The following is a 72,089-nucleotide window of genomic DNA, read 5'->3' on the forward strand; positions in this document are numbered from 1 at the left end:
ATGTTCCAGTCTCTCTTGTTGGTCGGAGGTGATATTGTGATTGGGGGGGATTTTAATATACTTATGGACCTCAAACTAGATTCCAGCACGGGTGGTAAAAAACAACCGAAACCTAAAACATTTAAGACATTTTCGAACAATGTCAGGACTTTAGATCTTGTTGATCCGTGGCGATTTATTAATCCCCATAAATGAGAATATACTTGCTGGTCGGGAAGACATAGGTCATATTCTCGTATTGATTTTTTTCTGATCTCCTCAAATCTTGAAAATAGTCATCAAAGATTTCTACACAATGGCTTCTCCGATCATGCTCTGTTAACATTAGATCTGACGTTTGAGGAAAGTATTAGTGTTGTAAATGCTGGGTGTTTAATAAATCATACCTGGCTGATGTGACCTGGGTGACCCTATTGAAAAATGAAATAAAGGATTTTATTGATCGGAATATGGGAACTGCTCCTATTCATGTGGTTTGGGACTCACTTAAGGCATTTATTCGGGGGATTGCTATTGGAAGGGATGGGAATCTGCTGCGTTTAGGGATACAAAGAATCTATTACAGAAAAATATCCAGGATTAGGTAGAACAAATATATCAGAATCCATCTGCTCGGCTGAATACCCAATCAAACGCTGCAAAACGTGAACTGAGCTTACATTATTTAGAGAGAAGTGAGGAAAGTTTCTGTAAGCAAGCCCAGAAATCATACAAACATAGTAATTTTACGGGCACATTTTTGGCATGGCAGGTCAAAGAACAAGCGACTGCTAATCTAATTCATTCTCTTAAATTTCCAATCAATAATTCTGATACCTCAGACGCAGCAGAGATAGGACAGATTATGTTGTCTCATTACGAGAAAATCTATACTTCGCACCATATTACAGATCAAAACAGATCAAATAATTTTCTAAACAAGTATAATCTTCCTACTCTATCTCAGACGGAGCAAGAAGCTATGGCAACTTAGTTCTCAGAAGATGAACAAGTAGCTGTAGTTAAATCTCTGCCACATGGTAAGGCGTGTGGACCAGACGGTTTCCCTGGAGAATTTTTTGTAATATTTTTCACCTCCCTATCTAAACTTTTACTTTCATTATCCAACTCCATGCTGGAAGGTGGCTTAATCCCATCATCATTTTATGATGGGACTGTGGTTAATTTTTTGAAAAAAGGAAAGGAAGCAAATGATCCTAATTCATACAGACCCATAACTTTGCTAAATTCGGACTGTAAAATCATTACTAAATTACTTTCACTACGTTTCAATAATACTTCTCCGCATCTGATTCACTCAGATCAAAATGGTTTTATTGCAGGTCGACAACTCATCACTAACACTCACTATTTGGTCGAGGCCTTAGATTATTTTGAAACACGTAAGGTGTCGGCTTTAGTTTTTCTTTTAGATGCAGAAAAGGCTTTTGATTTGGTGGTCTGGGATACACTTTTTTCTATTTTACAATTTTTTGGAATCCCCACACAAATTATAACCTTAGTTAAAAATTTGTATCAAGGTGCAAAAGCCTATGTGCTTCCTAACAAATCCCTGGTGGGTTCAATTTCAGTACAAAGAGGGACAAGGCAGGGATGTCCACTGTCCCCTGTTCTCTTTGCCTTCTTCATAGAACCACTGGCACTGGCAATTCGGAATTCTGTAGATATTCTACCACCTATAACATCTATGGATAAAATCAAATTATATGCAGATGACATAATGTTTCTTCTTAAACCGGAGATCCATTCGCAAACACAGGCTCTTGCTGTTTTTGCAGAATTTGAAGCATTAGGAGGGTATCGCATCAATAGGAGGAAAACCGAGATCTTGATTTGCAGTGGTATTATTCCAGAATTACACCCGGATTTTCAAAACTGCATTAAGGATAGACCTAAAAGATATTTGGGGGTATATTTTACGTCATCTGTGAGTGATTTGTATTTTTTGAATTTTGAACCCTTAATAAAAAAAGTCGGGGATCTGTTCTCACGCTGGAATACCTTACCCTTGTCTATTTTAGGCCAGGTGGCTTTAATCAAGATGTCTGTCCTCGCCCTATTCAACTTTTTGTTTTCCACTATCCCATGTACATTACCGGGATCCTTCTTTTCAAAAATTGAATCCATGTTTTCAGCTTTTGTCTGGGCTAAAAAGACACCTCGATTTGCCATTAATACTTTATATGCAGAAAAAGATCAAGGGGGTCTCGGTCTCCCAAACCTTAAAGATTATTACTTTGCGTATTTTGCGCAGTATGTCTCAAGATTCAAACATTCAATGTTAAGTCAAGGACTGTTTATAAATTTCTTTTTTGAAAGAAATTGGTAAAGAAGTCAAAATCTCTGCTCCATTATCCATACCCAAATCCCCCAAACTAGTCAGATACAAGGTATTAAATTGTTTTTTCAAAAAACGAGACGTCATGTTGAAGAGATACTCTCTTTATCTCTTTAGCTTTAAAACTCCATTCAGTGATGCTATTACTGGTTTTGGTATAAAAATGGGGACAGAAATTATACAAAATTGGGTCAGACTGGGGTTCACTTCACTATTGAATTTTGTGGAAAATGATGCTTGGTTAACTCCTAACGAGATGTTCTCTCTATTAGGGGGAAATTTTCTTCTTAGGGGTTCATATAATCTTCCATATAAAGCTTTTGTTCAAAATGATCTAGTTCAGATTAGTCGAGCCTCAGATTTATCTAATGATATCTTTTGGTCTTCATTATTTATAAAACCAGGAAAATGGAGAAGAAAACTAGCACAGAGTAGAGAGGAGGATTTGAGTACTGAAGCAACTAAAAAATGGCAGAAACATGAAAATCTCAACTTAACAGTGAATATGTGGAAAACTTTAAATAAGTTTAATTTCTCTGTATTGAGAGGCGCCAACTGGAGGCGAATGTTGTTTTTTAGTAAATGGCTGTTATATTACACTCCTGCATCTCTTGCTAAAATGTTTTGTAATACATCTTCTATTTGTTTTAGGTGTTCTCTACCAGATTTGGCTAATTGGTCTCACATAGTAGCTTTATGCCCCAGAATAGAGGCCTTCTGGGAGGGCATCTTTTCTTTGCTTTCACTTCATATGCACTGTACGATAATTAATTATGAAAGACTGATCATATTTGGTATTGATCCAGAGCTTAATCTGGTCGAGTCACAGGCAAAACTGATAAATATTATAATAGCGGTTGGCAGATCACTGATTCTCAAGTATTGGAAAACAGATGTTGTACCATCTTTGGATGAATGGTATGGGAAAATGAAGAGAGTAAGGAAAAGCGAATTTATTTATGCACAAATGATTGGGGGACTGTGTAAATTTGAAAAAATATGGGGGACATTTTTTGATTAAATTTCTATGTATGTTTCTGGGTATGAAATTTCTTTTCTTAGGTCTTATCCCTTTTTTCTAAGAGGATGTAATATTTTATTATTTGTTCTTCAGCAGATCATTGTGTTTTTTCTTCGATTTGTTTTTACATTAATGTGATGAATGAATTGTCAAGTCCTGAATAAAAACATTAAAAAAAAAAATTGGAGTCCTCGAAGCGCCTGAGTTGTAAATTCTCCTTAACACAGAAATATATATTAATCAGGGCGCCTGAAATCAAACACAAAATACAAATATATGGGGACTCCTTATCACAAGGGTGTCGACGCAGTCGCGGTCGCGTTTCCGCCAGTTGTCTCTTATGGCTTCTTCAGGACAAGGGTATTTGCAAAAATGATATAATCCACACAGGATAACTACTCCTGGGGACAGGGAAAACTTCCTCGTCTAGTGCACACACAGCGGGTTCTCCGCTAAATGAGGGCATCCGCTGTAAATTCCAAATGTCCACACACTCGTCCTGCTAATGGAGACGAAGATGTCAATATAAATGAATTCCTGGCCACTCCTAGTTTGTGAATCAGGGTCGTGGAGCAGGATAATCCGTACTCAAGGCTGCAATCATCCGCATCCGTTGCATTAAATTGTGGCAGGGAGGTGTTCAACTAGTTGAATATGGGTGTTACCATTCATCCACCCATGGAATTTGGTGCATTCTTAAATTTATAAACAGTTGTAAACCTTGCAATGTGTCTAAATGGTACACCTCTCAGACTCAAGCGTAACAAGGAGAAATATCTTTATTCTCATTTTTACTTCCTTTATCTTTGTGTCATGCCCTCACATAGAAAAAGGAAACTGTCTCTAAGGATTCTAGAAAAACAGGAAGACAGTGGAACCTTCTTAGTATCAGCACCTAACCTATAATTATTCCAATAGTAAAGTTTCCTTCTTATCAACATAGGGAAATGTGTGCACACTGGTTGACACCCACCGTCACAGTGCTAGTTCCAACAGGAACTCAACAATATAAACAAAAGCACAGGTGCACCACAGAATACCAACAGTAAAACTAATTCAAATCCAAATGATAACATGAGAAAAGACTCCTCAGTTTTGATTTCTTTATTCTGTTGTAAGTAGAAAAAACAGTACAGCCGACGCATTTCGTCCCAACTTGGGACTTCTTCAGGGCAATTTAGGAGTAGTACATCATGGCTCTAGAGAGACTGCAGTAAGAACGCGCTATTCATTGATTTGGAGTGCTCCATGTGAATATTTGAAGGGAAAGTCCAGTGTTCTCAAAAGGAGGATATGTAATGAATGTAAAAAATGATCACGGCCAAGAACGCGGTCACCACGGATGCCAAAGGTACTGGGGTCCGTCCAGCAGCTGGCCATGATCATTTCTTACGAGCCCGTGGTGATGCCTGATGGGGCATTTACTTTCTACAGATAATGTGACTCAAGGATAACACTTTTAGAATGATTATACGCGGTCCCAACCTCCCCAAGCACTTGGGTTTTGGTGACAGCATCACTGGATCAACCGACTACATCATTGTGCATCTGCACTTTAATCTTCGCTTTGTAATATTGGGACCTATTTTTACCACAGATCCCACGTGAATCAACACTGATATATTCCTCTTCAAAGAGCTCATTTACCTACGAGTTCCATTCATTACATATCCTCCTTTTGAGAACACTGTACTTTTGTTTATATTGTCTCTAAGGATTGTTGATTTGTAGGAAGATACCCCTTCCTACACAAAAAGAATCCTGCCTGTAATGAAGGCATCCATGCACCATGGCACAACAGTGTCCGTGCTAGCTCTGCGCTGCATACTATGTGCCGTTGCAACAAGGCAACAGAAACAAGCCATGTTTTTGATGATATGGAGACTTTCCAATGTCTCCCTTTCACACAACTCAACACAGTCAGTTGCCTTGCTCTATGTGTTGTGTGAAATGTTAGTAAATCTGCCCCCTTGTATCTGAAGTATCAATGCTATGAAAATCCTTGATGTCATATTTCAGCCTGGAAAGTTGGTAGTGGCGCCTTTGTTTTTTACTCTGAATCAATATTTAAAATATTCCTTTTATTTAACAGATATTGAGAGTTGTATTCTTTTCTTGACATATGGTGGTTCTACTACTCAAGGAAATAATAGAGGAATAATAATTTGCACCAAGCATGCCACCTACTTAGGGATTCAATTACTCACCTTCAGGACTTCAGTTACCAGCATCTCTGGTGACTTGTCTTTGTAAGCCACACCCACTTAGGGCAGTTCAATTAAAAATAAAAAGCATTTGAATTTGGAAGGTGAGTCCGTGCATGCTTCAAGTGCTTGTGTCCATGAGGAAGGGGCGCTCTGGCCCCGAAACGCGTCGGACTTTGTCAAATAATTGGGAGCAACTTTGTGAAGTTGTTTGGGAGCAGCATACAGCCTGAGGGCAAGGAGTGCCGTGGTGAGACTTTCCAAAAGAGCAGGGGCGCATTGCTTATTCATATATATATATATATATACATATATATATACATATAAATATATATATATATATATATATATATATATATATATATATATATATATATGTATATATATATATATATATATATATATATGTATATATATATATATATATAACGCTCCAAATCCCTCCAGCTCCCGGAAAGAATAAGACAGCACTCGAGGATGAAGGTTTCAACGCGCTAGATTTTATTTAGCGGAGGGGTGCACACAGACGCGTTTCAGCGGTCTGCCTTCGTCAGTGTGTGATGCACTGTGTTTACTTCCGACATTGTTTTAAACATATGATGTTCACTCCCACATTCAATAAAGCATGGACATAAACAAGGGGACTTACACCTTGCATGGAATAGGTGCGGCCATCTTGTAATGTGTGTTATATATATAACACTGAATGACATTATACAAAAGATAGACTAAAGTAGTTAAGCCCACGGATGGGCAGGCGCATTATTCCATGCATGGCGTATCAATATTAAACGTCATAAATTAGACAAAAACATACAGCCGTGGATCGGCTAATGTCCCCATATGAAATACATAGTCCAAACCGCCTATAACCAAAAGGGAATAAGTGACTTCCAAATCAACAACCATGTGATAGGGGTAACTTATAAAAGGAGTGTGGGATATATATAGAGTGAGATGCGTCGCATACAGCAGCAGAAAATCATGTGTAGTTATTCACAACCTACAATTCACGTTACGTGTAGAAATTATAAAGTAAGTCCATAGTGAAACCAGTGTAGTGAAAATCAATATTATGTACAGTGGAAAATAGATGTACAGGAGGCTCTTATAATATGCCCATGTGTTGCTCCAAATCAAATTAAGCATTCATTCGATCTAGAGCATTTACAATATCTCTTGAATTCATAGTAAAGAATTATAAAACGAGTCAAATGCTGTGGGTCATATAACGTTACAAAGAGTCTCTCACACAATTAATATATACATGACATAAATCAGGCAGAAGTTCTAGAGCTGTTATATACATTGGTATACGATTATTCCATACACGATGATATTCAAAAAGTTCTAATTACAGTTCATTGGAATGGACTACCATCATGGAATAATGTCTACCTGGTGTTATTCTCTGCTCTAATGAGTTTATTTCCCCAAATGGAAAGCCATCTCCTCCCCACTGTTAAGACCTTTAGGATGTTTCGTGCAGAGATCAATAATATATCGGGACTCAAGTCTCCTTAATCTGCGTAGGCGGTCACCACCACGTATGTTAGGGGGTACAATGTCGAGGCCGAAATACTGGAGCTTGTTCCGGTCTCGATTGTGGGCCTCCGCAAAGTGACGAGCCACCGGATAGGCCTGATCTACTTTGTCGATGGCTCGCATGTGCTCAAGTATTCTGAGCTTGATCTCCTTAATCGTGCTCCCAATATAGCGTAAGCCACAGGGGCACTGTAAGCAGTAGACGGCATACTGTGTGCTGCAGGTAATGAATTTATTTATGTACATTTTCCTGCCAGTTTCTGTTATAACATAGGAAAGGACACGTTTACTACCTGCCCACGCTTTGCAGCGGCCGCAGGGGTAAAAGCCTCTTTGCTCCCTTAAGGTATTGCTTCTCTGGGGCACTTTCTCTAGATGACTGGTCACTAGTATGTCGCCTAATGATCTTGCTTTGCTGAAGGTTAACAGTGGCTGGGTTGGAAGATCTTCTTTGAGCACACTGTCAGTTAAGAGAATATGCCAGTTCTTCCTTAGCATTGCTCTAAAACTTTCCGCTCCTGATGAATAGGGGGTTATGACTCTGAACTTACCCTTATTGTCACCTGGCATGTCTCTACGATTGACCTGTTCAGAGTTATTGTTCAAAAGGGACTGTCTCTCTATTTTTCTGACTCTATTGAGGGTGTTGTTTAGTATTTTCTCACCATACCCCCTAGCCCTAAATCGGGATATGCATTCCGAAGCAGCCGCTTCGAAATCAGATGGTTTGGAACAATTTCTGCGAAGTCTCAACAGTTCTCCGTAGGGGATACTGTTGATTAGTTGTGGAGGATGGCTACTACTGGCATGCAGTGTAGAGTTGCCAGCAGTTTGTTTTCTGAAGAGGTTATATATATTACCTACTGCCAGTCACCAGTAGGTAGTTATAGTTAGGATTTTTTTCAATGCAAATACTCAAAATTCTATTGTGAATAACTTTGGCCCCGGTTGACGAATCTGACTGAAAACTTTCTCAAATTTGCCTCGCGGAGCTCCGGTCCTTCCCTGAAAGTTTCGGGGGGATTCATCAAGTGGGGGCCGAGATAAAAGGGGGGTCCCAAAACGTGTTTTCCCCATGTTAATTTCCATAGGGCGGTCGAACTCACTTTTAGACGAACGGCTGAATGGATTTCCACCAAACTTGGCAAAATTGTAGGGACTGGTAGCCGGATGTGCCTTTGCTATGTCTCAAGATATGTGCTCCAGTGGTTTTTGAGTAATTTAGGTTAAAAAAAATATATATATCTATCGCAGCGCCCCGGTACGCGCACGGGGGAGCGCTCCGGGCGCGCTACGCGACTTGCGCGCGGAAAGCTGATTGGCTCTCAGGTGTCTGTAAACATTCGAAACAGTCCGGAGCGGCCGCCATCTTGTATCTCGGTAGAATCGAGACACAAGAGGTGGAAAAAACAAAGGGGGAAATGACCATAAGGGGGCAGAGTAGATCCCCCCTGACCCGCTAGGTTTGATGTGGGGGTCATAAAAGGGCCCGCGGGGCAAAGAAATATTTTTTTTTTTTGGATTTGCGCGGGGGGAGCGCCCGGTACGCGCACCGGGGAACAGACCGGGGAGCGTACCATGGGAAAAAAGAATGATAGAGTTTTCAAAAAATGTAGCATTTTTTTATAAATTGGAGGTAGTTCTAAAAAGAACAGTTTTTTTTTCTTTTTGTTGTTTTATATATATTTTTTTGAATATTTTTTACTTTTTTTGACTTTTCTGAACATTTTTTATTTTTTTTGTATTTTTTAAGGGGAGAAACAAAAAACAGGGAATTCTAAAGGGCTCAACAGGAGCAAAAAAAAAGTGGAAAATTTAATGTTTCCTTGGGCACTTGTGGTTATCCCAAGCACGGTTAATAAGTGTGATGCATTGATCTCCATAGCATATTGTTTGTCCACAAAAAATACAAACCATTTTAAAATTGGAAAAGTTTGTTTGTATAGTGAAGCACATCTCCCTAACTTTTGGTCCCGATGGAGTGGAAACATTAGTTTAGGAGGTGCTGGCAGAAGATTTGACAGGGTTTCTGGCCAGTTCCCTGACCTCTGCCCTAGCATAGTTATTTGGATGCTTTCGTAGCATATGTCTGATCATCGTGTGGTTGCCGAAGGAGTATTTTTTGTTGGGATTCCCCCTTGAGAGCTCCTGATGACATATTAAGCAGGTTGCCTTAGGCGCATTTACTTTTTTTTAGTCGTTGGGGATTGAAAAAAATTGCCAGATGATGTGCTCTTTAGGTTTGTAGGTAATATTGTCCTCTCGGACTAATCTCCTCTCCTCCTCCTCTTCATCCTCCTCCTCTTCTTGATCTCCACCACTGTGAAGTTGTGGTGGTCCTTGTGGTGGTGGTGGTGGTGGAGGTGGTGGTCCAGAAGATCCAGCAGCTGCAGCTAATGTAGCCATTTTCAACTGAAATAACTGCAGGTCTACCTCTCTCAAAGCAGAAAGTTAGAATGAGGAAAAAAGGTGGAGTCTTTCATCATTTGGTAAAGAAAACTGTTCTGAACCAATGAAAAGTGTTATTTTCAGGTCACAAGATCAGGGGTTTCATCATTATGAAACCAAAACTGTTATGAACCAATAAAAAGTGTTATTTTCAGGTCACATGACCCGACGCGCTTACGCTATGCACCCCGGGGCGCGTTGCGTAAGCGCGTCAGATGCTTACGTTGCGCGATAGTATTCGCTTGAGTGCTTCCGGGTGAGCTTACGTCGTGCGTATCACACGGACGCGGCTACGCGATACGTCACGATCATGTTTTCGTTCGCGACATTGGCGCTAACGGGACGCTTCCCGGTTCGTGCACCGGGGCGCTTCAAAACACTGTGCTTTCCGGGGCGCTCACCGGGGCGCGCACCGGTAGCGCTCCAGGGCAAAAAAAAAAAACAATATACATTTAAAAAATTGTTTTAAATAGAAATATAATATAGGATTCATTTTCTGAAATATTACATTTCATAGCTTTAGACATTTGCTATTAACAAAATTTTGAAATTCAAAGAAAAAAATATAGGTTTGGGGCCTTATTTATAGTTAGGAATTAGCATTTTAAAAACCTTTGAAATTCACTGAAAAAACCATAGGTTTCACACCAGTTATAGTTAGGAATTAGCATTTAAAAAACCTATTAAATTCACTGAAAAAACCATAGGTTTCACACCAGTTATAGTTAGCTGGAAATTTTACTGACATAAAACCATTGAAATTCCACGTTATAGTTAGTTGGACTCACTATAACTAGCGCGTGTAATGCACTGCTGATGACGTCACATATTACATCACTCATGACATCACTCATGACATCACTGATGACACCATCTTTGTGACAGAGTGACAGACCTCCTTTCACTGTAACCCTTGAAACAAATATTAAAAAATAGAAACTAAAATTTTCATAAAAAAGGAGATACCCATACCAGTTACAACAACCAATTCAGTAATTCCACCATTTATATACACATCCACTAATTCACCAACAGTTCTATATAGTCACTCATACGTATACTCACTCATCATATGTAGTGATACACCTATACATCCTGTAACACATTGACAGTCTTCCAAAAGTTGCTCACACACATACTCACACATGCAAAATAAACTATTGAACATCCATTTATTTGCATATACAGCTATAGACACACTACCACCTTACTTCTAAGGAAACTTACACATACTTACTCACTTAAACAATCACTTATAGAAACACATACTTATTTAAGCAGGAACTCTTACAATCTCTCACTCTCACATATACTCACTTATATACATCAATACTCACATATACTAGATTAAAACATATGTAGTTACTGATAAAGACACTAGTGAGACAGTCATTCACTCACTAACACACACATATACACACTCATTCATCCATACAGTCCTGCACATATGCCGTCTTCCAAACACATACTAACAGTGAGTCAGTCATTGATGGATCTATGTGCTAAGTAATACCCCCACCAAACCATACAGACACTCATACTGATACTAAAAAAACATATAATAACCCATATACACACACAAGTAGCTACTCACCAACCCATGCAGCCACTTATACACAAAGTGAAACAATGATACAAACATTTAAATATTTAACCACATGGCTGCTAGGCGTTTTCCCATCCTGCGCTGAAAAACTAAATCACCATAATTCATGACGAGCTGGCCTTGTCATCCGCGCACGGCAGGTAAGCGCCATGACGAGCCCAGCTCGTCATTAGCTTCGAAGGGGTTAAACAATATTCGGTAATATATGTATTCAGTAAAATACACTTAATACGCCAGTTAACCAATCAAATAAAAAAACATCCATTAAGACACTTATTTAAACATTTATTCTTCCATCGACCTTTACATATACATATATAAAACATATTTATTTTTCAGAAAGACACACATTCACTGGATGGTGTCATCAGTGATGTCATGAGTGATGTCACTGACCATGTCATGAGTGATGTAATATGTGACGTCATCAGCAGTGCATTACACGCGCAAGTTATAGTGGGTCCAACTAACTATAACGTGTAATTTCAATGGTTTTATGTCAGTAAAATTTCCAGCTAACTATAACTGGTGTGAAACCTATGATTTTTTCAGTGAATTTAATAGGTTTTTTAAATGCTAATTCCTAACTATAACTGGTGTGAAACCTATGGTTTTTTCAGTGAATATATATATATATATATATATATACATTTAGGTAAAGAAAGTCTAGACTTACCTGTTGCAATTTTATTTTTTATATTTTGTCCTTGATATTTTGTCCCATCAATATTCTGGTGTTGACATTCAGTGTGCAAAGTGGAATGGCAGCGACTGCACACTGAGTATGTTGCATATTTTACTATAAAAGCTAAAGAAATGAGAATATTTGCAAATGCAACATTTGCTGTGCGACTGGTTTTGGGGTTAAAAGATAGCCCCAAGTTGATGATATTATACTGTTTGTCAGGTTGTAGCCAAGTTTCTAGCCCACACTATCACCTACATACCAGACTTTGGAGTTTCTCCCAATATTCAGTATTTTCATTAGGTCCCACCCTCATAAAGACATTGTGTTAGTTAGAGCTACCAGCACTTGACATCCACAACATTTTAACATCCTTTTAACATTAGCGCTACTGTTTATTTTCACCCCATTACAAGGTGAAGAATCCCCCTTACCTGTACATCAGTTAGGGACTACATTACCTTTCATTTTTAGCGGCCCGAGATGAGCGTGGTGCACTAACTGGCTCACCTCACACTTAAACTATGGGAGTACATTCCTCTTCATCATTAGTAGCGCACAATGAGCGCACAATGAGCATGTTGCACTAACTGCCTAAGACTCAACTGAGGGACCACATCCCCCATCATCATTAGCAGTGCACGATGAGCACATTTCACTAACTACCTCACCCCGCCCTTAAAGTTAGAGGCTCTGGTATCGCCAGTGACCTCCATCCTGTGGTCTTCATACTCTAAAGGGGCTCTTTAGAGGTAAGCATCAAGTTGGAGATCCGCTCCACAGGATTTTCTGTGTTAAGTTTGCCTATTGCCCATACTAATATAATTACTCACAGGTAACACATTGCAATGCAGTTTTATTTGCCTAAGCTGTCTCTGTACATAGATTTTAACCCAGATATAACACTACCCATACAGCTAGTTTGAGGTAGCAAAACAGTGGGTTGATTTCCCTCTGTGATCTTCCCTTTTTCCTCTTATACTTGTGGAATAGTAGTACTTCTTTGTAATTAATGGGCTTGCACCATGGTTACACTCCCACTTCTTGATGAAACTCCCGGCATGCAGTGACCGAGGTGAGCATGCCAGCCGTCACATGCTTTAACTGAGAGCTGCTGCTCCCTCTAGTCTGAAAGCTACAGACTACCCTGTACTGCATTACTTGAGCAGCTTGAGGCAGTGACATGGCTGTGCACTTCCCCCTCTGTGTCCTTTGAATAATATTTTCTTTGGCTAAGAGGTTTTTGTTTTTACAGCTACTGTTTATTTATACTAAAAGGGCCAGTGCCAAAGTTATGCCCAAGATCATTTGGTTGTTCGTGGTATGATTTTGCTTTGAATTCTTGGCTATTAGGCATCATTAAGTATACATAATCATACAGATGAAAAGTTGAGCTAATGGTTGTTCGTATACACATATGAGTTTCTCCTATAATGCCATGTTATACACACCTCATGCTTTTACCTGTATGATAGTGTGCAACCTGAGCCCTGTTGCGTTGCTAAGGATGATGAAACACTCTGATAAATTTGCCCCAACTGCATTGCAGCCTCACCTTAATTTTGCACTTCAACAGATATACAAAATGATAGCAGTGCGAAATGGCCATTCAAAGAATTCTGGAAGACTAATGAGGCAGGACCTAATTTTGTGAATTCCGCTGAACACCTGTAAATGCAGGGAGGGATGATTGTGAGGAACAGCAGACCTCCATCCATGCATTCTCAACTGTAGGATGACATTTGTTTCTGATTATCTCCAATGTTCCATTCATGCACAGGGACTTCAATCAGAAAAAATAAATAACATGCTCGGAGAGAAACTGTGGGGGTTTAGTAGACATTGGTCCAGGGGACCAATAGCTTGCCTTCCCTGATCCCATGGTGATTGTTCTTAACGTTAAAGTTGTCATCATTGACAACTTTCATGTTATGAATCCATAACACCACCAGACCAGTCTGTTTACAAACTATTAACATGCGCCATTGTTAATTGAATGCAGGCGAGGGTTTCCTTCTTTACTTCTACTCCACCATCTGAATGGCAATACATCACAGAGATGTTTCCAACTTGCCGTGTACATTTTGGAAATTGGTACTTTGGATTGAGTTGCAGGCTTTGCAACCACAAACATCTTTGTGTACATTTGGTTGTTATTTTTGAGTAGGAAATGCCCTTCCAGTAAGGTCAAAGTGAGTGTACTAAGACATGTTTTTCACCAGGGCTTGAGAACCTTCCAGAAGGCCATGTGTCCATGTGTCCTGCCTACGATACATGATCTAGCTACTTCCTTTCAGCCTTTGAGAGGGTACATAAACCTCCACTTAACCTAAAGTCTTTGATTGGCCTCACTCCCTTTGGAACAATCTTTACCCTTCCCCCACTCACCTGAAGAATTCTACCAGAATCAAGAAACGCTCCAGGCTCCTTTAAGTCCATAGTGAACCAGTGGTTCCCGTGGCTGTAGCTCCCTCAACGTCTTCATCCTTTTTCCTTTCGGCATAACTACTTCAGACTCCCATCTGCCTCCATGGGTCAAAGCTTCGAGATCTTCTTATAACTTCAGTCAAGTGGAAGAACTACGCTAAGTACTTCATATCTGGTTAGTATGCACTAATCCTCTCATAGTAGTCAGCAGTACCAAGCACCAGATTTTTCAAAGACTATAGACTTTTTGTCCATGCCTTTTCTGAGATGAACCTTGTAAATACATCTGTGCACTAAGTGTACCTTTGAGAGTGCTAATAACTCCAACCTGTGTCCCGAGTTTACTTTTGGGAGCGCCAATAATTCCAACCTGTGTTCTGAGTTTACCTGTGGTTGTGCCGGTAACTCCAACCTGTATTCCAAGGTTTGTTCTTCTTGTCACACTCCAATATGGGATTTTGGTTATTCTGCTCTCATGCTGTACTGCAGTCGAAATCTGTAAGTGTATGTAACTGAAATCAATGCATGGCCCTTGGATGTAGAGGCCTGTTAGTGTGTTGATGGTAATTGCCTCCTCTTTTTATTTCCAGTGTATTGCATCATCACAAACCCAGAGACCCAGGTCGAGTGCGTATTTACCTCGCAAACAAAGAAGATCTCTGGAGCGACAAAACCCTGTTATACAGTATCACCCAGCTGCTGAGCAGATCCAGTATTGCAAGTCTCTTTTTCTTATTATATCCGAACCTGCTTCCCCCAGGGGAAAGTTGAACTATAAAGTTTTTGTTCCTTTGGAATGTACTGTTCTCAGGAGGGATAGGAGGTCCAGCATTAGTTCCAGTGTCGTCTGGGGAGTTGGGAACAGGTTAGAGCATGAGAGGTTTTGTGCAGGATAATAAATAATAATCCACATTTGAAAAGCACAAACAATCACTTGTAAGGGTCTCCAGGCGCTGGGGGCTGTTGGGAAGATTAAGCAAGCTAGTGCCCAGAGTCACATGATGCTGAGCTAATCTGCCGCCAGCACCAGGTATCAAACCATGATCCCCAGATTCCAGTGTCAGGCGCCCTGGCATTGGCACCACACCACTGGGTCATCTTCCAGCACAATAACAATCCGTAGAGGCAATTTCCACATTCCATCTATGCTTCAGAATGCAGCAAATGTGAAAATAGAAAATAACGAGAAGAAATAAAGATATGCCTCCTTGTTAAGTCAAGGTAAAGGTGTACCATGTTGACACATACTCATTAACCAGCTTCATAAAATTGGGAATTTTCCAAAGTGCATAGGTGGATGCATGGCAATGCCTATGCTCCACTCATGGAACGCTTTCCAAATTTAAATGTAACATAATGCAGTGCAAGCAGCTGCGTTGCATTTCATTTTATTTTCGAAACCATGCAAGGCTGTACAAATCGCCTCTTGTGTAGCTTTGTATATATTACTGAAGCCCTTGCCTTGTCCCTGCATCGCCTTGCGTGACACAAGGACAATGCAAAGTCTTTATAAATCTGGACCTACATTTTTTCATAAGCAAAATTTGGAAAACTAGTGTTCAGAATTCTCTTAAACAGTGCTCAAACATGACTTATTAATCTACTCTCATTAGGACATTAGCATGTTCTGAGTTTGTTAATTCATTGAGCATGAGTATTTTTATTCTACATCCTTTCTTAACCTGCCTTTTCGACAAAGTAATGAGTTATGAATTATAACCTCCCGATTTGGATGTATTTTTAGTCTCCATGATATGGTACAGTGACTTCCACTTAATCGTTCACCAATGATCCTTCAGCTGTCTCCAAACTCGGTTTTCGAATACATTCATTTAATTCTTCATGCCTGCACAGCCCAATCCTCCCACAGGAATAATTATATCTGCCCCTAACTAGCCTTGTGTGGTTAATTCCAAGTGTCATCTATATGTTACGCATGATTTATTGTCTTTCCATGGCAGTAATATTCAATCAGTGTACAAATGACTGTAGGAGAACACATAGAATAGCCAGTTGGATGCCTCCTGTCCCTCTGCTTTGTGTCAAAACAAGCTCAGTGAGAAGGAACACCAATGGAGGCTTATTTACAAGCCCCTTGCGCCACCGGCGCATCAGAATTTAAATGGGGAAAAGTGACGCACCGCCAGGCAAGTGGTTTGTATATATGCCCCCTGGACTCGTATTCAGCAGCCTAGGGCAAAATAGAGGATTCCAAAAAGAGGCATTTCTCTAAAAGTTTTTCTTCTCCATATTATGCAGTTACCTTAATTATATCATCGTAGCAATATGAAAAATCGAATCTATTAATGCATCAGTAAGGCAACCTCAAATAGCAGCCCCCTCGTGTTCTAGAACTGCAAATATGAATTTCTTTCTCAGTCATACACAGAGACTATCTGCATAAAATTCGAGGAAGTCAGAATGCCAAACAGAATGCTAACAATAGTTTCAGGAAGGTCAGAGCAAGCCTCTTCCTGAACAGCAAATCATGCTAGAATCAGACACAGTTCTATCTCCATGCAATAAGACATCCCATTAATCCCACCGTAGACTAGGTATGACCATATATAAAACAAAAACTCTCCTGAAACTCAGGGGCGTATTTTGAAGCCCTTGCAGCACTTTTGCACCACCGGTGCATCACTTTTTGTGTCACCGCGGCGGCGTACAGAATGTGCAATATTGCGCCCTATTTACGAAGTGATGCATCTAAGCAGATGCGTCACGTTGTAAAGCTCTGCAAAACATTATACCTGCATCAGGTAATGTATGCAGGGTGGGCGTTCCCATGTAAAAAGCCTCATAGAAGTAGCGCAGTAAAATATATCAGATCAATATCTTACGCCTGCCTCACAGCAGGCGTAAGACTGTTGCAGGCCCGTTCACATGGAGCTTGCCCCATGTGAAAGAACACGTTGCTGGAGTTGCGTCTGTTTTCAGACACAGCCCAGCAAAGCGTCCTTTTTGCGCTGGCAGATACGTCAGTGATACAGATGTATCTGTCAATCCTTGTGACATGATGCGTCATACGGTAAATATGACACATCCATCATGTAGCAAGGAGGGCGCAATGAAAACTTGCATTGCTGTTTTCACAAAGCGATGAAACAATTTTCATAAATGAGGCACTCAGTTTGTTATTTAGAGGATGCATTAGGAATATCAACTCCACATTATTCAATGCAATGAATAGCAGAATGGCAATCAATAAAGTATACAAACCACAATAATTTTTACAGCAGGAGTGCTACTAACTATAACAACAAACACTGCAATTTACTTGATACACATACAAAAAATCATGTAGTTAAATTCAAAAGAAATGCCACTATCTGTCTGTCAAAATATTTTTGTAGTCCAAATAGTGATCCAAGACAGACGGGGGCCACTCTAGCATTTTGTCCTCCTTTGTCTTTCAGAGCATTTTCTTGAGAAGAGGCTTGTAAGTTCTTTAAGTTACCAATAGTGGTGGACAATCTGTAGACATTTCCGTCTCCAATCATGTAACAAGTGCTTGAGACCATCTTCTGGACAAAATGTCAAGCTTTGCATATGTGTATAAGACCCTTTGAATACAAATGATGCTTAAAAATGCAAAGAATAATAAAATACATCAATATATACCAATAAAATTAAGCAATATAGGCAGATAAGAAGTACGCCAGTAGTGAATCCAAGATGTGACTCAAGCACCATGCAAGTCAGCCAAACCACAAATTGTGAGAAAAAAATGGAAGATAACATAACCGGTGAAATGAAAACACGCATCAGAAATGAAAACCTCATGATCTTCTTGGCAAACACGATGCTGTTATTGCCACCACTCATAGTGAGTAAATCCGAAAAAGCATGCCAAGACTATGAACCTTACTGTTTATATGACCACAGTCCATACAAAATATTGGACCGTATAGGAATGATTTAATCCTGTGAAAGACAATAATGAATAACCACAATCAATTAAAATTGAGGACCCTGTGGGAGATTTTCTAAAAAATGTGTGATAATTACCGCAACATTAGCTTAATGCTACTCTTCACATCGCAGTCTATCTCGGGAAAATATCGCTGTGTTAATGTTGTATTCACAACACGAAGGTACCATGGGATAGGCTCACGATAACGTGTCAAATGTCCATGATAAAGTCAAAGCGCCGCCGCAAAAATGGGAATCACAAATGCAAAAAAAGTTGTTATGAGGCCAATCGCGATACAATAATCAGCGAAAACCAGCGACAGGCCTGTAATTCCCCCGCGTCATGCGGGAACTTGCACTATAAAAGCAACAAAAAAAAGGGAGGAAAAAAAGAAACTACATAGTACCATGGATCTACACGGACCTAGTGCGAGGCCAACACAAACCCCACAACTGTGTATGACGGCCCAGTCCACTCCTCTTATGTATTGAGTGGATGATGACTAGTCCTGGGCGGTAAATTCCTTTCCGCTCACGGAATTTGCAGAATTTGGGTAATTTCGTGTCCTGCCGAGAACGCGAAATTGGCCAAAATTCTGCGTTCCGTGACTTCGCTAAATTTTTCGCTTGTTTGCATTCTCAAAATGCGTGTTCGCGAGATATTTCCCCCCGAGCATGCAGACAGCAATTGTGAACAGGAAAAAAGCATTGCAAACAAGCAATTCCGTGTGTTCGCGGAATTTCTGCGTGTTCGCGGAGATTTTTTACTGTTTCGCAGAGATTTGCGTAACGCGATTACACACATTCCGCCCACCCCTAGTGACGACAAAGCTACATGTCCAAGGTCTTACCCGCTGCCCGAGGTGACATGTTTGTGTCCACTGTACACAGCACAATGTAATATTGTAGGGCCGGGGGACCTCATGCATACATTATGACCACACGGACAAAAGCAGATCATTGGTTCAACTGACTATGGGCACATGCACCCGGCACCTTTATTGACAGGGTCACATGTACAGTGACGCCTGTGCTGGATGTGTGTGAGGTAAGTGTAAGCCAGCCTTCACAGAGTGGTTGGTGCTGGCAACAACTCGAACAGTGAACACTATTAAAACGGAAACAGAAAACACAAGCATCACAGAGATAACTGCGGAGCATCATGGTGGGAGCCAGAGCAAGTACAGAGGTCACCCAATATGCAAACAGAAGTGTCAGTGAATTACAGTGCACAGAGGTTGGGGCACTAGAGCTGAGTGTGCTCATGTGAACATATTGTCTAGGATTGTGTCCCTTTGGGATATTCCTGATGCAGCTCCAGTGGGGGGTGTTACACCTGCATCATCTTCCTCATCATCGTCCCAGTTCTCTCACACTGCCTGAGGTGACATTTCTGCGTGAGCTCTCCACAGCACAAAACTCAGTCAGAAATGGTCCATGAGTTGTGGTGCACTGAGTTAGTGGCACCTGGAGTGCTGAGCAGGAGATCAGGCAGATAACGGCATCTACAACAGGTGTGAGCAACTCTGTTAGTCTGCCAGTACGACTGTTCTGACTCTGTCAGTTGGCGTTTTGAGGTGGTCCTGGTGGTGGTGCTGTGTGCCTCCTGTGGTGATGCGATGTCTGGGCCTGTCAGGACTCGATTTGATGTGTAAGCCCTGGTGGACAGAGGTTGAGGCCAGTGGCAGCGGACAGCGCAAGGCCACAGACACATGGCATTGATGGCCCTAAGGCCCCCTACTCATAGGCCATCCAATATCTCATCAGACAGGGTCCCTGACTTGAGCTGCACAGAGTTAGTGGTCCAGGATGCACAGCAGCAGGCACAGGGCCACGGGACGGTGACATGCGGTAAGATAGGGCACGCATACTGAGCAGGTCCTTGTCGAAGGTGAATGTGCAGAGGGTTGTGGGGGGACAGTGGAAGGTGTCATCCAGGGCATGGAGCAGAGGGCAGAAGACGTCCGGAAGCAGCAAATGAAGGAGTGGAATGCTACAGCCTCATTTTCACCACCAGTTCGGTATCAGCTACATTAGGAGGAAGACAACCCCGAGTCCATAGATTCAGACGCCACCAAAGTTCAACCAGAGGGTGTCCATGAATTTCGGGGAACAGACTTAGTGGCACCAGGCTGATAGGGTATGCAGTCTGCAATGAGGCCAGTATAATGATATGAACTCATTGCTAAATCAAGACTCAGTTCCAAATGTGTGACCTACTCGACTGCAGTGTAGGCCGGAGGTAGCGGTCAGCAGGGGCCTACAGCCACCTGTCGTTGGCTCACGAAGCACAGAGTTAGTGACACTAGGGCAGTTGTTGGTTGTGTTCGATCACCTCCGTAACGATGACCCTTTTTTCCTCCTGACTGAAACTCATCTTCCTCTCACACCTCTCCTTGCATGCAATGATATGAACTCTGCCATGAAGAAATCAAGACTCAGCTCCAAATGTGTAACCTACTCGAGCGTAGTGTGGCCCAAGGGTATTAGTCTGCAAGGGCCCACACTCAGCTGTGGTTGGAATTAACCCTGGGCATAGTTTGCGAAGTAGCGCTAGACGAGTAGCTATGCGAAGTGTACTTTGCTCTATGCGAGCTACGCGTAGCTATGTGAATTGGGTAGTGCACTGTGCAAAATGCTGTTCGCACTGATTCCCCAGTGCTGGTTGCTTGCCAACACTGTGCAATCAGTGCAAACTGCATCTTGCACAGTGCAAGCGGTCGTTTTCTGACGCTCTAGTAGATTTCTACTCGAGCTTCAGCTTTCTCAACGCGGACTGGTAGTTTCTCATTGTGAGCGGTCTTGAGCATACACGACCACTCGCAATGAGAAACCTGACCTCCCCGCGTTGAGAAGCTCACCGGGAGGTTTATTTTCTACTCTTGTGATCAGCAACGTCGAGGAAAAAGACTCGTCGGATGTCATTTTGCTTGCTCGCGGTCGCCAACCTGACCTTGAAGACTGCGAGCAAGCAAAAAATCACGTTGCACTACGCTACGATACGCTCCATGTGTTTGCACTGTGCTACGTGCAATTCGCGTGGTGCAAAGTAGTGCAAATTTTGCAAACTACGCGAGCGTAGCGTAGTGCTTTGCCCAGGCTTAGTTGGAATGCTATACACAGACTTGGTGGCACCACATCCAAGGGAGTATATTGATATAAACTCTGCCATAAAAATTGGCCTCTGCCATAGTGTAATCAAGACTCAGTTACAAATGTGTGACCTACTTGTCTGCAGTGTCTGCCGGTGGAGTATGTCAACAAGAACAGAGAACTGCGGGTCTAGCTTGCGGAGGCCGTGATGGTCTGAGGAGGCTGCCAAGGTTGCAGGCCTCGGGCTTGGAGCTTGCACCAGCATGTGGCGGGGCCTCTTTGACACACACCTGAGCAGTGAGGCCTGGGTGCACAGGGCAGCCAAGAAGGGTTTGGGGACCATCGGCCCAGGGAGCAGCAGGCGCACAGGACCACAGGCAACACCGCTCACGGCCACGGCATTTGTCCTTGTGACAGGATGAGAGGCACCACCCGGGCAGAGACATTGGGCATTCCTGAAAAGAACCACACCCAGAGCTACATGTTTTTTATTCACACCCCTAGGCTGGCCTGCCGTATGCCTGGCCAGCTCACTCCGCTCAGGCTTACAGGGGGGAAGGTAACAAGCTACATTTCCGCGAACTCCCCACTGACTGGGGTGGCATGGTTGCGTCCACTGTCCACTACATTCCATACACCAGCGATGTATGTCAACATTGATATGTGTGTGGTCTGCATACTGCAGTCTGGCCATCACATTCACGCCACCTGTGACATTGTGTACATTCTCATTCATGGGTCACTTGCCTCTTTTGCACATGCCCACCTTTCCCCACAATCTGCTATTGTGTGGCTGAGGTGCCATGCCGTTGATGGCATATGTACATGGCTGGCTCTGGTTCCCACAGTAAGTTGTGCTGTTGTGTCTGGTGAGTGGGACTGTTGTTTGGCATGTTGTATGTGAGTTTGTAACATGTGCATTCCCAGTGTTGTGAGTTGCATGATTGTGGAGTTGCGGTGTGTGGTTTATTCTTTTGGTACTTGCCAACGAGCAGTGCATTTCCATGGGTGCCATCCTGGTAGTGCTGGTTGATGATGGAGTGTCAGTAGATATAAGAACCATGCAAACTGCCCGGGTACTTGGTGATGATGTTGGTGCAGATTCCCCGGTGGTCCACTGTTGCCTGCACATTGCTGAAATGCTAGTGGTTTCTGTTGCGGTAATTGCCAGGGGGCACAAGTAGGACATGTGTGCAGTCAATTGCCCCTTAACACGTGCTGGAAGCCAGCTATCGTGTTGACACCTTGCTTGGTCTCCAGCTCTTCCTGCACAGTGTGGGTGAAGTATAGGAAGTGTGATACCAAGTTGATGATGGCATCCAATGCAGTTGTGGAGAACTTGGATTGGGCTGGCTGTGAGACTCCTCCGACTCTGGCAGTTCATGGTTGGAAGGTACCAGAGGCCAACAAGTGCAGCACAGCCAGCAACTTTGTCTGAGGGTGGGATGTTGGTTGCCCACTGTGTTGGTCCTGTCAGCCTTTGGGCATGGTGTTCAGGATGCGCAGGATGGTTGTCCTTTTGAACCCGTAGTGGGCAATGACAATCTCTGGTGTTGGGTCTGTGAGGTTGGTGTGTTTTCTGATGGTCCGCTGTCTTTGTCTGTGCTGCCTCATTGGTGGTCCTGGGGGAGGGATCCGTGGGGGTGCTGGGGGTAATGGTGGTGGGTGTTGTGACCCTGTTGGGGCCCCAAGGTGCATGGTCAGTGGCTCCATGGCATCTGTTGCCCTTCAGGTGTGGCTCAGGCTTGGGCTCCCTTTTCTGATGCAGGCTATCGTCCGACTTTACACAGGTGTTAATTTCCTGCTGCTAACATGCCTTTATGCCTGTTTTGGGTTCTTCTCACTGATCTGGCTGGTCGTGGAGAATGTTGAGGAGTGGTGTGGTTGCTGCTTTTTGCACGGGAATGCCTACTCTGCATCTCATCAGCGATAGTTGCTGGGCTCATCAGTGGCAATGGTTTTTAAGGCTGCTATCACAGGTAAACTGGTGATATGGGCTGTTAGCACCAGCTTGTGAATATGGCGATAAATGTATTGCAACTTTGGCTGTGATAAAGTGTTGATAACCTGGCGTTACAACCTTGAGAATATACCCCTAAATGTTCAAATTCAACTGATGTGATAAATGTAATACTCACAAGATCCTCAAATTTAGGTCAACCTGTGAAGAAACACCATGGAATCAATATAACCTTTAAGCACAAACAACAAAATATATGCTGTGTATAGTGGCAAAAACTAACTAGCACCACTTACTAATCAATCCAAGTATAGCATTTCACATGTTCCCTAATGTAGCCATTAGACATTGGAATCTGAACAGTATTTGCCCAGAGAATCTAGTGCACTGCGTGTTTGCATAGTACACTAAATAGCCTGCATGCATAAAGGCCACCATGACAACCAAAGGTCATGGAGTTCCATCCAAAAGCAGAACTGCCATATTGAAATGGTCAAATTATCACAAGATAGGCACAGCATAACATATCCAACGTGATATACAAGTATTTCTACAAAAAGCTCTTATGAAAACCTGGGGCAGAAGATCAATCAGATAGATACAGAATATATATAAAAATATACTTCAGGCTGCCTCAAATAAAAAAACAGGTCACAAAGGCTGATAAACACTGCTGAACCAATTAAGGGAGGATTTGAACAGCATGAATCTGTTTATGAAGAATTGATACTTAAAGGGAGATTGTGAAGTACCATAAAAATATACCATAGAGCTATACTTACTAATAGCCTATATAACTTATTTACCAAGAATAAGTCAGCCGGCAATGGAGAAGGTTCAAAAGTTTATTTTGCAAAAGCGCCCTATATAGGGGAGCCTACCTCTAGTCACAACTACCAAGAGTGTGCAAAGGAGACTGCCTGATCACATTCAAAACAGTGCATATATACTTTTGGCATACCATTGAAACCCCGTACATGGAAAAGTACCAGTAATTGAGAAACCGACAGGAAGACCCATATAAGGCACAATAGATTGGTTTGAAACTCAGTTCAAGCTAATCTGGGGGTAGGTCAGTAAAGGTGCCTCCCTTTCATTCTGGTGCACGGGAGTACAGGCATGGCGCGTGCAAGAATGTGCTCATCCTAGAAGAAAGACAGATGTGACCTTGAGTTTCCTAAGTTTGAATCAATGCTCTGTTCATAGCCCGGGCCGACCCTGCAGACTCTCCTCTCACCAGTATGTCACGTGTTTTCCTTGCTAACGAGAGAGGCCCTGAGAAATGAAACTAAGATGGCGTTTCGTCAGTTGAGGCCCAAGTTTTTAGATATACATGGGTCAACTGTATTTACAAGGGGTTTCTATCAGAATAGCATTCATATATTGGATACATCAAGACAACATTATATAGTACCGATTTTATATTTCTTCAACTGGCCAGGACATTGGGCTCTCAAATTAGAGCAGTAGCAAATCCCTGATCCTCGATCCAATAGCTGTGTCTAATACACAAACAGAGATGTCATATTCAGTTAGTAAAGGGCATGGAAAAATAAATTGAGTATTTCCACCTTTACTGAGAATGGGAGTAGTATTTGGCCATCGAAAAGACTGGATTAAAAAAATCTACTGAAAGAAGGAGTCAATCAACAAATGTAAAAGACAATCAAAAGAAGAAACAGTTCCTCAATTTTTCTCAAGAGTAAAACTAAAAGGGAAGTCTGTGTCAACCATTGTGTAAAGAGTGTGTGTAACAATCAAATAAAACGTATCTTCATTGTAAAACTAAACAGGTATCATGGACCACAAACTGGTATGATCAACTACTTTCACTATTAGTGCCAATCAATCAGAGAGGGGAGAGGATGTGGCTAATGGCTATGGCGGTTGACCTCAAATCTGGGGAACTGGGTTTGAGTCACAGCAAGGACACGCAGCATCCTGTGATCCTGGGCAAATCACTTAATCTCCCTGAGCCTAACATAAATGAATGTTTCCTCCTGTAACGCAACTGGTGTTTGTGTAAAGCGCTCTGATAACTGATACCTTTGGGTCAAGTTTGCACTATATAAATCTCAGTCAAACACAAACACCCAAAAATAATCAATCAGGGATTTATAGAGCTTACTTCTCACCCGTGATGGTCTCAAGGCACTGGGAGTGTTCGGACAGCTCCAAGGTCAACCGAAGAGCCAGGTCTTGAGGTCTTTTCTTAATATTTGCAGAGTAGGTCTTCATCTGGTGCTGAGGGGGAGTGTGTTCTAGGTCTTGGTTGCGATGTAGGAGAAATATCTGCCATCTGTTCTGTCTCTGTGGATGCAGGGGACCTTGGCCAGGGCTAGGTCGGCCGAGAAGAGGTTTCTCTTGGGGGTGTGGAAGGAGATTCTGTGATCTGTGGGGGTTAGTGGATTTCAGAGGGTGGGGTGCCGCCAGGTTTTGATCCATGCAGAAGGGGTGGGTCTGAGGATGAGGACTTCCGTTTTCTACGAGCCGAGTTTCAGGCAGCTGCTGCTGATCCAGGATGAAACGTTCCTCAGTCCTTCCTGAAAACTGTGCCTGATGATGTCTGGTTCCTAGTGAGGGAGAGCATGAGTTGGGTGTTGTCGGCATGAGCTACAATGTTAGGTCCGTTCTTTCTGATGATGGTTGCGAGATGGGCCATGTAGATTTTGAATAGCTTGGGGCTGAGTGAGGATCCTTGGTGTACTCCGCATCTGATCTCAGTGCGTTCAGAGAGGAAGAGCTGGAGTCAAATTCTTTGTGTTCTGCCAGAGCAGAAAGAACAAATCCATGTTAATGGCCGATCCCTGGATACCAGTGTCAAGGACTCTGGTGGCTAGTGTGTGATGGGAAATGGTGTTGAAAGCTGCTGAGATGTCTAGTAGTATGAGGGCTGTTGTATGGCTTTGATTGAGAAGGGTACAATGTCGTCAGTGGTGGCTTTGAGGGCAGTCTCAGTGCTGTGGTTGTTGCGAAATTCTGATTGAGATGAGTTTCTATGAAGTCTGTTAGTTGGGTGTTGACGACTTTGTCATTGACTTTGGTGGAGAAGGGGAAAAGAGAGATGGGCTTGTTATTCTTGAGGTCATTCGGGTCAGCGGAGGGCTTCGTGAGGAGGGGTTTGCCTTCGGCACATTTGCCGTTGTCATGGAATGTGGCAGTTTTGAGGGTGTAGTTGAATGTCTGTTGTAGCTCTGATGTGATGGCGGAGACGGCCCGGTGGAAGATGAGCGGTGGGCATGGGTCCACCGTGCTCCGGAGTGGAGGCTGTGGCCAGGGCGACTGACACTGGTCTGATCGCTGGCACCGGCAGCAGGTCAGCCCAGCACCATGTGACTATGGGCAAAAACTTGCTTAATCTTCCCAATTGCCCCCGGCGCCGGGATGCCTCCGGGTAGCTGTGTGCTTTATAAATACTGGATTTACATTTTTACATTTTACATTTACATTGTGTTTGCAGTGTCTTCTGTGGTGACAGGGGCCCAGGTTCAGAGGTTCAGCTGGGTGTTGTTGCTGGTGGAGGGTATAAGGTCCATGCCATGGTCCTGGTCATCGAAGTTGTTGTAGAGCATCCTGTTCTTGTGGTGGAAGAAAGAGCTGAGTTTGTTGCAGAGGTCTTGGGAGGGAGGGACGTTGGTAATTTTGCTGAGGGGTCTAGTGATTTCTTGTATGAAAGTAAAAAGATCCTTGGAGTTGTGAGAGTTGGAGAGGATTCTGTCCTGCATTAAGTTTTTTTTATTGATCTGATGAGTTGGTGGTGTGCCAGGGTGGCGGCCCTGAAGTAGGTGCATGCTTCCGGGGTTTTGATGTTTCTCCATGCTTTCTCTAGTTGTTCAAAAGGGGGTGGTAATGGACGGAGCATGTTGGCATGAGTGCTTGGATTCTCAGAGGTCCATGGTGAACCAAATGGCTTACATGTTGTGTCACCTGTCAGAGTTCTGGAGGGGGGCGCGTGTGTATATGCAGTTGGTGATCCATTGGTGAAGGTCATTGGCAGCAGTTTTGGCAGCTGCCGTGGAAGAGGGAAGAATGTGGCTGAGGGTGGAGGTGAGGTGTTCCTCTGTGATCTTGCTCCGGTTTCTGCATGGGAGGCATGGCGTGGGCTTGTGTACAATGGGTTTTGAGAACGAGAAATGGATGCCTTGCCGGTCTGTCCAGAGCAGTTCCATGGTGTGACTGAAGCGAATGTTGTTTTCTCTGGTGAAGATGAGGTTAAGGGTATGTATAGGTGGAAGTTCAGGTCTGCAGACAGTACATAGTCCATGGATTTGAGGGGGTGGGGAGCAATGTAGTCTGCTATAGTGTTGGTGAATGGGGAGCGGGGTCTGGGTGTCTGTTGGTGAGCGTTCTGCAGAGTGTCATTTTGAGGTTAGGCTGGATCTGGAAGTGAGTGTGTTCCATGGTGGGGCGAGGTGTCGTGGGAGTTGGTGGTTGTCATTTGATGGAGCTTTTGTGAACAATGGCTAGACCTACTTCGGGGCGGTCTTTCCTCAGGATCTTGTATCGTCTGTGAAGAGAAACATCCTAAAACACAAAATATTAATAACAACTCACCTTTACAACGAAGTCCGAACAATGATAAAACCTGAGCAACGAAGTCCTGAACCACGACTTTTCACGGACTGCAATGAAAAACGGTGCGTGGCATCTCTCCATCCCCGTTCTCTGCGTTGCACATCACTATCCCCCACAAATGCTGTTAAGGCCTGACATGAGGCTCAGCCCCCGGGACTGCTCATGTCACTCTTCTCCTCCCTACCCCTTTAATACGCTTGGAAGCGAAGTGGGGCAAACTGGCTGGTGGAGAACGAGATCTGAAAACGGATGAGATTTTGAACTCTCTGCCCCCTGGCACATTGTGTGGCATATTTCTTCTCTCCGCCTCACTGAAATTGGACTTGCTGCTCCTGTCTCATGGAGTACAAGCAGCGAAGGGATGCTGCCAGCCCACATCCTGTTTTGTAGCATCCCCCCACTCCCAACTTGACACTTTAGTAGAGATATCTGGATGATGGGGTGTGAGGAACGTTGGGAAGAAGCCAGACGTCATTCTGCAAGCATTTTAACCTTTGGGGGCTCAAAACAGTAGTCTCTCCTCCTCCCCATCCATGTTGTAAGGCAGGTGAATTATATTTAACATTGAATGGATTTAATTTTTATTTAAATAATACTTTTGTAAAAAAACACATTTTTTTTAGTAATAATATGAATTATTAACAAAAAAATGAAAAAATATTTTAAATCGATATTGATGAAGTTTTGTTTTTCAATTAATTTTTATATTTTAGCATAATATCATTTTCAAAAAATTAGGATAGTTTGTAGTTCGTCAGGTTTAAAAAAAAATATGACTATATATTAAAATAAACGTAGAATAAATTATAAACAAATGGATAATGAGCAATTTAAAAATATTTCAAGGAAGTATTGTTATTACAATTCTGCATCTACTGGCCCGTCACAAGGTAAATCTTTTCATGGTTTAGTAAGTCGTTGAAAAAAAGTAGTGGTTTAGCAAAGCTCGTTGTAAAGCTTTCGTAGTTGAGAAGTCGTGGTTTAGGCAGTAGTTGTTTAGACATACAACCGTCTGGGATGGCAGTTGCGATTTTGGGAGCGGAGCTGGCATTGATCCAGGCTTTGTGAGGAAGGCGATGTCAGGCGAGTGGGTGTTGATGAGGTCTCAAACTTCTACTGAGTGTCTGTTCAGGGAGCGCATATTGAGGAGGATGCAGCTCAGGCGTCTGATGGGTTTGCGGTAGCTGTCTGGAGCTGGAGCTGGGTGAAGATGTGGCGGATAGGTCAGCAGAAGAACGGGCCTTGGAAGTTGCATGGCTTTGAGACCTGGCTGTTGTTGTTGCATTCAGGGTTGAGTGCATGGAGAGTGCTAGGGTCGTAGCGGTGGGTGGTCAGGGGACCAGAATTCCTGGCGCTGGTTGTAGCCGGGTTAGGGACAGACATTGACAGGCACAGACAGGCTTGCCTTTGGGGAGCCTGTGGCGCGGCCGCTGTGCGGCTGCCATTAAGTAGGGGTCAGGCGGAGGGAGAGCACCTGGGAGGCAGGAGGCGGGAGTGAGGACAAGCTGGGGGTAGGGGCCAACGGAGCAGCAGTGGCGGGAAGGAGGGAAAAAGAAAGATAGAGGAAAACAGAGAAAATAGCCAAAAAGGCAAAGATAGATAAATGAAGCAGAAAAAACACAGGAAACAGCAACAGAAAAAAGACAGAAAAAAGCTGACAGCGCAGACCAGCAGAAAAGCAGGCTCTTCCACTGGACCACCAGGGATGAGGTACAGGCAAGAGCCTGTGGGTGGAGGTGGGCCTTGAACACATACCTGGGAGACCAAAAGGTGCTGGGGGCAGTGCCTTAAGGATGGAGCTGTGCGAGGGGAGAGCAGTTACCCTGACCAGGAGCTCAGAGGTCTTGCTTGCCTTGTCGCGCACCAGCCGCAGATAAGTACGGGTTGGGAGGGAGAGCAGCTGGGAGGCAGAAGTGTGAACACACTGGGGGAGAGGGGCCATGGGGGCAGATGAAATGGGAAGGACACAAAAGGAAAGACAAAGGAAAACAGAGAAAATAGGCAGAAAGGCGAAGACAGAAAAAAGAAGCAGAAAAAAGACAGGAAATAGTAGCAGAAAAAGGATGATAGAGTGGACCAGCTGAAGAGCAGGCTCTTCCACTGGACCACCAGGAATGAGGTGCAGGCAGGAGATGTGTGAGGGGAGAGCAGTTACCACTGCAGAGTAAGGTACAGGTCATGACCTCCGGCGGGGATAGCTTCCACTTCTTCCAGCACCTACTGGTGGTTGGTGAACTTTGAAAGTGGTGGGGTGTAGGAAAGTGCCATTTTGTGCATGGTTAGCCCCACTTTGTGCCTGCTGTCTGATGTGATTTTGAACTGTAAATACACTGGGTCACTGCTAACTCTGGTCCCTAGTGCTCTTTCCCAAAGCACTGTACCACAATTGGCACAATTTCAGCTACCCTGTACGTCACTAATAAATGGTAAGCCTGGTACCCAGGGCATAGATACTAAAGAGGGTCTTCTGGGGCTGCAGCACTGGTTGTGTCACCTCACGGCCCCATCACCAAGGCCATGCACTCTTCCATTGCAAGCTGTGTGTCTTGTTGCAGGAAAATCTGCAATCGACATGGGACATAGCCCTGTGTGTAGTGCCACCCATACACTGCTTAAGAAATAGGTAAGTAACCCCTACTGCAGGCCTTTAGCCCTAGGGCAGGGTGCATTATATCAGATGAGTGGGCATATCAGCATGAGCAGATATGCCCCAACAATGTCCAGTCCATTCTGTGATGTAAGTGAACAGGAAAGCCATCAAGTGTACATGGGCTGGATACTTGTCAATATGAGTTTCATAGTTCACTGATTTCTAAGATAGTTGGTGAGATCTTGTCCTAATTCACACAGCTGACGCTTTTAGAGGGTCCCCTGATACCTAACCAAACACTAGTTGGGTCTCGGGCCAGTTTTCACCAACCTGCCACCATCAGACATGTTTCTGACCTCATGGAGTGAAAGGCAGTACTCTCAGAGGGTAGAAAAAATAATTGCTCGGGCAGAGGTGTTTCACATCTCCTCCAGGTCAGGATGGCCTTCCTGGGCAGGAAGCTTCATAGGCAGTGCCACGTTTGAAATCCAACGCAGGAACCCCCAGTTAGTGGGGGAAGCCAAGCACACTTTCCTGTTCCAATTTTGGTGGGAGGAAAGGCAGGAAAATTAGTTACATGAGGAGGAGGGTCCCCCGCAGCCTGCACCACCCCTAGGGCAGAGCAGGTGAAGTGAACCCTCTCCTGAAATTCCTTCATTTTGAGATGGTGAAAAAAATCTCCAATAGGGGCTAGGGTAGTGCCCCTTCCCAAAGGAATCAGTCACTAGATGGTATAGACATCCTAAAGGTAAGTAGCTCATTGCCTACTACCTCTCCACTCTTGTAATGCCCCTAAATTCAGAATTTAGGTGGCTCCCGAGACCTGAACCTCAGATTCCATGGACCTAAAGAAGTCAAAGGAAGAAGACGTGCTGCTGATCCAGTAACTAAGCCATGCTGCAGAAGAAATTGTCACCAAATCCTGCCAAGTGCAAAAGTACTCGACAACTGTGGTCTTCCATCCCTACCTGAAACCCGTGCAGGCTCCAAGAACCCCGGAGCCCTGATAGCTTTCGCCATTTTCCTGTGACCTCCTTTTGGGCTACTGGCACGCCACCGGTAAAGACCACCAAGAGGTGAAGACCGGCATAGACTGTGTCGACTCGATTCAATGTTGGTCACCAGTCCATTAACTTACACCTTCAACGCATACACCAGCCAGAGGGAACAGAACAGTATGTGCGGCCCACACTGGAAACAGCCCTGCTCCTGTGAGCCTGTACCCACTTTCTGGTGGTGTCAACTGTGTGAAAGCAGCAACTTGGGCACAACGGCCCTAACCGCGAAGCACAGATCTCACCACATTGGTAGCTGAATGCCGTAGTGAAGAATAAATTCTGCATCTCAAGACCTTCGTGACCTCCGACCCAGGTAAACTAGAACTACCTTCTGTGCCAAAGCCCTGAGACATCCAAAATGCCAGCTACCCTGGAGTAGAATTTCCCCTGCACACTGGATGTGGTGGTGTAGGGCTTCCACAAAACCTGATGGTAAATGTGTTGGTGGTAGAGACCTCTGTTGCTAGAATCTCATAAGCATTTGTTTCTTGAACTACATTTAAGTTTATGTTTTAAAAACAACATACAAAGCATTTATTCACTGTTGCAGTTCTTGGTTTCTAAAAATATAGACAAAAATACAGCTTTATTTTTTACCAATTGATCTCAGATTTATTTTTGAGTGTGTGTCTCATTTATTGCCTCTGTGTGTGACAATAAATGCTTAGCACTTCCCTCTGATAAACCTAACTACTCACCCACACTACTAAAAAAGAGCATTAGAATGATCTGCTTTTACTTCTGTGCACATATTGGGGATCCAGTGGACTCTCCTCACAGTGTACTTCGTTTTAATATCCTATATAAAGAGCCAGCTTCCTAAATGGGGCATAATACCTTTTGTGAATGCACCTGATTGTCTCCAAGGGTGCTTCCGAAAGGTTCTCTGCTGATAATAGTTTGAAAAAAGGAGTTAAATAATGTACACTAAAGCACATTTTGAAATACATTTGCAAAATAGCCATAGGCTCTGAAAGGGCATTGAAACAATATGTCAGCACTTTCATGTTGTGACAAATAATCCTGGCACTCCTCGGGAATGATGTAGGTTACACTATGCTAATTTTGAGAAAATGACAAGAGAGTAATAGCATTTCAGCACGTTTACTCTAGATTAGGCCTAAGTCTAAAAACACATATGTGAAATAGGAAATTTAGAACATGCAATTTCAGTTGGCCTTTAGTTTATAATAGCTCCTAGCTACACTTCTGTAATTCTGTTATTTTCTTTTGGCATCCCTTCCCTTCTAACGAAATTCTCAGCTCAGATATGTAGGTGAGAAGCACCTTGGAAAACGCAGGATGGAAAAAGAATTACACACATTTGAAATCCAAGTCAGTGCAGCAATGCTAGCACATTTCCATGCTTCATTCAACACTGCTTTGCTCAGGTTATGAATCCCTCATATTTTTGGATAGCAGCTGGATTACTCTGCTCTTACACATCAGGAATGCTGACACAGGTACTAATTATCACTTAAATATCTGATTTAAACATATATTCGAAAATGTAGTCATTGCCATTCTGATTCACAAAAAATAATATATACATGTGTATTTACTCACATGTATATTTATGACTATCTCGGGTATAAAATCTCCACTTTTTTGCTATCTATGAATTGTATGTGCCGATTTACACCTAGGATTAGATGTATATGTCTCCAACCACCTCAAATGAGGGGGTTTACAGCCTGATTCATCAAGCCGAAATCGGCTCGCAAAGGGTCAGATTCTGAGAATCTGGCCCTTTGCGAGCGCTATTTTTGCATTTGGGATTCATCATCCCAAATGCAAAAATCGGTAATTGCTAATTCGCTAAATTGCGAGGAATTACATTTAAGGAATCTCTATTTGAGATTCCTTAAATGCAATTCATCAACCATTTTTAAATTGCTAATTCGCAATTTCGGGCCGCTATTTACCGAGAGGTCAGACCTCTCGGTAAATAGCAAAAACTTAGAAAAATGCTTTTAAAAGCATTTTTCTAAGTTGCATGTTGCACACACACATGTCCTTTGGACATGTGTGTGCGCAACACCTGTTTCAATTTGCATTTAAGGGGTGCTACAGGGTGTCCTTTGGACACCCTTGGCACCCTTTAAATTGCTATCTTATTTGCGAGTAGCAAATTGCTAATCGCAAATAAGGAATTCTCCCCATTCATTCCTATGGGCCTTTTGGCCCATTGAAACGAATGGGGAGTTATTCCTTATTTGCGATTAGCAATTTGCTAATCGCAAATAAGGATTGTGTAGGAATCGCTATTTATTTAGCAATTCCTACATGAATCCCGTTTTGCAAGTCCTTAATAGCGACTCCTTATGAATCGCTATTAGGGGCTCGCAAAACGGGAGATTGATGAATCAGGCTGTTAATTTCTTACAATAGAATTTACAAGTGTAAAGTAAGTTACTACTCTTAATCTCAATTGTTGGTGGAGATCTCCCACCTGGGTGGAGATCCTCATAAGATAAAGTAAAGGGAAATGTAATAAAGTTTATAAGGGTAATAAATAAATGGCAATATTTTAACATCTAATATATAAGTTAATTAATATAAAATATGTATTATTAACGCGAAAATGATAGCATAAGAATTACAATAAATTACCTCACAAACTTAAATGTGTATTCAATAATAAAAAAATGCAATATATAAATGAAATGTATTAAAATTAAATTTAAAAATTACTCACCCTCACTAACTTTTTTATTTGTATTTAATATGTACTAAATTCAGATTAACGCTATGTTTTTTATTTATTTAAAATAAACTTTTAAAGTTGAAAAAGCGAAAGTGTTTTTTAAATTAGGTTTATTATTACATTTAAAAAAATCAATACTTTATAGAATGTTTCGGTTCGTGTGGGTTGCCAGTTTAACTCCCTGCCTCCAAATATAGGAGTCCATGGTTCTTAACTTACTTCAAGGCTGGGCTTAAATAAATTTGCATCTGCTTTGGCTCCTTTAGGACTGGGGCTAACTTTAGAAGGGCTTCTTGTGAAATACAATAGTCTTACTCTTTAGTGGGCAGGTGGTTTGAAATAGCATGCCCTTCCCAAACACTTTGTTATATTTTTGTAACCCCTCCATTTTATCAGTAATTTTGCCCCACTTTGCTCCTATTTTTTCCTTTCAATTCACATGGTACTTACATACGCTGAGATCTTGACACTGTTGAGGAGATGTCCACACACTAAAATTAGGAGTGGAAGAAGCATAGGTCTCTCCCCATACGTTTGGTAATGTATGTTATAGTACATCATTAGTACTACCATTTTCATTTTAACCAAAGGCTTTTTATTTTCTAAAAAAACAAATGTTTGTTTTCACCTGTTTTTAACCAAGGAAACACCAAAGGATCATGGGGACATACATTCGTTTTTCCAGTTGCTTGTTTCCAGTAAGATGAAGTCCTGTCCTGGGTGTGGAAGCTTTTTCATTCAGTTTAACACTGAAGTAGGACTGCAGTGTTAAACTTCATTAGACAGGATACATTTCTGGGCCAAAAGACATATTTTCCTCATCATGTTAGTGGATGAAGCAATAAGTGCTGCAGCCCAGAGGTGACATTACCTTTCCATGCTATGGCTGTAGTTTTTACACCATATATATACAAGAGAGGTAATTATGCCACTCAGGGAATATTATTATTCAATGTTCACAAATCTTAGAGTTCAGAGCACATACAATGGGCACTGGTCAGCAGCACCTGACTGTGCAGGGTCGAAATATCAGCAATGAAATTCAGTAAAACATAGGGGTGACTACACAGAATGGGGAACTACTCAAAATATAAGTATCATAATGGTTATAAAGAAATGCCCTGCTTCAAGACCTCCCCCTTAAAAGACATTATTTTCTCATCTCAAATTACTCTCATTATAGGGCTCGTGTGCTTGTCAATACATTTGTCCCCATCCATTGCAGACAGATAATTTCAATAAACCATATAAACATGAACATCCATGACTTTTGTTCTGTCCCACCTGCAATATGTATTTGATAGCAAGTACTCAGCAATTGCTTATCGCCTGTTATAGTCGATCACTTTACCCGCTCCAGAAGGGCACATTTTTACTCTGAGATGTATATTTGATGCCATGTGTTCAGTTATACTTTTCGAAAGTCCTTGACATTCACAACCCTATTCAAAATGAGTAAGGCTTTCACACTGAAATATTAACAATGTGTGCAGTCACCTTACCCCTTCCACACTAGTGAATGTGTTTTGGTAAAGTCCAGGGAGTAGTCCTGCTTGTCTAGAATCACACCGTGAGTCTGTGTGCATTTGGGCAACTATTGTGAAAGAAGCATTTGGTTATTTCATGTCTTTGCAGAGAGATAACTGCTTTACAACCTGTCATGTTGTCAAATTGTAGTAGTAATAGAAGACAGATAACTGCTTTAAAACCTATCATGCTGTCAAGTTTTAGTAGTATTAGAAGCCAGTCATTGCTTATGCATTCGCAAATGAGTCAGGCTTTCACACAAGAGTGCAGTTCTGAAATATGTAGAATGTGTGTAGTCACCTTTCCCCTTCCAGACTAGTGAATGTGATTTGGTAAAGTGCAAGGAATAGTGTTGCTTGTCTAGAATCACACTGTGAGTCTGTGTGCATTTGGGTAACCATTGTGAAAGAAGCATTTGGTAACTTCAAGTCTTTGCAGACAGATAACTGCTTTAAAACATGTCATGTTGTCAAGTTTTAGTAGTATTAGAAGCCAGTCATTGCTTATGTATTCGCAGAATGAGTCAGACTTACCCACTATAGTGCAGTACTGAAATATGTACAATGTGTGCAGTCACGTTACTAGTTCCAGAATAGTGAGTCTGTTTTGCTAAAGTCCAAGGAATAGTGTTGGTTGTCTAGAATCAAACTGTGAGTCTGTCTGCATTTAGGCAATCATTGTGAGAGACTTGTGCCTTACAACATGCAGTGCTTCAAATGCCTATTCACTATGCCTGCAGACCTCTAAACTCCTACGCACTTGTCTTTCACACCTTCAATTACCCAGTCAGTATCTATACACTCCTGCAAACACCCTGTTACTCCCCTTGCTCTCCTCTAGTGACCCATTCATCACCATTTACTAATCCATTCACTGTGCCAAAACTCAACCATTTATAAATTCACCCAGTATTTCTCTTTGCAGTACTCAAATCATTCAGTTAGTACCCAAATACTCATTCAGTGACTTAGAGTCTTACCACATAGACTGCTTCAAACTCCTATCCACTTGCATGTAGTCCTCTAACCATATATGCACTTGCGTTTGAGGCCTTTAATTCTCCAATCATTCTCCTTACACTCCAGGAAAAACCCTGTCACTCCCCTTGCAATCCTGTATTGACCCATTCAGTACCATGTACTAATGCATTCACTGCGCCGAAACCCAACCACTTATATATTCACCCAGGCATTCTCCTTGCAGTACTCTAATCTTTTAATCAGTACGCAAGTACTCATGCAGTGATCCAGGCTTTAGCACATGGACTGCTACAAATCTTTATCGAATATGCATGCAGTCCTTTAATCACCTACACACTTCCCCAGGCAGTATCCATACACTCCAGCAAACATCTTGTAACTGTCCTTGCACTGTTGTAGTGACCCATTCAGCACTATGTCCTAATCCATTCTCTGTGCCAAAACTGAACCACTTATAAATTCACCCAGGCACTCTCCTTGAAGTACTCTAATGATTGTTTTGCAACCCAACTACTCATACAGTGAGCTAGGTCTTAAAATATGCAATGTGGTTGTATAGTAATCGAAAGGTATAATTTATAAATGTATTAAAATAAATGGATTTATAATAATTTTTTACAGATATTGTTTATCATCATTAAAATAAAGTCAAGTTAAAATAAAGTCAAATCAAGAGAGAGAGAGAAAACGACAGCAAAAGGACAATTATTTGAAGAAAACTGCAGAACAAGTATTGGATGACCAACATCATGTGGGTAAAAAGAAAAAGTCTTCTGGTAAGACAACAAAAGAATTCCTTAAAAAACTTTCAAAGCCTAGAAATAGTGTGCAGATTGTACAAAGTACAAACAATTCTTCAACCAGGAAAAAGAATATGAGTAAAAAGAAAGGAGTAAATGGAAAATGATATTCAAAAGATACAATAAATAGTAAAAGAAGGTACAATCATTTGATCAGTGATGTCATCAGTGATGTCATTTGAGATGTCATCAGTGATGTCATGAGTGATGTCATTGACCATGTCTTGAGTGATGTAATATGTAACATCATCAGCAGTGCATTGCGGGCGCTCGAGTTACAGTTAGTTGAACTAACTATAACGGGGGAATTTCAATGGTTTTGTATGAGTGAAATGTCCAGCTAACTATAACATGTATGAAACCTATGTTTTTTTCAGTGAATTTTTAAGGTTTTTTAAATGCTAATTCCTAACTATAATGTGGCTGAAACCCATGGTTTTCTCAGTGAATATAAATTAAATATATATATATGTATATATATTCACTGAAAAAACCATAGGTTATAGACCATATATAGTTAGGAATTCGCATTTACAAAACCTTATTTTACTCACACAAAACCATTGAAATTCCATATATAGTTAGTTGCACTAACTATATATCGCGCACCCGCAATCCACTGCTGATGATGTCACATATTACATCATTCATGACATGGTCAGTGACATCACTGATGACATCACTGATGACATCTCAAATGACATCACTGATGACATCTCAAATGACATCACTGATGACATCACTGATGACATCTCATTTGACATTACTGATCACATCACTGATGATATCATTCATGTGATAATACGATGAACCTCTTCAGACTCTAATATAACCTCAGATACAATCAGTGTAAACAGACACTCACAGACTGTCACTCATCCATGGAGTTACTCACAACCTAGTCAGTCATGCAAAGAATCAATCACACCTCCATTTCCTCAACTATACAGTTATACAAACTTTACTTATTCAAACATATACTAACACATATTTACTCTCTTATACAATCCCTGATACAAGTTCACAATGATCCATACAGCCACTCACACATTCACTGGCTCTTATGCACAGTTATTTATATATGTCAACTCTCACATGTACTGTGTTTTACATATGTACTTACTTTGACATGTAGCACTGAGATATCCATTCACTCACCAATACACTCATGCACACAGTCAACCGCCCATACAGCTGTTTCCACATGCACTTTTGAAACCATACATCTAGTGAATCAACTGCTCACACATCTATGCACAGAGTCATACACCTCCCAGCCACCCACACACACACTCAGTCTCCCATACAAATACTTGGGCAACCAATCAATAACCCATATAGTTACTCATATAGCTACTTATCAACACATGCAACAGTTTACAGAACAACAGACATAATGATGCACAAATTAAGGCAGTTTAGTCACTAACCCATGCACTCAGTGAGACACATTTAATCACTCACTCATACAGTCAGTCATGCACCAACTAAATCCTTCATCCAGACACTTATACATCCACTCATTCTTCAATATGTAAGACATATTTTAACTTTACAGAAACATACAGTCACTGGATGTTGTCATCAGTGATGTCATCAGTGATGTCATTTGAGATGTCATCAGTGATGTCATCAGTGATGTCACTGGCCATGTCATGAATGATGTAATATGTGACATCATCAGCAGTGGATTGTGGGTGCACGATATATAGTTAGTGCAACTAACTATATATGGAATTTCAATGGTTTTGTGTGAGTAAAATAAGGTTTTGTAAATGCGAATTCCTAACTATATATGGTCTATAGCCTATGGTTTTTTCAGTGAATTTTCAAGGTTTTGTAAATGCTAATTCCTAACTATATATGGTCTATAACCTATGGTTTTTTCAGTGAATTTTCAAGGTTTTGTAAATGCTAATTCCTAACTATATATGGTCTATAGCCTATGGTTTTTTCAGTGAATATATATATATACATACATATATAAACATATATCATCTGTATATCTATATAAATACAAACATAAATGCATGCATACATATACTTATATGCATACAGATGCATGTTATTTACATGAAAGTTGAAAAAACACTAATAAAAGCAAAGCTAAAAAGCCACCTCATTACAAACAGAATCGCTTTAACTTAAACGAGGGCGAGATCTATTGCATTTTCAATGCTTGTTTACTTTGGTTCCATCAAGAAGTCATTCAGATGTGTCACACATTTGCCATAAATTCTGAATGTTAGCACTCTAGTTGCTCATTAGATCACTGTATTAAAGCTACTGCTCACCAGGGAAGTCTGCTGCCGGTATTCAAAGTGCATGTTTCAGTCTGCATGTCAGAATTTTTTTAATGAAATAGAAGAGGATTTGAGAAGTCACTCAAAATTATCCCTAATTTTTCTTTCTGAAGCACTAATCATACTTTCTATGGCAAAATTAACCCCCTCATGTTGTTCCTTTTTAAATTGAGTGTTTTCAGACTTACCACTTCATTCCAATCAAGATGGCTTCTGGTGTGCCATACTTTTGTCATAAGTAAGACTGTTAGCGCTCTAGTTGTTCTTTAGAACACTCTGGGACATTCTGTCATTGGGCTATACTTGGGGTACATCTGGGTGATATTTGGGCTACATTTAGGCTCTTTTGTCTCTGGTGGCCATCTTGGGAGACTGTATGTCAGAATTTTTTTATGAAATTGAAGAGGGTGTGAGAAGTCACTGAAAATGTGCCCTAATTTTTCTTTCTGCAGCACTAATCATAATTCATATGGCAAAATATACCCCCTCATTTTGTTCCTTTTTAAATTAAATGTTTTAAGAGTTACCACTTTATTCCAATCAAGATGGCTTCAGGTGTGCCATACCTTTGTAATAAGTAGGACTGTTAGCGCTCTAGTTGTTCTTTAGAACACTCTGGGACATTCTGTCATTGGGCTATACTTGGGCTACATCTGGGTGATATTTGGGCTACATTTGGGCTCTTTGGTCTCTGGTGGCCATTTTGGGAGACTGCATGTCAGAATTTTTTAATGAAATAGAAGAGGATTTGAAAAGTCACTCAAAATGTGCCCTAATTTTTCTTTCTGCAGCACTAATAATACCTTCTATTGCATAATATACCCCCTCATTTTGTTCCTTTTTAAATTAAATGTTTTAAGAGTTACCACTTTATTCCCATCACGATGGCTCCAGGTGTGCTATACCTTTGTAATAAGTAGGACTGTTAGCGCTCTAGTTGTTCTTTAGAACACTCTGGGACATTCTGTCATTGGGCTATACTTGGGCTACATCTGGGTGATATTTGGGCTACATTTGGGCTCTTTTGTCTCTGGTGGCCATTTTGGGAGACTGCATGTCAGAATGTTTTAATGAAATAGAAAAGGATTTGAGAAGTCACTCAAAATGTGCCCTAATTTTTCATTCTGCAGCACTAATCATACTTTCTATGGCAAAATATACCCCCTCATGTTGTTTCTTTTTAAATTAAATGTTTTAAGAGTTACCACTTTATTCCAATCAAGATGGCTTCAGGTGTGCCATACCTTTGTAATAAGTAGGACTGTTAGCGCTCTAGTTGTTCTTTAGAACACTCTGGGACATTCTGTCATTGGGCTATACTTGGGCTACATCTGGGTGATATTTGGGCTACATTTGGGCTCTTTTGTCTCTGGTGGCCATTTTGGGAGACTGCATGTCAGAATGTTTTAATGAAATAGAAAAGGATTTGAGAAGTCACTCAAAATGTGCCCTAATTTTTCATTCTGCAGCACTAATCATACTTTCTATGGCAAAATATACCCCCTCATGTTGTTTCTTTTTAAATTAAATGTTTTAGGAGTTACCACTTTATTCCAATCAAGATGGCTTCAGGTGTGCCATACCTTTGTAATAAGTAGGACTGTTAGCGCTCTAGTTGTTCTTTAGATTACTCTAGGAGGCTGCAGTAGAACACAACGGAATCAACTGACAGTCTCTGTCCTTGTTGGATGTACATGTTTTACTGAGGTTGTCAGACTTCATTTTCACATGACTGAGAAAGATAATGTGAATTTACAGAAAATATGCTTTCAATTTAGCTTATAGATCCCCTTCCAAACCACTGTGGGAAAATCATGAGATATTAGTTTTCTTTCAAACAATATTCATGATATCACAGCAGAAGGTTTTTTCACATGGTAAAATCACCTTAGAACCCACCACAATTCCTAAAACGAGTATGGTACCATCAACAAATGAGTTATAATGTAACTAAAGTCCTAAAACCCTCTATTAACTACAATGCTTTTTAATGAGGTGCTATCATGTATATTGGTCCCAAGATGGCTGCCAACACTTCTTGGATGAAGTGCTGACAGCCAATCAGATCAGATGTGTGGTTAGGCTCCGCCCAGATATATATCTTTTTTTAACCTAAATTACTCAAAATCCACTGGAGCACATATATTGAGACCTAGCTAAGGCACATCGGGCTAACAGTCCCTACAATTTTGCCAAGTTTCGTGCACATCCATTCAGCCGTTCGAGCTAAAAGTGAGGCCAACCGCCCTATGGAAATTAACATGGGAAAAACGCGTTTTGGGACCCCCCTTTTTTCTCGGCCCCCCCTTGATGAAACCCCCCTAAATTGTCAGGGGCTGCTCAGAAACAAAATGTTCCATTTTCCTGAAAATTTCAGCCAATTCCGTCCACAAACGCCAAAGTTATTAGACATAGAATTTTCAAAAATCCCATAGAGAAAAAATCCTAACTATATATACCTACTGGTATATATATCTATATCTATATATATATATATATATATATATATATATATATATATATATATATATATATATATATATATATATATATATATATATATATATATATATATATATATATATATATATATATATATATATATATATATTCACTGAAAAAACCATAGGTTATAGACCATATATAGTTAGGGATTAGCATTTAAAAAACCTTATTTTATTTGCACAAAACCATTGAAATTCCATATATAGTTAGTTGCACTAACTATATATCGCGGACCCGCAATCCACTGCTAATGATGTCACATATTACATCATTCATGACATGGTCAGTGACATCACTGATGACATCACTGATGACATCTCAAATGACATCACTGATGACATCACTGATGACATCTCAAATGACATCACTGATGACATCACTGACATCTCATTTGACATTACTGATTACATCACTGATGATATCATTTATGTGATAATACATCTTCAGACTCTAATATAACCTTTGATACACTCAGTGTAAACAGGCACTCACAGACTGTCACACATCCATGGAGTTACTCACACACCTATTCAGTCATGCAAAGAATCAATCACACCTCCATTTCCTCAACTATACAGTTATACAAACTTTACTTATTCAAACATATACTAACACATATTTACTCTCTTATACAATCCCTGATACAAGTTCACAATGATCCATACAGCCACTCACACATTCACTGGCTCTTATGCACAGTTATTTATATATGTCAACTCTCACATGTACTGTGTTTTACATATGTACTTACTTTGACATGTAGCACTGAGATATCCATTCACTCACCAATACACTCATGCACACAGTCAACCGCCCATACAGCTGTTTCCACATGCACTTTTGAAACCATACATCTAGTGAATCAACTGCTCACACATCTATGCACAGAGTCATACACCTCCCAGCCACCCACACACACACTCAGTCTCCCATACAAATACTTGGGCAACCAATCAATAACCGATATAGTTACTCATATAGCTACTTATCAACACATGCAACAGTTTACAGAACAACAGACATAATGATGCACAAATTAAGGCAGTTTAGTCACTAACCCATGCACTCAGTGAGACACATTTAATCACTCACTCATACAGTCAGTCATGCACCTACTAAATCCTTCATCCAGACACTTATACATCCACTCATTCTTCAATATGTAAGACATATTTTAACTTTACAGAAACATACAGTCACTGGATGTTGTCATCAGTGATGTCATCAGTGATGTCATTTGAGATGTCATCAGTGATGTCATCAGTGATGTCACTGGCCATGTCATGAATGATGTAATATGTGACATCATCAGCAGTGGATTGTGGGTGCACGATATATAGTTAGTGCAACTAACTATATATGGAATTTCAATGGTTTTGTGTGAGTAAAATAAGGTTTTGTAAATGCGAATTCCTAACTATGTATGGTCTATAGCCTATGGTTTTTTCAGTGAATTTTCAAGGTTTTGTAAATGCTAATTCCTAACTATATATGGTCTATAACCTATGGTTTTTTCAGTGAATTTTCAAGGTTTTGTAAATGCTAATTCCTAACTATATATGGTCTATAGCCTATGGTTTTTTCAGTGAATATATATATATACATACATATATAAACATATATCATCTGTATATCTATATAAATACAAACATAAATGCATGCATACATATACTTATATGCATACAGATGCATGTTATTTACATGAAAGTTGAAAAAACACTAATAAAAGCAAAGCTAAAAAGCCACCTCATTACAAACAGAATCGCTTTAACTTAAACGAGGGCGAGATCTATTGCATTTTCAATGCTTGTTTACTTTGGTTCCATCAAGAAGTCATTCAGATGTGTCACACATTTGCCATAAATTCTGAATGTTAGCACTCTAGTTGCTCATTAGATCACTGTATTAAAGCTACTGCTCACCAGGGAAGTCTGCTGCCGGTATTCAAAGTGCATGTTTCAGTCTGCATGTCAGAATTTTTTTAATGAAATAGAAGAGGATTTGAGAAGTCACTCAAAATTATCCCTAATTTTTCTTTCTGAAGCACTAATCATACTTTCTATGGCAAAATTAACCCCCTCATGTTGTTCCTTTTTAAATTGAGTGTTTTCAGACTTACCACTTCATTCCAATCAAGATGGCTTCTGGTGTGCCATACTTTTGTCATAAGTAAGACTGTTAGCGCTCTAGTTGTTCTTTAGAACACTCTGGGACATTCTGTCATTGGGCTATACTTGGGGTACATCTGGGTGATATTTGGGCTACATTTAGGCTCTTTTGTCTCTGGTGGCCATCTTGGGAGACTGTATGTCAGAATTTTTTTATGAAATTGAAGAGGGTTTGAGAAGTCACTGAAAATGTGCCCTAATTTTTCTTTCTGCAGCACTAATCATAATTCATATGGCAAAATATACCCCCTCATTTTGTTCCTTTTTAAATTAAATGTTTTAAGAGTTACCACTTTATTCCAATCAAGATGGCTTCAGGTGTGCCATACCTTTTTAATAAGTAGGAATGTTAGCGCTCTAGTTGTTCTTTAGAACACTCTGGGACATTCTGTCATTGGGCTATACTTGGGCTACATATGGGTGATATTTGGGCTACATTTGGGCTCTTTGGTCTCTGGTGGCCATTTTGGGAGACTGCATGTCAGAATTTTTTAATGAAATAGAAGAGGATTTGAAAAGTCACTCAAAATGTGCCCTAATTTTTCTTTCTGCAGCACTAATAATACCTTCTATTGCATAATATACCCCCTCATTTTGTTCCTTTTTAAATTAAATGTTTTAAGAGTTACCACTTTATTCCCATCACGATGGCTCCAGGTGTGCTATACCTTTGTAATAAGTAGGACTGTTAGCGCTCTAGTTGTTCTTTAGAACACTCTGGGACATTCTGTCATTGGGCTATACTTGGGCTACATCTGGGTGATATTTGGGCTACATTTGGGCTCTTTTGTCTCTGGTGGCCATTTTGGGAGACTGCATGTCAGAATGTTTTAATGAAATAGAAAAGGATTTGAGAAGTCACTCAAAATGTGCCCTAATTTTTCATTCTGCAGCACTAATCATACTTTCTATGGCAAAATATACCCCCTCATGTTGTTTCTTTTTAAATTAAATGTTTTAAGAGTTACCACTTTATTCCAATCAAGATGGCTTCAGGTGTGCCATACCTTTGTAATAAGTAGGACTGTTAGCGCTCTAGTTGTTCTTTAGAACACTCTGGGACATTCTGTCATTGGGCTATACTTGGGCTACATCTGGGTGATATTTGGGCTACATTTGGGCTCTTTTGTCTCTGGTGGCCATTTTGGGAGACTGCATGTCAGAATGTTTTAATGAAATAGAAAAGGATTTGAGAAGTCACTCAAAATGTGCCCTAATTTTTCATTCTGCAGCACTAATCATACTTTCTATGGCAAAATATACCCCCTCATGTTGTTTCTTTTTAAATTAAATGTTTTAGGAGTTACCACTTTATTCCAATCAAGATGGCTTCAGGTGTGCCATACCTTTGTAATAAGTAGGACTGTTAGCGCTCTAGTTGTTCTTTAGATTACTCTAGGAGGCTGCAGTAGAACACAAAGGAATCAACTGACAGTCTCTGTCCTTGTTGGATGTACATGTTTTACTGAGAATGTCAGACTTCATTTTCACATGACTGAGAAAGATAATGTGAATTTACAGAAAATATGCTTTCAGTTTAGCTTATAGATCCCCTTCCAAACCACTGTGGGAAAATCATGAGATATTAGTTTTCTTTCAAACAATATTCATGATATCACAGCAGAAGGTTTTTTCACATGGTAAAATCACCTTAGAACCCACCACAATTCCTAAAACGAGTATGGTACCATCAACAAATGAGTTATAATGTAACTAAAGTCCTAAAACCCTCTATTAACTACAATGCTTTTTAATGAGGTGCTATCATGTATATTGGTCCCAAGATGGCTGCCAACACTTCTTGGATGAAGTGCTGACAGACAATCAGATCAGATGTGTGGTTAGGCTCCGCCCAGATATATATCTTTTTTTAACCTAAATTACTCAAAATCCACTGGAGCACATATATTGAGACCTAGCTAAGGCACATCGGGCTAACAGTCCCTACAATTTTGCCAAGTTTCGTGCACATCCATTCAGCCGTTCGAGCTAAAAGTGAGGCCAACCGCCCTATGAAAATTAACATGGGAAAAACGCGTTTTGGGACCCCCCTTTTTTCTCGGCCCCCCCTTGATGAAACCCCCCTAAATTGTCAGGGGCTGCTCAGAAACAAAATGTTCAATTTTCCTGAAAATTTCAGCCAATTCCATCCACAAACGCCAAAGTTATTAGACATAGAATTTTCAAAAATCCCATAGAGAAAAAATCCTAACTATATATACCTACTGGTATATATATATATATATATATATATATATATATATATATATATATATATATATATATATATATATATATATATATTCACTGAAAAAACCATAGGTTATAGACCATATATAGTTAGGGATTAGCATTTAAAAAACCTTATTTTATTTGCACAAAACCATTGAAATTCCATATATAGTTAGTTGCACTAACTATATATCGCGGACCCGCAATCCACTGCTAATGATGTCACATATTACATCATTCATGACATGGTCAGTGACATCACTGATGACATCACTGATGACATCTCAAATGACATCACTGATGACATCACTGATGACATCTCAAATGACATCACTGATGACATCACTGACATCTCATTTGACATTACTGATTACATCACTGATGATATCATTTATGTGATAATACATCTTCAGACTCTAATATAACCTTTGATACACTCAGTGTAAACAGGCACTCACAGACTGTCACACATCCATGGAGTTACTCACACACCTATTCAGTCATGCAAAGAATCAATCACATCTCCATTTCCTTAACTATACAGTTATACACACCTTACTTATTCAAACATATACTAACACATATTTACTCTCTTATACAATCCTTGATACAAGTTCACAATGATTCATACAGCCACTCTCACATTCACTGGCTCTTATGTTCAGTTATTTATATATGTCAACTCTCACATGGAGTGTGTTTTACATATGTACTTACTTTGACATGTAGAACTGAGATATCCATTCACTCACCAATATACTCATGCACACAGTCAACTGTCCATACAGCTGTTTCTACATGCACTTTTGAACCCATACACCTAGGGAATCAACCGCTCACACATCTATGCACAGAGTTATACACCTCCCAGCCACCCACACACACACTCAGTCTCCCATACAAATACTTGGGCAACCATTCAATAACCCATATAGTTACTGATATAGCTACTGATTTAAACATGCAGCAGTTTACAGAAGAACATAAATATTGATTGCCAAATTAAGACACTTTAATCACCTACCCATGCACTCAGTGAGACACATTTAATCATTCTCTCATACAGTCAGTCATGCACCTACTAAATCCTTCATCCAGACACTTATACATCCACTCATTCTTCAATATGTAAGACATATTTTAACTTTACAGAAACATACAGTCACTGGGTGTTGTCATCAGTGATGTCATCAGTGATGTCATTTGAGATGTCATCAGTGATGTCATCAGTGATGTCACTGACCATGTCATGAATGATGTAATATGTGACATCATTAGCAGTGGATTGCGGGTCCGCGATATATAGTTAGTGCAACTAACTATATATGGAATTTCAATGGTTTTGTGCAAATAAAATAAGGTTTTTTAAATGCTAATCCCTAACTATATATGGTCTATAACCTATGGTTTTTTCAGTGAATTTTCAAGGTTTTGTAAATGCAAATTCCTAACTATATATGGTCTATAACCTATGGTTTTTTCTGTGAATTTCATTGGTTTTTTAAAAGCTAATATCTATAGCTGTAAAATATATTCTTTATTAAGTGACGTATCACGTAGCCCGTGAGACGCCTCATGATGCATCGCATAACCGTGACGTATCGTCTCTGCAGCGCAAACCAAACCCAAAACGTAAGCGCGCCAGAACACGCTTAAAGATATATATATATTTTTTTTTAACCTTAATTAGACAAAATCCACACGTGCACATATCACAAACGTTCAAAAAACACAATATGTCGGACTCCCGTTACGCTGCCGGTTAGCTGCCCGGTTAACGTACCAGGAAGCACCTTTACCGCGAAAAATCGCAATTTTTTTTTTTTCACCCCCCAGGGAACTTTAATAGCCCCCTCATCAATCCTAGGGGTTCAGGAGGGGTCTGCCTTACCCCTTTCATTCATTTACACCTTTTTTTTTTCCACCTCTTGTCTCTCGATCCCACAGAGAAACAAGATGGCGGCCGCTCCAGACTGTTTACAATGATAACAGCCAATCAGCTTCTCCTCAGACTCCCGTTACACTGCCGATTAGCTTCCCGGTAGCTGCCCGGTTAGCTGCCCAGTTCGCGTACCAAGACGCGTCTCTACGGCGAAAAAATCGGATTTTTTTGTTTGTTTTTTTTTTTGGCCCGGCGTGGCTCTATAATATCCCCCTCATCAATCCTAGGGGGTCAGAAGGGGTCTACCTTGCCCTCTTTCCTTCATTTCCCCCTTTGTTTTGGCCTCCTCTTGTCTCTCGATCCTACCGAGAGACAAGATGGCGGCCGCTCCGGACTGTTTACAATATTGACAGCCAATCAGCTACTCCTCAGACTCCCGTTACACTGCCGGTTAGCTGCCCGGTTAGCTGCCCGGTTCGCGTACCAAGACGCGTCTCTACGGCGAAAAAATCGGATTTTTTTTTTTTTTTTTGGGTTACACTGCCGGTTAGCTTCCCGGTTAGCTGCCCGGTTCGCGAACCAAGACGCGTCTCTACGGCGAAAAAATCGGAATTTTTTTTTTTTTTTTTTTGGGTTACACTGCCGGTTAGCTTCCCGGTTAGCTGCCCGGTTAGCTGCCCGGTTCGCGAACCAAGACGCGTCTCTACGGCGAAAAAATCGGAAATTTTTTTTTTTTGGGTTACACTGACGGTTAGCTTCCCGGTTAGCTGCCCGGTTAGCTGCCCGGTTCGCGAACCAAGACGCGTCTCTACGGCGAAAAAATCTGAATTTATTTTTTTTTTTTTTGGGCCCGGCGTGGCTCTATAATATCCCCCTCATCAATCCTAGGGGGTCAGAAGGGGTCTACCTTGCCCCCTTTCCTTCACTTCCCCCTTTGTTTTGGCCTCCTCTTGTCTCTCGATCCTACCGAGAGACAAGATGGCGGCCGCTCCGGACTGTTTAGAATGTTGACAGACACCGGAGAGCCAATCAGCTTCGCTTCGCAAAGTTCCGATACGCGAAAGGTTCGCGAACCGGAGCGCTGCCCGGAGCGCTGTTACAGATATATATCTTGTTTTAAACGTTAATTTCTCAAAATCCACTGAAGCACATATATTGAGACCTAGCAAAGGCACATCGGGCTAACAGTCCCTACAATTTTGCCAAGTTTCTTGGAAATCCATTCAGCCGTTCGGGCTAAAAGTGAGGCCAACCGCCCTATGGAAATTAACATGGGAAAAACGCGTTTTGGGACCCCCCTTTTTTCTCGGCCCCCCCTTGACGAACCCCCCCCAAATTTCCAGGAGCTGCTCAGAAACAAAATGTGCCATTTTCCTGAAAATTTCAGCCAATTCCGTCCACAAACGCCAAAGTTATTAGGCATAGAATTTTCAAAAGTTCCATAGAGAAAAAATCCTAACTATATATACCTACTGGCTATCGCCAGTAGGTAATATATATATATATATATTACCTACTGGCGATAGCCAGTAGGTATATATAGTTAGGATTTTTTCTCTATGGAACTTTTGAAAATTCTATGCCTAATAACTTTGGCGTTTGTGGACGGAATTGGCTGAAATTTTCAGGAAAATGGCACATTTTGTTTCTGAGCAGCTCCTGGAAATTTGGGGGGGGGGGGTTCGTCAAGGGGGGGCCGAGAAAAAAGGGGGGTCCCAAAACGTGTTTTTCCCATGTTAATTTCCATAGGGCGGTTGGCCTCACTTTTAGCCCGAACGGCTGAATGGATTTCCACGAAACTTGGCAAAATTGTAGAGACTGTTAGCCCGATGTGCCTTTGCTAGGTCTCAATATATGTGCTTCAGTGGATTTTGAGAAATTAACATTTAAAACAAGATATATATCTGTAAAAGCGCTCAGGGCTGCGCTCCGGTTCGCGTACTTTTCGCGTATCGGAACTTTGCGAAGCGAAGCTGATTGGCTCTCCGGTGTCTGTCAACATTCTAAACAGTCCGGAGCGGCCGCCATCTTGTCTCTCGGTAGGATCGAGAGACAAGAGGAGGCCAAAACAAAGGGGGAAATGAAGGAAAGGGGGCAAGGTAGACCCCTTCTGACCCCCTAGGATTGATGAGGGGGATATTATAGAGCCACGCGGGGCCCCAAAAAAAAAAAAATCCGATTTTTTCGCCGTAGAGACGCGTCTTGGTACGCGAACCGGGCAGCTAACCGGGCAGCTAACCGGGAAGCTAACCGGCAGTGTAACGGGAGTCTGAGGAGTAGCTGATAGGCTGTCAGCATTGTAAACAGTCCGGAGCGGCCGCCATCTTGTCTCTCGGTAGGATCAAGAGACAAGAGGAGACCAAAACAAAGGGGGAAATGAAGGAAAGAGGGCAAGGTAGACTCCTTCTGACCCCATAGGATTGATGAGGGGGATATTAAAAAGCCAGGCGGGGCCAAAAAAAAAAAAAAAAAATCCGATTTTTTCGCCGTAGAGACGCGTCTTGGTACGCGAACCGGGCAGCTAACCGGGCAGCTAACCGGGAAGCTAACCGGCAGTGTAACGGGAGTCTGAGGAGTAGCTGATAGGCTGTCAACATTGTAAACAGTCCGGAGCGGCCACCATCTTGTCTCTCGGTAGGATCGAGAGACAAGAGGAGACCAAAACAAAGGGGGAAATGAAGGAAAGAGGGCAAGGTAGACCCCTTCTGACCCCATAGGATTGATGAGGGGGATATTAAAAAGCCACGCGGGGCCAAAAAAAAAAAAAAAAATCAGATTTTTTCGCCGTAGAGACGCGTCTTGGTACGCGAACCGGGCAGCTAACCGGGCAGCTAACCGGGAAGCTAACCGGCAGTGTAATAGGAGTCTGAGGAGTAGCTGATTGGCTGTCAACATTGTAAACAGTCCGGAGCGGCCACCATCTTGTCTCTCGGTAGGATCGAGAGACAAGAGGTGGAAAAAAAAAGGTGTAAATGAATGAAAGGGGTAAGGCAGACCCCTCCTGAACCCCTAGGATTGATGAGGGGGCTATTAAAGTTCCCTGCGGGGCATAAGAAAAAAAACATTGCGATTTTTCGCGGTAAAGGTGCTTCCTCGTACGTTAACCGGGCAGCTAACCGGCAGCGTAACGGGAGTCCGACATATTGGTTTTTTGAACGTTTGTGATATGTGCACGTGTGGATTTTGTCTAATTAAGGTTAAAAAAAGATATATATATCTTTAAGCGTGTTCTGGCGCGCTTACGTTTTGGGTTTGGTTTGCGCTGCAGAGACGATACGTCACGGTTATACGATGCATCATGAGGCGTCTCACGGGCTACGTGATACGTCACTTAATAAAGAATATATTTTACAGCTATAGATATTAGCTTTTAAAAAACCAATGAAATTCACAGAAAAAACCATAGGTTATAGACCATATATAGTTAGGAATTTGCATTTACAAAACCTTGAAAATTCACTGAAAAAACCATAGGTTATAGACCATATATAGTTAGGGATTAGCATTTAAAAAACCTTATTTTATTTGCACAAAACCATTGAAATTCCATATATAGTTAGTTGCACTAACTATATATCGCGGACCCGCAATCCACTGCTAATGATGTCACATATTACATCATTCATGACATGGTCAGTGACATCACTGATGACATCACTGATGACATCTCAAATGACATCACTGATGACATCACTGATGACATCTCAAATGACATCACTGATGACATCACTGACATCTCATTTGACATTACTGATTACATCACTGATGATATCATTTATGTGATAATACATCTTCAGACTCTAATATAACCTTAGATACACTCAGTGTAAACAGGCACTCACAGACTGTCACACATCCATGGAGTTACTCACACACCTAGTCAGTCATGCAAAGAATCAATCACATCTCCATTTCCTCAACTATACAGTTATACACACCTTACTTATTCAAACATATAGTAACACATATTTACTCTCTTATACAATCCTTGATACAAGTTCACAATGATTCATACAGCCACTCACACATTCACTGGCTCTTATGTTCAGTTATTTATGTATGTCAACTCTCACATGGAGTGTGTTTTACATATGTACTTACTTTGACATGTAGCACTGAGATATCCATTCACTCACCAATATACTCATGCACACAGTCAACTGTCCATACAGCTGTTTCGACATGCACTTTTGAACCCATACACCTAGGGAATCAACTGCTCACACATCTATGCACAGAGTTATACACCTCCCAGCCACCCACACACATACTCAGTCTTCCATACAAATACTTGGGCAACCATTCAATAACCCATATAGTTACTGATATAGCTACTGATTTAAACATGCAGCAGTTTACAGAACAACATAAATAATGATTGCCAAATTAAGACACTTTAACCGCATCGCTGCTGCGGTGATTTTTCTGCTGTGCTGCATTTTTGTAATTACCATGATACATGACGAGCTCAGCTCGTCATCAGCACACAACACCCGTGGGTGATGACGAGCTGAGCTCGTCATCAGCATCGAAAGGGTTAATCACTAACCCATACACTCAGTGAGACACATTTAATCATTCTCTCATACAGTCAGTCATGCACCTACTAAATCCTTCATCCAGACACTTATACATCCACTCATTCTTCAATATGTAAGACATATTTTAACTTTACAGAAACATACAGTCACTGGGTGTTGTCATCAGTGATGTCATCAGTGATGTCATTTGAGATGTCATCAGTGATGTCATCAGTGATGTCACTGACCATGTCATGAATGATGTAATATGTGACATCATTAGCAGTGGATTGCGGGTCCGCGATATATAGTTAGTGCAACTAACTATATATGGAATTTCAATGGTTTTTTGCAAATAAAATAAGGTTTTTTAAATGCTAATCCCTAACTATATATGGTCTATAACCTATGGTTTTTTCAGTGAATTTTCAAGGTTTTGTAAATGCAAATTCCTAACTATATATGGTCTATAACCTATGGTTTTTTCTGTGTATATATATATATATATATATATATATATATATGAATATATGATACCAAGGAAAACAGGTTAACGTTGCACTCTCAGGAAAGAGACAAGCGAATCCAAGGTGTAATAGTAGCAGTTTATTACACAACGCGTTTCAGCATAAAAGCCTTGTTCACGTGTAACATCAACACAAGTGACACCGGTATTTAAACATAAGATTTCGCGCTATATCCAAACAACAACATAAGTGTAGGACTAATCCCCATATGAGAAAGCTAAATGGCAGACATGTTGGAAAGGTCTGAAGGTCCATATAACAACAAGGTGTTATCTGCAGTTCTCGCATATATAAAGATACAACATAATCTCAGGGTGTTTCTAGCCCATACCGGTATCGAGCAAACGAGGATATAAACAATATGCGCTCGTAATCAGTCAACAAAATTAGCACATTTAGCCATATTGTGACTCCACATAAGTATGGCGGACATTTTGGGATGGTATGCTCATTATCGCGTTTCTTAAGTACATACAATAGTGTACAAATTAATCAAAGAGAATGATGTGCATAACAATCAATGTAAAATACATAGCATGGGTTTCCGGATGTCAGGAAAATGTAAACAACGCGTAATAGTTGCGTAATGGTCAGGGATCGACCTATAACTTTAGCTGATTAAGTACGGTTGCCTCCCACACAAAATAAACAAAAACACAGTAGAGGCTTAAGTAAAGCTTAAATAAAGCATAACAATCTATGTAAAATACACAATTCACAATTACCTATTATGGCAGGCAAGGAGATAGTGTCATGGAACCTCGGTATTATATTAGTCCAAAACATGTAGCCAAGGTAGTACACAAATTCTTACTTATGCATAATGGTCTAATACAGGATAAAGTGCGTTAGCTAACCGGCGAAAAATACATCTACAAATCGTGAGTCCCATGGTGCAAAACAAGTGATTCCAGGAGTGCAAAGGAATACTGAGTCTGTGCTGGTGAATTCATAGATAGACCCAACCTTTCCTCCTGTGGAACAAAAGACATAAAACATAAATAAAGTTTCAATGCATGATAAGATTATGTCATGAGACATAAGGCAGAAGAAGAATCATGGTATACGTATAAGCAGCCCAATGGATCAGGTGATATCGGTACAGTACAGATTATACAATCAGGCACCTCATAGCTCCCTAAGGTGACTGGCCAATTCCTCATCCATGTTGAGCCCGCCCGGGAATTTGGTCTGGAACTCAATAATGAGTCTGGACGTTGTCTAAGGCTCAAGATTCTGTCACCACCCCTGGGATTTTTGGGAACATGTTCCAATACGAAGAAGTTGAATTCTGCAATATTGGAAAAATGTTTTTCTTCAAAGTGGCGTGCCACAGGGTATTTAGGGTCGTGATTCACAATGGCTCTCTGCTGCTCAAGTATCCGTTTTTTGGCAGCACAACTGGTACTGCCTATGTACCATAATTTACAAGTACATTCTATGGCATAAATCACAAAGGTGGTACTGCAAGTGAAAAACTGGCTAAGTTTTTTGGTTATGCCTGCATATTCAACGGACCCCCTGTATTTGCTATGTTTACAGGCCTTGCAATGCCCGCAGGGGTAGAAACCTTGGAGCCCATGTTCGGTAATCTTGGGGTATAGTGTGATGTCATTTCTGACCACTAGGTCTCTTATGTTTCTGTTCCTTTTGTACGTGATGAGGGGCCGGTCAGGTATATTTTTGCCCAGTACAGTATCAGTTTTCAGGATCCCCCAATTCTTGGAGAGAATCTTTTTGATGCTGGCTGTTTCAGTGTTGAACGTAAGTATGAGCCTGGTGGAATCTTCATTCTCACAAGTCTCTACACTAGGTTGTTGCTCAAGGGTCTGTGATCTCTCTATCTGATTTGCTCTCTCTTTTGCTTTTTTGAGAACCCAGCTGGGGTACCCCCTACTCTCAAATCTGTGTAATATATTGTCCTGTTCTATCAGGTAGGCTTCTTTAGTGTTGCAATTTCTCTTTGCCCTCAGCAGTTCCCCATAAGGTATACTCCATTTGAGTGCCTCTGGGTGGCTGCTGAGGGTGTGGAGAACACTGTTTCCAGCAGTCGCCTTGCGAAACAAAGAAGTACAGATTTTGGAATTTTTGATTTCCACTTGTATATCCAAAAATTCAGTTCGGATGTTGCTGATGTTGCCTGATAGACGGATGTTATATTTGTTGCAGTTTAACTTAGTAATAAAGTTTTCTGCCTCCTTTTCAGATCCTTTCCATATAATGAAAAGGTCATCGATGTAGCGAAGCCACATGACGACCCTTTCAAAGTCTCCTGCTAAGGTGGTACTGCTGCGGATTTCCTGTTCCCAGAATCCCATAAATAAATTAGCAAAACTAGGGGCAAAAGAAGATCCCATAGCAGTACCGGTGATTTGCCTGTAGAGGGCGCCATTGAAAGAAAAGATATTGTTGTTCAAACAAAATTGCATCATTTGCATAATCATTTTAGAATGTTCACGATAACATATCGGTCTCTGGCTAAGATAGTGATCACAAGCTTCTAGGCCTTGTTGGTGATTGATTATCGTGTACAATGAATGGACATCCAAAACAATAAACAAATACTCAGATTCCCAAACAATATTCTCAATCTGGCACAAAAAATCTTTAGTGTCTCTGATGTAACTAGGTAATAAGGTTACATAATCACGAAGGAAATAATCTACATATTTAGATATGTTCTCACTGATGCTGCCAATGGAAGACACTATGGGCCTACCGGGAGGGTTGGTGGCATGTTTGTGCAGCTTGGGTAGCAGATATAAAATGGGAAGTTTGGGAAAATCTCTTTTCAGGTAACAATATTCTTCCCAAACCAACAAGCCTTTGTCTTTCCAAGTTTCAAGTAATTCCCAAATGTATGTAATACTTTGGTTGTATATCTCAGTACTAACAGGTATATAGAAGTTAGTGTCACTGAGTTGTTTATGTGCCTCATCAATGTAAGCCTCCCGATCCAAGATCACAATATTGCCGCCCTTGTCAGCGGGGCGTATTACTATATTGGTATCATCACACAGTGTTTTCAGAGCTTGTTTTTGGGAAAGTGAAAGATTATGTTTGAACCTTCCGTGTTTGCTGGTGTTTTTCTTTTTGCGTAAGTCAACCAAATCCTGGATGATGCATTCGTGGAATGTATCTATATTGTCATGTGGAAGCATGGGCATAAAGGTCGATTTAACCCTAAAGTCAGTTTTAGCCGGTGCATCTTGTGTCAAGTTCATATCATCCAGACATTGTGTGGCACTAATGCTCTGATTATCAGTTTCACAGTCATCAAGATTAGAAATCATAAGTAAAGTGTCAACATCACTAATGGCTAAGCTCGATGAACTGGGTCTGGGATTCCTAGAGTTATTATGATTCTGACCCAGTCTTTTTAGTTTGTGCCATTTTTTTAATTTTAGTTTGCGCACAAACTTGAAAACTTCAATTCTAGTGTCAGTGAAATTGAAACCAGTAGAGGGGCAAAATGAGAGACCTAAGCACAATGTCTTTTTATCAGAATCCGATATTGACCTCTTAGACAAGTTAATAACTGTTTTATTTACCGTTTTCAGGTCCATCAATAGTCCTTGTTTGAGCGTGTCTTTTTTGTTCCCACTACGCCCTTTGGTTTGTCGGTACTCCCAATGTTGTCGGATCCTTTTCTTGCGGTTTCTCCTCTTCCCCGGCCTCTGCCCCTTCCCCGTCCTCGTCCTCTCGGTTTCGGGGAGGCAAATTCCGTTTGATGCTGTTTTTGTCGATTTTCCTGCATCACCCGAAACTCGTCTAAAAAATTCTTCCTTCGTACCACTTCATCGCTGGATGCACTTTCCACAGTGGTGTCAGATTCATTACCACTGGTGGTTTGATTGTTAATCGTGGATTCGCTTAAGTTTACCACCCCAGATGCTTCATTGGCTTTTTTATATAAATGGTCATATTTGCGGCTGAAAGTTAGTATGCGTCCGCAGTCATAATCAGCATAGTCACGGTTCATTTTGCGTTGTTTTCTTAGCTTGATTTCCTCTTCTTGTTTAGACAGTCTTTCTTTCATGTTTTCCAGGGTTTTTTTGAGTACTTCCTCATCCATGAGTAGAGATAGTTCCGAGATAAGATCACCAATCTCCTTTAGTAATGTCTCCCTGTCTATCCAGGCATATTTAATGAGAATTTCTAGCATCCCTTTGGAACTACTAGCTGAATGTTCTGACCATTCTGTGAGCATCAGTGGGTTCGGTGTCTCATAGGTCGGTGTTATGAAGATTCTCAATCCTCGAGGTACCATAGATTGATCCACATAATTCTGAAGCGAAGTGGCTTCCCACCATTTGGCCACTTCTGCACGTTTCAATTTTTCTAATCTTTTTATTTTGTCTTCGGTTGTCTGACTTCTTCCTTCCGTTGTCTGGACATTCCCAATGTTGGTATTAGTTGGTTTCCTGCTAAAGAGAGCGAGAGCAGCCGCTCTTCTCCCAGATTCTTCTTCTGACATGTTTGTGTTTACGAAAAACTGCAGATGGTAAATGTTTTGTTGGAATCGCTTAGTAAAGTCTCTTCCCCCTTCCCTGCAAATGGGAAGTTACTCCTGCCACAGTCTCTTTTCCACGTCCTGGCGGAAAAATGGCAACAGGACGTTCAAACCGCACTTTACAGCAATCTAAAGTAGCGGTTAAGTTGAAGTGGAGCCTCACGCTTAGGAAAGACCGGCCGTCTAGCCGCTGCCCCGGGGAGAGCCTAGTGGGTACGGTCCGCCGACCGTAAACCACGATTTTCTCGCACACAAGGGACGGACTAGTCAAGCACGGCTTACCCGCTCCGTGAAGTGATGTGTTCAGGTGCTCGCTCCAAACCACAGCGTCGGTGAAAATCACCCCTGGGCCGGTCCATTGCACTCCTCAGTAAACCAGAGGACCAAAAGACGCTTCTTCTGGAGTGCTGGGACCCGTGGGAGTTGGCGCAAATGCCGGCGAAGCAGTCCGGTGATTCAAATGATACCAAGGAAAACAGGTTAACGTTGCGCTCTCAGGAAAGAGACAAGCGAATCCAAGGTGTAATAGTAGCAGTTTATTACACAACGCGTTTCAGCATAAAAGCCTTGTTCACGTGTAACATCAACACAAGTGACACCGGTATTTAAACATAAGATTTCGCGCTATATCCAAACAACAACATAAGTGTAGGACTAATCCCCATATGAGAAAGCTAAATGGCAGACATGTTGGAAAGGTCTGAAGGTCCATATAACAACAAGGTGTTATCTGCAGTTCTCGCATATATAAAGATACAACATAATCTCAGGGTGTTTCTAGCCCATACCGGTATCGAGCAAACGAGGATATAAACAATATGCGCTCGTAATCAGTCAACAAAATTAGCACATTTAGCCATATTGTGACTCCACATAAGTATGGCGGACATTTTGGGATGGTATGCTCATTATCGCGTTTCTTAAGTACATACAATAGTGTACAAATTAATCAAAGAGAATGATGTGCATAACAATCAATGTAAAATACATAGCATGGGTTTCCGGATGTCAGGAAAATGTAAACAACGCGTAATAGTTGCGTAATGGTCAGGGATCGACCTATAACTTTAGCTGATTAAGTACGGTTGCCTCCCACACAAAATAAACAAAAACACAGTAGAGGCTTAAGTAAAGCTTAAATAAAGCATATCACATATCACATCATTCTCTTTGATTAATTTGTACACTATTGTATGTACTTAAGAAACGCTATAATGAGCATACCATCCCAAAATGTCCGCCATACTTATGTGGAGTCACAATATGGCTAAATGTGCTAATTTTGTTGACTGATTACGAGCGCATATTGTTTATATCCTCGTTTGCTCGATACCGGTATGGGCTAGAAACACCCTGAGATTATGTTGTATCTTTATATATGCGAGAACTGCAGATAACACCTTGTTGTTATATGGACCTTCAGACCTTTCCAACATGTCTGCCATTTAGCTTTCTCATATGGGGATTAGTCCTACACTTATGTTGTTGTTTGGATATAGCGCGAAATCTTATGTTTAAATACCGGTGTCACTTGTGTTGATGTTACACGTGAACAAGGCTTTTATGCTGAAACGCGTTGTGTAATAAACTGCTACTATTACACCTTGGATTCGCTTGTCTCTTTCCTGAGAGCGCAACGTTAACCTGTTTTCCTTGGTATCATTTGAATCACCGGACTGCTTCGCCGGCATTTGCGCCAACTCCCACGGGTCCCAGCACTCCAGAAGAAGCGTCTTTTGGTCCTCTGGATTTACTGAGGAGTGCAACGGACCGGCCCAGGGGTGATTTTCACCGACGCTGTGGTTTGGAGCGAGCACCTGAACGCATCACTTAACGGAGCGGGTAAGCCGTGCTTGACTAGTCCGTCCCTTGTGTGCGAGAAAATCGTGGTTTACGGTCGGCGGACCGTACCCACTAGGCTCTCCCCGGGGCAGCGGCTAGACGGCCGGTCTTTCCTAAGCGTGAGGCTCCACTTCAACTTAACCGCTACTTTAGATTGCTGTAAAGTGCGGTTTGAACGTCCTGTTGCCATTTTTCCGCCAGGACGTGGAAAAGAGACTGTGGCAGGAGTAACTTCCCATTTGCAGGGAAGGGGGAAGAGACTTTACTAAGCGATTCCAACAAAACATTTACCATCTGCAGTTTTTCGTAAACACAAACATGTCAGAAGAAGAATCTGGGAGAAGAGCGGCTGCTCTCGCTCTCTTTAGCAGGAAACCAACTAATACCAACATTGGGAATGTCCAGACAACGGAAGGAAGAAGTCAGACAACCGAAGACAAAATAAAAAGATTAGAAAAATTGAAACGTGCAGAAGTGGCCAAATGGTGGGAAGCCACTTCGCTTCAGAATTATGTGGATCAATCTATGGTACCTCGAGGATTGAGAATCTTCATAACACCGACCTATGAGACACCGAACCCACTGATGCTCACAGAATGGTCAGAACATTCAGCTAGTAGTTCCAAAGGGATGCTAGAAATTCTCATTAAATATGCCTGGATAGACAGGGAGACATTACTAAAGGAGATTGGTGATCTTATCTCGGAACTATCTCTACTCATGGATGAGGAAGTACTCAAAAAAAACCTGGAAAACATGAAAGAAAGACTGTCTAAACAAGAAGAGGAAATCAAGCTAAGAAAACAACGCAAAATGAACCGTGACTATGCTGATTATGACTGCGGACGCATACTAACTTTCAGCCGCAAATATGACCATTTATATAAAAAAGCAAATGAAGCATCTGGGGTGGTAAACTTAAGCGAATCCACGATTAACAATCAAACCACCAGTGGTAATGAATCTGACACCACTGTGGAAAGTGCATCCAGCGATGAAGTGGTACGAAGGAAGAATTTTTTAGACGAGTTTCGGGTGATGCAGGAAAATCGACAAAAACAGCATCAAACGGAATTTGCCTCCCCGAAACCGAGAGGACGAGGACGGGGAAGGGGCAGAGGCCGGGGAAGAGGAGAAACCGCAAGAAAAGGATCCAACAACGTTGGGAGTACCGACAAACCAAAGGGCGTAGTGGGAACAAAAAAGACACGCTCAAACAAGGACTATTGATGGACCTGAAAACGGTAAATAAAACAGTTATTAACTTGTCTAAGAGGTCAATATCGGATTCTGATAAAAAGACATTGTGCTTAGGTCTCTCATTTTGCCCCTCTACTGGTTTCAATTTCACTGACACTAGAATTGAAGTTTTCAAGTTTGTGCGCAAACTAAAATTAAAAAAATGGCACAAACTAAAAAGACTGGGTCAGAATCATAATAACTCTAGGAATCCCAGACCCAGTTCATCGAGCTTAGCCATTAGTGATGTTGACACTTTACTTATGATTTCTAATCTTGATGACTGTGAAACTGATAATCAGAGCATTAGTGCCACACAATGTCTGGATGATATGAACTTGACACAAGATGCACCGGCTAAAACTGACTTTAGGGTTAAATCGACCTTTATGCCCATGCTTCCACATGACAATATAGATACATTCCACGAATGCATCATCCAGGATTTGGTTGACTTACGCAAAAAGAAAAACACCAGCAAACACGGAAGGTTCAAACATAATCTTTCACTTTCCCAAAAACAAGCTCTGAAAACACTGTGTGATGATACCAATATAGTAATACGCCCCGCTGACAAGGGCGGCAATATTGTGATCTTGGATCGGGAGGCTTACATTGATGAGGCACATAAACAACTCAGTGACACTAACTTCTATATACCTGTTAGTACTGAGATATACAACCAAAGTATTACATACATTTGGGAATTACTTGAAACTTGGAAAGACAAAGGCTTGTTGGTTTGGGAAGAATATTGTTACCTGAAAAGAGATTTTCCCAAACTTCCCATTTTATATCTGCTACCCAAGCTGCACAAACATGCCACCAACCCTCCCGGTAGGCCCATAGTGTCTTCCATTGGCAGCATCAGTGAGAACATATCTAAATATGTAGATTATTTCCTTCGTGATTATGTAACCTTATTACCTAGTTATATCAGAGACACTAAAGATTTTTTGTGCCAGATTGAGAATATTGTTTGGGAATCTGAGTATTTGTTTATTGTTTTGGATGTCCATTCATTGTACACGATAATCAATCACCAACAAGGCCTAGAAGCTTGTGATCACTATCTTAGCCAGAGACCGATATGTTATCGTGAACATTCTAAAATGATTATGCAAATGATGCAATTTTGTTTGAACAACAATATCTTTTCTTTCAATGGCGCCCTCTACAGGCAAATCACCGGTACTGCTATGGGATCTTCTTTTGCCCCTAGTTTTGCTAATTTATTTATGGGATTCTGGGAACAGGAAATCCGCAGCAGTACCACCTTAGCAGGAGACTTTGAAAGGGTCGTCATGTGGCTTCGCTACATCGATGACCTTTTCATTATATGGAAAGGATCTGAAAAGGAGGCAGAAAACTTTATTACTAAGTTAAACTGCAACAAATATAACATCCGTCTATCAGGCAACATCAGCAACATCCGAACTGAATTTTTGGATGTACAAGTGGAAATCAAAAATTCCAAAATCTGTACTTCTTTGTTTCGCAAGGCGACTGCTGGAAACAGTGTTCTCCACGCCCTCAGCAGCCACCCAGAGGCACTCAAATGGAGTATACCTTATGGGGAACTGCTGAGGGCAAAGAGAAATTGCAACACTAAAGAAGCCTACCTGATAGAACAGGACAATATATTACACAGATTTGAGAGTAGGGGGTACCCCAGCTGGGTTCTCAAAAAAGCAAAAGAGAGAGCAAATCAGATAGAGAGATCACAGACCCTTGAGCAACAACCTAGTGTAGAGACTTGTGAGAATGAAGATTCCACCAGGCTCATACTTACGTTCAACACTGAAACAGCCAGCATCAAAAAGATTCTCTCCAAGAATTGGGGGATCCTGAAAACTGATACTGTACTGGGCAAAAATATACCTGACCGGCCCCTCATCACGTACAAAAGGAACAGAAACATAAGAGACCTAGTGGTCAGAAATGACATCACACTATACCCCAAGATTACCGAACATGGGCTCCAAGGTTTCTACCCCTGCGGGCATTGCAAGGCCTGTAAACATAGCAAATACAGGGGGTCCGTTGAATATGCAGGCATAACCAAAAAACTTAGCCAGTTTTTCACTTGCAGTACCACCTTTGTGATTTATGCCATAGAATGTACTTGTAAATTATGGTACATAGGCAGTACCAGTTGTGCTGCCAAAAAACGGATACTTGAGCACCAGAGAGCCATTGTGAATCACGACCCTAAATACCCTGTGGCACGCCACTTCGAAGAAAAACATTTTTCCAATATTGCAGAATTCAACTTCTTCGTATTGGAACATGTTCCCAAAAATCCCAGGGGTGGTGACAGAATCTTGAGCCTTAGACAACGTGAGTCCAGACTCATTATTGAGTTCCAGACCAAATTCCCGGGCGGGCTCAACATGGATGAGGAATTGGCCAGTCACCTTAGGGAGCTATGAGGTGCCTGATTGTATAATCTGTACTGTACCGATATCACCTGATCCATTGGGCTGCTTATACGTATACCATGATTCTTCTTCTGCCTTATGTCTCATGACATAATCTTATCATGCATTGAAACTTTATTCATGTTTTATGTCTTTTGTTCCACAGGAGGAAAGGTTGGGTCTATCTATGAATTCACCAGCACAGACTCAGTATTCCTTTGCACTCCTGGAATCACTTGTTTTGCACCATGGGACTCACGATTTGTAGATGTATTTTTCGCCGGTTAGCTAACGCACTTTATCCTGTATTAGACCATCATGCATAAATAAGAATTTGTGTACTACCTTGGCTACATGTTTTGGACTAATATAATACCGAGGTTCCATGACACTATCTCCTTGCCTGCCATAATAGGTAATTGTGAATTGTGTATTTTACATAGATTGTTATGCTTTATTTAAGCTTTACTTAAGCCTCTACTGTGTTTTTGTTTATTTTGTGTGGGAGGCAACCGTACTTAATCAGCTAAAGTTATAGGTCGATCCCTGACCATTACGCAACTATTACGCGTTGTTTACATTTTCCTGACATCCGGAAACCCATGCTATGTATTTTACATTGATTGTTATGCACATCATTCTCTTTGATTAATTTGTACACTATTGTATGTACTTAAGAAACGCGATAATGAGCATACCATCCCAAAATGTCCGCCATACTTATGTGGAGTCACAATATGGCTAAATGTGCTAATTTTGTTGACTGATTACGAACGCATATTGTTTATATCCTCGTTTGCTCGATACCGGTATGGGCTAGAAACACCCTGAGATTATGTTGTATCTTTATATATGCGAGAACTGCAGATAACACCTTGTTGTTATATGGACCTTCTGACCTTTCCAACATGTCTGCCATTTAGCTTTCTCATATGGGGATTAGTCCTACACTTATGTTGTTGTTTGGATATAGCGCGAAATCTTATGTTTAAATACCGGTGTCACTTGTGTTGATGTTACACGTGAACAAGGCTTTTATGCTGAAACGCGTTGTGTAATAAACTGCTACTATTACACCTTGGATTCGCTTGTCTCTTTCCTGAGAGCGCAACGTTAACCTGTTTTCCTTGGTATCATTTGAATCACCGGACTGCTTCGCCGGCATTTGCGCCAACTCCCACGGGTCCCAGCACTCCAGAAGAAGCGTCTTTTGGTCCTCTATATATGAATATATATATATGTACATATATATATATATATATATATATACACACACACACACACATATATATATATATATATATATATATATATATATATATATATATATATATATATATATATATATATATATATATATATATATATATACATATATTCCTTTTTAAATGCTCCTTCTGCAACCCTTCGCCTTTGTGGGAGTGGCTCAAACCGGCGGAGCAGCCGGACTAAATATCCAAAACAATACAGCATTCCTCACGGGCACTCAGGTTAAGGACAACGGACACAATCCACTCGATAATCCAAAAGTTAGATTTATTGCTTCATAAATCTACGTGACGCGTTTCGCACTCCACGGAGTGCTTGATCACACAAATTGAGCCAGGATCCACACATCATTTATGTGTACATTCAATGCTGTAGACATGAGCGATGGACTTGCGATACAAATGGTTTTAGTGGGTTTATACCAAGTCGCCATTTTGTAATGGTTTAAATCTTATTACTTGGCCAGATAATCTATATTAAGACAGCTCTGGTCCTAGGTCATCAACACAAATATACATGCATTTCCATAACCCAAAAACGACAACAATATTCAAAAAAATATATACACGTCATCGTATTCCAAATAGATACATGGAAAGGTAAGCTTGAAATAATAATTATGAGTCCAGTAACCCAATGTCAGTGTTAGAATTTAAGAGGAGTTTATTCTAAAAGATTCCCTTTGTGATCGGGTCTTAAAGGAAAACGACGACCAGCATGTATCGTCTGTCCGGGCTCCTCCCTAAATCGGCGTCATGCTACGATTGTGTAGTCAAGGTGACGCGGGACTGTTGATAATCTACCCCGGACTCCAAGGGGAGGGGTTATCCTCTCCAAAGGGAGCTGGCACCAAGCTACTAAAGCCATACAATAAACGTGATACGGCTACATCTCTTGTTAGTGAAAAACGAGGGGGCTAGGTGCTTTAATAACCTCAATCTCCTCCGTATATTGCACAAGGGTTACGAACATGTCATATACCAATACCTGGTTAGTGGAAAGGACTCAAGTTTATAAAGGGGTGAAGCTCACAAGACAACATGTCTAACATAATGCATGAACAGTGTAGTATTCCTGTACAATTTTACACAGATTAAACATGAAGTGTATAAATTATAAAAATGAAAATGATACTTTCGTTTTGGATGGAGGTGAGAAGAGGAGACCACAGTAAAAGGTTTAGGGTAATCATGTCATTCAATCTAGACATAGCCCTCTCTTTTTGTATCTGTTGGAGAGAGGAAAATGAGAGAGAGAAAAAAGAGAAAAAGAGTCACAGTTTGAATAGAAGCTGGTATAGATCTACATTTCACAGAGTTATGTCTACATGTATAGTATAGTAAATCACAGGTTAGTGCAACACTCTCATATTCATTCTTGTAAATGTACATTATATTCCTCGTCCATATTATGCCCTTTGGGGTAACGGGTACACAGACTAATGATATATTTAGACTCTTTTTGTCTTAGTTCCAACAAACGGTTACCTCCTCTTGGACCAATGTTAACCTGCTCAAGTATATAATAGGTAAGTTTTTTGGGATCTGAGAAATGATGACTCTCGAAATGGCGTGCTATGGGGTATTGTTGATCTAAGTTACTGATCGCTCGAGTGTGTTCTAGTACTCGTTTTTTCACCATATGCGTTGTGCTTCCTATATATATCAATTCGCAAGGACAGGTTAAAGCATAGATTACAAACGGAGTAGTACATGTAAGAAATTGTTTGATTTGTTGCATCTTATTAATACTAGGGTTCCAAAATTCTTTTTTCATGTGGCTATTCGCACAGGCTTTGCAATGGCCACATGGGTAGAAACCCTGTAGATCAATACCTCTGGGGACAGTTTTAGTGCTTATGTCATTATGTACCAATAGGTCCCTTAAGGTACGCCCTCTTTTGTATGTTATACTGGGGCGTTTAGGTAAACTGTCTCCAATTATGGGATCAGATGTCAGTAAACTCCAGTTTTTAGCTATGCTTTTGTGTATTTGTTTGGAGTTCCCATTATAAGTGAGGATTACTCTGGTGATGGTAGAATCCTCCTCTTCTTTATTGGATTTAGCTGTTAGTAGGTCTTCTCTCTCAGTTTCAGATACCTTTTTGATAGCTTTTTTAATCACCCACATAGGATATCCTTGATTGAGGAATCTCTGTGTCATCGTTTTTTCTTCTGTTAGATAGTCTAGATTGTTACTGCAGTTTCTTTTGGCCCTTAGGAGTTCCCATAGGGGATGCTCCATTTCAGATTATCTGGATGGTTGCTATCTGCGTGTAGCAGAGAGTTACCTGCCGTACTCTTTCTAAAGAGTACATTTATGAATTCAACAGCTTCCGTTTTGCTGGTCAGGAAGCAAAACGGAAGCTGTTGAATTCATTAAAAGACTGAACAATAACACCCGTAACATCAAACTCAGTAGTAATATCAGTGATAAAGAGGTCGAATACCTAGATACCAAGGTCCAGATTACTGGCAATACCATCAAAACTGTACTCTTTAGAAAGAATACGGCAGGTAACTCTCTGCTACACGCAGATAGCAACCATCCAGATAATCTGAAATGGAGCATCCCCTATGGGAACTCCTAAGGGCCAAAAGAAACTGCAGTAACAATCTAGACTATATAACAGAAGAAAAAACGATGACACAGAGATTCCTCAATCGAGGATATCCTATGTGGGTGATTAAAAAAGCTATCAAAAAGGTATCTGAAACTGAGAGAGAAGACCTACTAACAGCTAAATCCAATAAAGAAGAGGAGGATTCTACCATCACCAGAGTAATCCTCACTTATAATGGGAACTCCAAACAAATACACAAAAGCATAGCTAAAAACTGGAGTTTACTGACATCTGATCCCATAATTGGAGACAGTTTACCTAAATGCCCCAGTATAACATACAAAAGAGGGCGTACCTTAAGGGACCTATGGGTACATAATGACATAAGCACTAAAACTGTCCCCAGAGGTATTGATCTACAGGGTTTCTACCCATGTGGCCATTGCAAAGCCTGTGCGAATAGCCACATGAAAAAAGAATTTTGGAAGCCTAGTATTAATAAGATGCAACAAATCAAACAATTTCTTACATGTACTACTCCGTTTGTAATCTATGCTTTAACCTGTCCTTGCGAATTGATATATATAGGAAGCACGACGCATATGGCGAAAAAACGGGTACTAGAACACACTCAAGCGATCAGTAACTTAGATCAACAATAGCCCATAGCACGCCATTTCGAGAGTCATCATTTCTCAGATCCCAAAAAACTTACCTATTATATACTTGAGCAGGTTAACATTGGTCCAAGAGGAGGTAACTGTTTGTTGAAACTAAGACAAAAAGAGTCTAAATATATCATTAGTCTGTGTACCCGTTACCCCAAAGGGCATAATATGGACGAGGAATATAATGTACATTTACAAGAATGAATATGAGAGTGTTGCAGTAACCTGTGATTTACTATACTATACATGTAGACATAACTCTGTGAAATGTAGATCTATACCAGCTTCTATTCAAACTGTGACTCCTTTTCTCTTTTTTCTCTCTCTCATTTTCCTCTCTCCAACAGATACAAAAAGAGAGGGCTATGTCTAGATTGAATGACATGATTACCCTAAACGTTTTACTATGGTCTCCTCTTCTCACCTCCATCCAAAACGAAAGTATCATTTTCATTTTTATAATTTATACACTTTATGTTTAATCTGTGTAAAATTGTACCGGAATACTACACTGTTCATGCATTATGTTAGACATGTTGTCTTGTGAGCTTCACCCCTTTATAAACTTGAGTCCTTTCCACTAACCAGAAATTGGTATATGACATGTTCGTAACCCTTGTGCAATATACGGAGGAGATTGAGGTTATTGAAGCACCTAGCCCCCTCGTTTCTCACTAACAAGAGATGTAGCCGTGTTATCACGTTTATTGTATGGCTTTAGTAGCTTGGTGCCAGCTCCCTTTGGAGAGGATAACCCCTCCCCTTGGAGTCCGGGGTAGATTATCAACAGTCCCGCGTCACCTTGACTACACAATCGTAGCATGACGCCGATTTAGGGAGGAGCCCGGACAGACGTTACATGCTGGTCGTCGTTTTCCTTTAAGACCCGATCACAAAGGGAATCTTTTAGAATAACCTCCTCTTAAATTCTAACACTGACATTGGGTTACTGGACTCATAATTATTATTTCAAGCTTACCTTTCCATGTATCTATTTGGAATACGATGACGTGTATATATTTTTTTGAATATTGTTGTTGTTTTTGGGTTATGGAAATGCGGTGTTGATAACCTAGGACCAGAGCTGTCTTAATATAGATTATCTGGCCAAGTAATAAGATTTAAACCATTACAAAATGGCGACTTGGTATAAACTCACTAAAACCATTTGTATCGCAAGTCCGTCGCTCATGTCTACAGCATTGAATGTAAACATAAATGATATGTGGATCCTGGCGCAATTTGTGTGATCAAGCACTCCGTGGAGTGCGAAACGCGTCACGTAGATTTATGAAGCAATAAATCTAACTTTTGGATTATCGAGTGGATTGTGTCCGTTGTCCTTAACCTGAGTGGTCGTGAGGAACGCCGTATTGTTTTGTATATATATATATATATATATATATATATATATATATATATATATATATATATATATATATATATATATATATATATATATATATATATATATATATATATATATGTGTATATATATATATATATGTGTATATTACCTACTGGCGGTCGCCAGTAGGTATATATAGTTAGGATTTTTTCTCTATGGGATTTTTGAAAATTCTATGTCTAATAACTTTGGCGTTTGTGGACGGAATTGGCTGAACTTTTCAGGAAAATGGAACATTTTGTTTTTGAGCAGCCCCTGACAATTTGGGGGGGTTTCATCAAGGGGGGGCCGAGAAAAAAGGGGGGTCCCAAAACGCGTTTTTCCCATGTTAATTTCCATAGGGCGGTTGGCCTCACTTTTAGCTCGAACGGCTGAATGGATTTGCACGAAACTTGGCAAAATTGTAGGGACTGTTAGCCCGATGTGCCTTTGCTAGGTCTCAATATATGTGCTCCAGTGGATTTTGAGTAATTTAGGTTCAAAAAAAGATATATATCTGGGCAGAGCCTAACCACACATCTGATCTGATTGGCTGTCAGCACTTCATCCAAGAAGTGTTGGCAGCCATCTTGGGACCAATATACATGATAGCACCTCATTAAAAAGCATTGTAGTTAATAGAGGGTTTTAGGACTTTAGTTACATTATAAATCATTTGTTGATGGTACCATACTCGTTTTAGGAATTGTGGTGGGTTCTAAGGTGATTTTACCATGTGAAAAAACCTTCTGCTGTGATATCATGAATATTGTTTGAAAGAAAACTAATATCTCATGATTTTCCCACAGTGGTTTGGAAGGGGATCTATAAGCTAAACTGAAAGCATATTTTCTGTAAATTCACATTATCTTTCTCAGTCATGTGAAAATGAAGTCTGACATTCTCAGTAAAACATGTACATCCAACAAGGACAGAGACTGTCAGTTGATTCCTTTGTGTTCTACTGCAGCCTCCTAGAGTGTTCTAAAGAACAACTAGAGCGCTAACAGTCCTACTTATTACAAAGGTATGGCACACCTGAAGATATCTTGATTGGAATAAAGTGGTAACTCTTAAAACATTTAATTTAAAAAGAAACAACATGAGGGGGTATATTTTGCCATAGAAAGTATGATTAGTGCTGCAGAATGAAAAATTAGGGCACATTTTGAGTGACTTCTCAAATCCTTTTCTATTTCATTAAAACATTCTGACATGCAGTCTCCCAAAATGGCCACCAGAGACAAAAGAGCCCAAATGTAGCCCAAATATCACCCAGATGTAGCCCAAGTATAGCCCAATGACAGAATGTCCCAGAGTGTTCTAAAGAACAACTAGAGCGCTAACAGTCCTACTTATTACAAAGGTATGGCACACCTGAAGCCATCTTGATTGGAATAAAGTGGTAACTCTTAAAACATTTAATTTAAAAAGAAACAACATGAGGGGGTATATTTTGCCATAGAAAGTATGATTACTGCTGCAGAATGAAAATTAGGGCACATTTTGAGTGACTTCTCAAATCCTTTTCTATTTCATTAAAACATTCTGACATGCAGTCTCCCAAAATGGCCACCAGAGACAAAAGAGCCCAAATGTAGCCCAAATATCACCCAGATGTAGCCCAAGTATAGCCCAATGACAGAATGTCCCAGAGTGTTCTAAAGAACAACTAGAGCGCTAACAGTCCTACTTATTACAAAGGTATAGCACACTTGGAGCCATTGTGATGGGAATAAAGTGGTAACTCTTAAAACATTTAATTTAAAAAGGAACAAAATGAGGGGGTATATTATGCAATAGAAGGTATTATTAGTGCTGCAGAAAGAAAAATTAGGGCACATTTTGAGTGACTTTTCAAATCCTCTTCTATTTCATAAACAAATTCTGACATGCAGTCTCCCAAAATGGCCACCAGAGACAAAAGAGCCCAAATGTAGCCCAAATATCACCCAGATGTAGCCCAAGTATAGCCCAATGACAGAATGTCCCAGAGTGTTCTAAAGAACAACTAGAGCGCTAACAGTCCTACTTATTACAAAGGTATGGCACACCTGAAGCCATCTTGATTGGAATAAAGTGGTAACTCTTAAAACATTTAATTTAAAAAGGAACAAAATGAGGGGGTATATTTTGCCATATGAATTATGATTAGTGCTGCAGAAAGAAAAATTAGGGCACATTTTGAGTGACTTCTCAAACCCTCTTCAATTTCATTAAAAAATTCTGACATACAGTCTCCCAAGATGGCCACCAGAGACAAAAGAGCCTAAATGTAGCCCAAATATCACCCAGATGTACCCCAAGTATAGCCCAATGACAGAATGTCCCAGAGTGTTCTAAAGAACAACTAGAGCGCTAACAGTCTTACTTATGACAAAAGTATGGCACACCAGAAGCCATCTTGATTGGAATGAAGTGGTAAGTCTGAAAACACTCAATTTAAAAAGGAACAACATGAGGGGGTTAATTTTGCCATAGAAAGTATGATTAGTGCTTCAGAAAGAAAAATTAGGGATCATTTTGAGTGACTTCTCAAATCCTCTTCTATTTCATTAAAAAAATTCTGACA

This window comes from Lissotriton vulgaris, chromosome 3_1 (assembly GCF_964263255.1).
Source record: "Lissotriton vulgaris chromosome 3_1, aLisVul1.2, whole genome shotgun sequence".
Taxonomy (NCBI): Eukaryota; Metazoa; Chordata; class Amphibia; order Caudata; family Salamandridae; genus Lissotriton; species Lissotriton vulgaris.